This window comes from Ochotona princeps, chromosome 7 (genome assembly GCF_030435755.1).
Source record: "Ochotona princeps isolate mOchPri1 chromosome 7, mOchPri1.hap1, whole genome shotgun sequence".
Classification (NCBI taxonomy): Eukaryota; Metazoa; Chordata; class Mammalia; order Lagomorpha; family Ochotonidae; genus Ochotona; species Ochotona princeps.
Window position 1 is genome coordinate 71,460,667 of NC_080838.1, and position 52,376 is coordinate 71,513,042.

General features: G+C 37.0%; 1 protein-coding gene across 6 annotated transcripts; it reads left to right on the plus strand.

The window, feature by feature from the left end:
- The first annotated feature begins 8,448 nt into the window (after positions 1-8,448).
- LOC101525627 (UDP-glucuronosyltransferase 2A1) lies at positions 8,449-43,243 on the plus strand. Of its 6 annotated transcripts, XM_058667238.1 has the most exons (8): positions 8,449-8,480; positions 10,042-10,053; positions 12,736-13,490; positions 31,795-31,943; positions 34,974-35,105; positions 37,333-37,420; positions 38,210-38,429; positions 42,939-43,243. In XM_058667238.1, the coding sequence occupies exons 3-8, from the start codon at positions 12,776-12,778 to the stop codon at positions 43,216-43,218; spliced, it is 1,584 nt and encodes a 527-aa protein (XP_058523221.1). In that variant the 5' UTR covers positions 8,449-8,480; positions 10,042-10,053; positions 12,736-12,775; the 3' UTR covers positions 43,219-43,243. The 6 variants fall into 6 exon arrangements, with proteins under 6 accessions (XP_058523221.1, XP_058523222.1, XP_058523219.1 ...); XM_058667239.1 differs by lacking the exon at positions 34,974-35,105; XM_058667236.1 differs by lacking the exons at positions 8,449-8,480; positions 10,042-10,053 and adding an exon at positions 25,113-25,743 and having other exon boundaries at positions 12,776-13,489.
- The last annotated feature ends 9,133 nt before the right edge of the window (positions 43,244-52,376 follow it).

Genomic DNA, 52,376 nt, shown 5'->3' on the forward strand with positions numbered 1-52,376 from the left:
ACCTCCTGTTAAGAGGTTGTCAGGATCGCTCTTGATTCCTCCTATGTTTTTGTGGTTTTACTATTGTCTAATGCTGATTCGAGTCTGTTGTCTATACGTTACCTGTTATGTTCTTGATAGGTTATTCTTTACGTCTGCCTCACACATTCTAGGGAGATGGAAGATTTCTATGCTCTCCTGCACCATTGCTAAAAAGCATAGGGTCTTAAAAGTGCATTAGGCTTTACAGTTCATTGATGTCGATCATGAGCAGTCTGCCTCACATTGATTGTTCGTTCATTGATTACATCACAATATGTTGTTGCATGAGATACAGGTTGTTAGAGGTTGAAATAATATTACATTTTACAGGTACCATTTCTCAGATTGACAGCATTTCAACTTAAATTAAGGCAAACATGTGGTATCTCACCTTTTGGGATTGACTCATTTCCCTTAGCATAATGGTTTCCAGTTGGGCCCATATGGTCACAAAGAACTGCATTTTGTTTTTTTTTTTTTAATAGCTGAGTAGTATTCCATGGAGTAAATGAACCCTAGCTTTCTTAACCAGTCTTCTGTTGATGGGCATTTTGGTTGCTTCCAAGTTTTTGCAATTATTGATTGTGCTGCTATGAACATGGGGGTGCATGTAGGTTTCTCTTGTAGCAGGTGTTTTGCATATATTCCTAGGAGTGCTATTGCTGGATCATATGGTATGCAGATTTTCAGTTGTTTGAGTATTCTCCATACTGATTTCCATAGAGGCTGCACCAACCTGAATTCCCACCAGAAGTGGAGTATGGTTCCCTTTTCCCCGCATCCTCACCAGCAAGTGTTGTTTGGTGGTTTTTTGTATATGAGCCATTCTCACTGGTGTTAGGTGGTAGCTCATTGATGTCTTAATTTGGATTTCCCTTATTACCAGGGAACTTGAGCATTTTTTCATACGTTTGTTTGCCAGTTGGATTTGTTCCTTTGTGAAATGTCTGCCCATTTCCCATGCTAATATTTTTGAGTGGTTTGTTTATTTTGCTGTTTTGGTTTCTCTGGAGATCTTTGTATATTCTGGAAATTAGCCCCCTATCACCTATGTAGTGTGCAAAGATCTCCCATTCTGTGGGTTGCTTTTTAAACTTTGTTTATTGTTTCCCTTGCTGTACAGAAGCTTCTTACTTTGATGTAGTCCCATTTGTTTATTTTGGTCTTGATTGCTATGGCTTTTGTTGTTCTATTTAGAAAGTCAGGGCCTACACCTAGATCTTGCAGGGTATTTCAAACATTTTCTTCCAAATGTTTGAAGGTTTCTGGATGTATGTTTAAGTCTTTTATCCATTTAGATTCGATCTTAGTGTATGGTGAGAGATGTGGGTCTATCTCCTGGTTTCTGCAGGCTATCAACCAGTTGTCCCAACAGCATTTGTTGAAGAAACCTTTCCATTTGGATGAGTAGTCATCTGTTTTTGTCACAGATTATTTGGTTGTATCTGTGTGGGTTCCCTTCTGTTGTTTCTATTCTGCTCCACTGATCCTCCTCTCTATCTCTGTGCCAGTACCAGGCTGTTTTGATAACCACCGCTCTGTAGTATGTCCAGAGGTCTGGAACTGTGATTCCCCCTGTTAACTTCCTATTTTTCAGGATGGTTCTAGCTATTCATGGTTTTTTGTGTTTCCAAATGAACCTTTGTATCATTTTTTTCAGGTTCCATAAAGAATGTTTTGAGTACTTTGATTGGGATTGTGTTGAATGTATATATTGCTTTTGGTAGTATGGACATCATGACGATATTGATTTTACCTATCCAGGAGCATGGGATGTTTATCCATCTTTTGAAGTCTTCCTCAATTTCTTTTTTAAGATTATTGTAGTTTTCTTCAAAGAGATCTCCTACATTTTTGGTTAGATTTATTCCTAGGTACTTCATATTCTTCTCTGTTATTTTGAATGGTATTGTGCTGGTTAGATCTTTCTCCATCTTGGGGCTGTTTGCATACACTATAGCTGTTGATTTCTGTTCATTTATTTTGTACCCTGCCACTCTACCAAACTCTTGTATAAGTTCTAGCAACCTCTGTATTGAGTATCTTGGTTTTTCAATGTAAAGAATCATGTCATCTGCAAATAGTGAAAGCTTGACTTCTTCATTTCCCATTTGAATTCCTTTAATTTCTTTGTCTTATGGCCTCTGTGAGTACCTTAGGACTATGTTGAATAGCAGTGGTGATAACGGACATCCTTGTTTTGTTCCAGATCTCAGTGGGAAGGATTCCAGTTTTTCTCCATTCAGTATAATGCTGGCGTTGGGTTTTTCTTATATTGCTTTGATTATGTTGTGAATTGTTCCTTCTATGCCTACCCTGATTAGGGTTTTTAGCATGAAGTGATGTTGGAGTTTGTCAAAAGCTTTTTCTGCGTCAATTGATACTATTATGGGATTTTAGTTCTTCAGTTTTTGGATGTGGTGTATTACATTTATGGGTTTCTGAATGCTGAACCATCCCTGCATGCCAGGGGTGAATCCTATTTGGTACGGAAAATGATTTGTCTGATTTTTAAAATTCTATTGGCTAGGATTTTGTTGAAAATCTTAGCATCAATGTTCATCAGGGAGATCGGTCTGTAGTTTTCCTTCTCTGTTAGTTCTCTATCCAGTTTTGGGATTAAGGTTATGTTGGCTTCATAGAATGAGTTTGGAAGGGTTGCTTCCTTTTCTATTGTTTTGAAGAGTTTGTAGAGGATTGGAGTCAGCTCTGTTTGGAATGTTTTGTAGAATTCTGTAGTGAAACCGTCTGGGCCTGGGTTTTTCTTCATCGGGAGATCTTTGATCACTGATTCAATCTCTGCTTCAGTTATGGGTTTGTTCAGGCCGTTTGTTGCCTCTGGGCTAAATTTTGGCAGGTGGTGGGAGTCTAAGAACCTTTCCATTTCCTGGTGATCTTCTGATTTGTTGGAGTACAGATGTTCGTAGTAATTTGTGATTATTTTCTTAATGGTTGCAGTGTCAGTTGTTATGTTGCCTTTTTCATCCTTGATGCTATTAATTCTCACTTTCTCTCTTTTTTTCTTTGTCAGTCAGGCCAGTGGGGCATCTATTTTGTTTATCTTCTCAAAGAACCAGCTTTTTGATTCACTGATTTTGTGTATAGTTTTTTTTTTAATTTCAATTTGATTTATCTCTCCCCTTGATTTGATGATTTCTTGTTTCCTTTTGTTTGTAGGGTCATTTTGTTGCTGTTTCTCCAATTTCTGGAGGTGTATGTTTAATTCTTCTAATTGGTATCTTTCTTGGGCTTTGACATAGTTGCCGATTGGTTTGAACTTACCATGTAACACTGCTTTGGCGATGTCCCACAAGTTTTGAAATGTTTTATTTGAGTTACCGTTGGTTTCCATAAATTTTTTGATCTTGTTCTTTATTTCTTCTCTGACCCATTTGTTCATTTAGTAGCATATTGTTCAGCCTCCGGTGTTTACATATTTCCTGGGGCATTTTGATTTATTGATTTCCGGTTTCACTCCTTTGTGGTCTGAGGTGGTCCATGGTATGATTCCAATTTTTTTGAAGTTAGTGAAGCTTGCTTTGTGCCCTAACATGCGGTCAATTCTGGAGAAGGTGCCATGCACTGCTGAAAACAATGTATATTCTGTGTCCGTGGGGCGGGGGGTTCTTTAAATGTCTACCAAGTCCATTATTTCTAAGGTCTGTGTGAGTTCTACTGCTTCTCTGCTAAGTTTCTGTTACATTGATCTGTCTATTGGTGTTAACGGGGTGTTGAGGTCTCCCACGATTATTGTATGTGCATCTATGTCCCCTCTTAAGTCCATCAGCAATTGCTTCATCTAGCTAGGTACACCTGTGTTCAGTGCGTAGATGTTTATAATGGTAATCATTTCCTGCTCGAAGGTTCCCTTCAGCATTATGAAGTGTCCATCTCTGTCTCTTTTGATGTTTTTCACGTTGAAGTTTAAGTCATCTGAGATTAGAACAGCTACTGCAGCCTTTTTTTCTCATCTATTGGTGTGAAATATCTTTTTCTATCCCTTCACTTTCAGTTTCTTAGCATCTTTTTTGATTAGATGTGTCTCTTGTAGGCAACAGATTGTTGGGTTCTGTTTGTTGGTCCATTCTGTTAATCTGTGTGCTTTGATTGATAAATTTAGGCCATTTGTGTTTAGGGATAATATGGAGAGGTTGTGATTTTGAGCTGCCATGAGCATGTATAAGCGTGCAAGTGTGTATTTGCATCTATTAGTATCTCTGATTGATTGACTTTCCTCGTATGGATTTTAGTGGGGAGGTCTTCCCATTTGCCATCTTTGTTTTTGGTTTTCATTTTCTCTTTCTGGGTTAGCACCTTCTTAAGGAGATTTTCTAAAGCTGGTTTCATGCTGGCATATTCTTCTAGTTTCTCTTTACTGTGGAAGAATTTAATTTCATACTCAAATACAAATGAAAGCTTTACTGCATACATTATTCTTGGTTGGCAGTTGTTTTGTTTCAGGATTTGAAAGATTTTACCCCATTCTCTCCTTGCTTGGAGTGTTTCTTCTGAGAGATTGGCCATGATTCTGATTTGCCTTCCTCTCAAAGTTATCTTGTCCTTTCTTCTTACTTGTCTTAGAATAGTTTTCTTGTATTCACTGGAGGGGAGCTTTAGGACCACATGCCTGGGTGAGGATCTCTTTGGGTCGAGTCTGTTGGGGGCTCTCTGTCCTTCCTGGATTTGTGCCGTATTTATATTTCCAATGTTTTGGAAGTTCTCCTGTATTATCTCATTGAGCATCCGTTGCAAGCCTATTTCTTTTTCCACTCCTTCGTGAAGGTCTATTATTCTAATATTTGACTTTTTGAGGTTGTCTTTCATTTTCTGTGTGGACCTGTTGGCTTTGTTCAGGTTTTTCTCCAACTGTTTGATGAGCTGCTGACTTTCATTCTGATTGTCTTCCATTTCTGGTATTCTATCCTCTGCTGTGTTCATTCTGTTGGTTAGGCTCTCAACTTTGTGCTCAGAATCAAGGATTCACTTTTTGACTTGATTTATTTCTTCAATGACATGGTTTTTTAATTCCTTGAACTCTTCCCAATGCTTCTCGTTGTCTCTGATGAATTTTATCATTATTTTCTTAAATTCCATATCTGGTAACTCCTCCATGTCTTCATCTTGCATCTCAAGATTGAGATTAGTTTTTGGTTTTTTGGGGGGGAAGTGCTTGATCCTTCTGAGTCATTACCTTTTCTGATACTTCTCCTCATTGTGTTGTAGTTTCTTGTCATTTTGAGATTTTAATCTATGACTTGCTTGTCCACAGACACTGCCCACAATACTGTAGCCTGGAGCGGGTGTGATCCAGCTACTGCTGCATGGAATATAGGCAGAAGCAGAACTATCAAAACTACTTGAGCAGTGACCTTGGAGCATGCCCCACATTAGGGACGCTGGGATGGGTGACCATCACAGTGTGGTTTCTTCCCCATCTCTCCTTTCCCAACAGATATAGGAAGGAAAAAGAGAATGTAAAAACAATGAACACACCCACTTTCCACTAGCACTTGACCCTTCGTAACCTAATCAAATATGTAAAATGTATCAAAAATAAAATTTATAAAATAAAAAACTATGTGTCTGTCTTCTTGTATTTAAACATTCACAAAACCAAAATAAATGCACACAACATTTTTTTTATAAACTTTTGTTGCTATTCTCCAATCACTAGGTGTTGAGATATTCAATAAGAAAAGCCACTTCAGGTTGCCCTAATGTTATTTTAACTTTAAAGAATGTGGGCCCAGTACAATTCCTCAGCAGGTAAAATCCTCACTTGCTTCCACTGAGATCCCTTATGGATGCTGATTCTTGTCCCAGCTGTTCCACTTCCCATCCAGCTCCCTGCTTGTGGCCTGGGAAAAGCTGTATAGGATGGCCCAAAGCCTTGGGGCCCTGCACTCATGTGGGAGACCAAGAAGAAGCTCCTGGTTCCTAGCTTTGGATTAGGGCAGCTCTGGCCATTGCAGCTACTTGGAGGGTAGAGCAGCAGACAGATCTTTATAACTGTATCTGCTTCTCTCTGTAAATCTTTCTGATAAAAAATATTTTTTTTGAAAAAGTAATAGCTTCATAGAATATAAATCCATTAATAGTTTAAGCACATTTAATTAGCAACATATAAAAGTAACATGTTTTAAAGTAATCCTAAATAATAAAATGGTTTAGTCTATTATTCACTTTGTGTTACAAGCACTTATAAAAATGCTTCCACTATAACTCAAATAATATCTGGCATAATTTTTATAGCATTGAAACAAAATATAACTGGGTTTCAAAATAAACTGGAAGATTCTTTTGTCTCACACAGAAAAATTCATTCTCTGGTTTTATAAGGAAGTGACAAAACCAACAACACAGACAAGAACCAAAATACTATACAAGATGTCATAATCATAACATGTTTAAGTGACTTTAAACGTGAAATTTAATAAGAGCGTTTCTAGGTCTGTATCACAATTTCTGGTAACTGATTGTTTGCCTGCCAAGTGATACCATCACTCTTCTATTAGTCATATAATATAGCTGCTTCAATGTAACTGCTCAATTTTGAATTCCTCAACAAGGACTCTGAACAAGAATTTGGGATGAAATAATTTCTGTGAAAACAATCCCTGCAAAGTCCACAAAAGAAATATGTGAGATAAGTCAGAGACAGCTCAGCATGGTAGCATAGCAGCTGGAGTCCTCACATTTCCTGCACTGGATCAAATATTGGGTCCGGTTCTAATCCTGGCAGCCCTGCTTCCCATCCAGCTCCCTGCATGTGCCCTGGGAAAGCCCTGGCCCAAAGCCTTGAGGTATTGCACCCACATGGGAGATCTGGAGGAAGTTTCTGGCTCCTGGCTCTGGATCAGCATAGCACTGGCTGATGCAGCTGCTTTGGGAATGAATCAATGGATGGAAGATCTTCCTCTCTGCTTCTCCTACTCTCTGTATATCTGACTTTCCAATAAAAAAAAAAATCTTAAAAAAAAAAGTTAAGTCAGGGAAATGGCAGAAGTTGCCATCACCCACTTACATGGTGGAGAACTGAATATACATATGATACAATATAAATATTAAAATGTGGGAAATAATATTGTATATTACTTGATAACAAAGTGAGACCACAAAAGAGTAAATAAAAATAATGTGAAGAATTGAAGTCACAGGTGAACAAAGTAAGAACAATTGTGTTATAACAGATCATTCCCTTTAATGTGAGATTATGCATAATACATTATTAAATTATATACTATAGAGTATTAAATTAAATAACCTCTAATTTAGAGTAGTTAGGTAAAATAACCGGTGTCTACAGAATATTCATCTGGGTGAGTTCTAAACAAAACTGAAACGTTGGTTAATATATTTAAAAAATAAAAGCAAGAAAGGAAAAGAATTTACAGAATTGATGTACACAAAAAATAAATAAATAAAATAAATTCTATAAGTACCATACTACCATGAGAAAGCACAGCTGTAAAATACAGCAACAGTTTGTAATCTTCATGAGTGTTTCCATAAACAAAACAGACCTACATTCTTAGTAATTTTCTATTTTGTTGAGGTTATCACAGTCAACATGGATAATGTGGTTCTGCTTCTTTTTCTCTTTTAAGCTTCTAAACTGCATCAATTTGCCACATTTATTTTGAGACTCTGTGGAGTACGCACACATTTATAAGATGCTCTTCTTTCCTCTGATACTATTTGCTCCAATAATCTAATTAATACTAACAGCTGCTTCAAGTTTTACTATATTGGGGTTAGTATGACATTACCATGACATATATGTAAGTGTAATCTTTTTAGTAGTTCTTTTATTATTATTTAAAACACAGAGAGGAAATTAGGGAGAGGAAGAAAAAGAGTCAACTTTTTCATTTCTCAAATTCTCTGAACAGCTAGGGGTAGGCCAGGTTGAAGGCAAGAACCAGGAACTCTGATCAGATTTCCCATGGGCCTGGAAGGAAGCCAACTACTTGAGCTATCACCTGCTGTCTCCTAGGATGCAATCAGCAGGAAGCAAGGATGGAAAGAGGAGACAGAATTTGAACTCAGGCACTCTGATAAAGGATGCTGGTGTCATAGTCAGAATTTTGATGTCAATCGCTACAGAAAACACCTGTTCCTCACACACTTTTTAATAATCTCAAAATGTTAATCTTGATGAGTCTTTCAAAATTAGAGATAATCATCAGTCACTTTTCATAAATATTTATGATAACAAAGGCAACAATGGAAATAAATATTGGCACCAAAACGACAGAAGGCTTCACTTTCAACTAAAGGTTAATAAGATTCCTAACTTAATTGGTGGAGAATGCTATGTGAAAATAAATCTTTATAATCTGTTTTTATGTAAGATTATAGTTCTCCTCAGATTACTCATGCCCAGCTAGGTTTTATTTAAATTCAACTTGTTTCTCACAGAAAACAAGTGCTGTTCCAGTTCTTCCTGGAAACTTTAGGTAAGAAATTTGAAAACTTCATGATAATTCCTATGTAACATATGTTTGGATTTATTGTGTATTTTCTTCTAAAAAATACCATTGGTTACAAGTTTTGCGCTCATTTTTATTTTTTTTTCATTGTTACCCTTGAAGACTTTTATGTTCTGCTACAAAATGACAGATTTTTCTGCCCAGATTTTACATTTCAGGATAACTTTATAGCTATAGTAGGAACTGCACTGGAGCAGCAAATTCAGAGTATTGCCTAATTTGTGGACTTACTGGATTCTGTATGGATTCATTTCTTCTAGTTTGGTTTGATCTTTTATTAGATGACACTTGAAGTCAGCAGTTACAGGATTTGCTTTCTGTTTGATGAAGACGAATATGGGTCTCACGGGTAACTGCTATGGTCTATGAGACAACACGGTGTAAGAGGATCCCTGACGTTACTATTTGGTGGCACTTTAACTTATTGACAATATGCAATAAATACTTAAATGCCTACATATTTGAAATCTATAAATTTAAATACAGATTGAATACATCTTATGCACTGTCAAATTTCTCAAAAGTGAAAAATGCATTTTTCTGGAGAACATTTTGCTGTCAAAGCAATACCTAACTTTAGTAATATAAAATTCTTATTCCCTTAATGTGCAGTTAAGCAAAATGTATAGCTTATTATCAACTTCTATGTTGAAAACAATTGAATAGGCCAGTTTCTCCTATAAAGCAGGCATTTTCTCTGACATTATGAGATTTCGCAGTATATTAAACATAATTTGAGTTAAAATATCCTTCATAAATTTTTTGGAAAGAGAATTTTTAGCTTTTCCATGATCCCAGGATTACAGTAATTGAAATTCCAAGTTCAGAACTCACCTTTGGCAAATTTTTTATAACTATTTTGAAACTTTCCTGTAAATACAATCTCTTCATTTGATTCTCTATTAAATTCAATAACAAAAGTTCAAAGTGTCACTTTTTAAATTTTCAAAGCATTTCTCAATACTGTTCATATTTCTGAGACGTTTTTAGAAGGTGTGACTTCATTTGTGGCATCGCACTGGTTGTCTTTGTGTGCACTAATCATCACTTTCTTTCCCTCCACCTTTCCCCCAACATCTTCCCAAAGCAAGAAGCAATCTTGGCCAGAAAGATCTCTGATGATGTTTTAGCTGTGTCATTTACACATGCCATTTCATCTGAAGGCACTAATCACTCCGTCTTGGTAAAAGAAATGGAAGGAATTACATGAGACAGATACTTACATTTGACTATCTCATGTACATTAGATATTATACTTGATTAATCAATGCAAGTTTATTTCACTCATTTAAACACATGCATTGTTGCATGCATTATCTTGCAGCAATCAGATCAGCTGGGTGAATATTCATTTTTCATGTTAGAAATACAATTTTTATTTTGTCGTATTACTTTATGCTTATAATAGCATATTAAGCTTTCCATTAACTTTGAGAGGCAGAGAGGCACAGACAGAGAGCTGTGTTTTGTGATTTCATTCCTTAAATGAAACACCAGCACCACTGCCATCTCGCAGTGTCTACATTAGCAGGCAGCAAAAGTCACGAGTTAAGATGAGTATCGGGCACGTGAGGTAGATATGGGTTTCTTTTCTTTTTAAAGATTTATTCATTTTTATTGGAAAGTCAGATATACATAGAGGAGGAGAGACAGAGAGGAAGATCTTCCATCCGATGATTCACTCTCTAAGTGTCCAATGATTCACTGTCCAAGTGACCACAATGGCTGGTGCTGCACCGATCTGAATCCAGGAGCCAGGAACTTCCTCCAGGTCTCCCATGTGGGTGCAGGTCCCAAGGCTTTGGGCCATCCTCAACTGCTTTCCCAGGCCACAAGCAGGGAGCTGGATGGGAAGTGGAGCTGCTGGGATTAGAACCAGCGCCCATATGGGATCCTGGCACATTCAGGATAAGAACTTTTGCCACTAGACCATGCTGCCGGGCCCAGGATATGGGTTTCTTGAATAGCATTTTAAACACTACAGCACATACATACATATTACTTGGATTTTTAAGATTTTCCATACAGACGACTAAACTCAGTCTCACAAGACTTAAGGAACATGTCATTAAGCTAATGTCCTCTGGAATAATCAATTTTAAAACTTAAGTTATTTTTATAATGTCATACAGATTCAATGTACTTTGATTATTTTTGTCATATATACATATGTGTCTATCTATCACATATATAATCTATTTCTGTTCACCTTTTATTGACAGACTACAAAATTAATGAGACAAATCTTGACTAGATCTTTCATTCACTAAGGAATGCTGTGTGTCATTGGTACCTGCTAAACATGTAGTAACTGAGTAGAGCACAATGTTTGGGATCTTTAAGAATGAATTTGATTTCCTGCTGAAACACAACATGAATAAAGTGATAATACTGAATCATGATCAATTGTCCATGCCACTGATTCATCACAACTATTTTAAATTCCCCTCCCAAAGTGTTATGAACAAGGCTGACACCACCAGGCCAAAATTCTGTGCACTGCATAAATTTTCTTCAGAGCACCTTGAGTGGAAATCCATCTAAAGTAACTATATGATTACTCTCTTAGATTTTAAGCAGTATTTTGTAAAAGTAACTGCTTTTAGTGAAATAGCCAATGTTTCACTTGGAAACTACCTTTGATGATAAAAAAAGTACTACAGAATTTCAGAATTCTATACATTTATTTCACAGAAAGTTGTGCTGATCAACATATATATTGTGTGTATTGTGCATATCAACAGCAGAAGTTGACATATGTGCGTGTGTGTATGGACAAACTTTACTTGAAAGACATGATCCTATACTCCTCAATGTGTGTTACACAATTTCACATTGTGTTTACATGTTTCAAGCAGTCTGAGTTTCATTCAGATGGCAAACAGTTAACACACTGAGGGACCGCCTATCCTAGTGAGCAATGCAATAGGCAGTGGAAGCCAAAGGATCGCTATGTTTTTTTCCAATGGTTTTGTTCCTATTTTGCTATATAATCTTGACAAGCTACTCAACTTCTTTGGGTAGTGCCTCATTCTTTATTGATGTGGGGATAATTACAGCGTGTACCTGAATTTGTCTTTTAAAATGAGAAATTAATTATATTAACATTATGAAAAACTTTACTCAATGTCTTATTGTATGATAGCAAGGGCTTAACACATTCCAGCAGCTATTAATGACTGAGTTTACAGGCTGACTGAGTCTACCAGCTGGCTTTTGAGCAGTACATTGTCAAACTATGCTTAAATTAGCGATGCTTTTCAAGTAATTCCCATTATCCAGTAACATGATTCATCATCTTTTGCATATATTACTTGCATGCATTTTATTCATCAACTTATAATATTGTTTCAGCGATAAACATTAAATGTTTACCCAAAAATACTATTTTTAAAGGATTTATCTATTTTAATTTGAAAGGTAGATTACAGAGAGGAGAGATAGATCCTCCATCTGCTAGTTCATTCCGCAAATGGCCACTATGGTCGGAGCTGAGCTGATCCAAAACCAGAAGCCAGCAACTTTCTCTACATCTCTTGTGTGGGTTCAGGGGTGCATGGACTTAAGCAATCTTCCACTGCTTTCCAAGCCTATAAGAGGGAGCAGGATACAAAGTGGAACACCTGAGACTAGAACTGGTGTTGATATGGGATGCTGGCACTGCAGATGGAGGACTAGCTCATTGAGCCATCACGCAGGCCCCACCTAAACATAGTATTAAAGTCATCATAGATAAACTTACCATATAGGTTTGCACTTCACATTTTAATAAATATTATTTGTAGTGTTTTTGTTTGTTAATAATTATAGTAACATTTAAGAATTACTAATGAGCTATATGAAATTCTTAAAACAAACAAACAAAATCTGATACCACTAGTGTGTGTGTATTTCTGAGTGAATTTGAGCTCTAGAACAGGTTTTGATATGTAGGCATGAACGTAAACTTGAGATGCATGGGAGCTTCAAGAAACTTAATGATAAAAATCTAACAGAATAGAGAAAAATTTGAAGATCACATTGAAAAGAAGGATTAAAAGACAAGAATTACATTAACAGCTAGAGTTACAATAATGTAATACACATTACATAACTGTATAATTACCTTAAATGTGGAACACTATGATTATGAACATTTAGTGGAGAAAAGACTCCTAAAAGTAAAATGGCTTCCATTGAAACAGAAATATTTTTGTCTTTCTTTTTTGGTGGAAAATCAGAGAATTTGTTTCAACTCATCAAATCAAGCATCAAGCCACACCATGTTAAGCAACATTCTACTGTGGTCTCTTCAGCTTAGTCTTCTAGGAACCACTCTTGGTGGGAATGTTCTGATTTGGCCAATGGAAGGCAGTCATTGGCTAAATGTTAAGATAATCATAGATGAGTTAATTAGAAAAGAGCATAATGTGACTGTGCTAATGGCCTCTGGTGCACTTTTCATCACACCGACCATTAGCCCATCGCTGACCTTTGAAATATATAAAGTACCCTTTGACAAAGAGAGAATAGAAGGAGTGATCAGGGATTTCGTGTTGACATGGCTGGAACACAGACCTTCTCCTTCAACAATCTGGAGATTCTATCATGAAATGGCCAAAGTCATCAAGGACTTCCACATGGTGTCCAGAGAGATCTGTGATGGTGTCCTGAAAAACCAAAAGCTGATGGAAAAGATGAAGAAAAGCAAGTTTGAAGTCCTATTGTCAGATCCAGTCTTTCCTTGTGGTGATATAGTTGCTTTAAAGCTGGGAATTCCATTCATATATTCCCTAAGATTCTCTCCGGCCTCAACAGTGGAAAAGCACTGTGGAAAAGTCCCATTTCCTCCCTCTTATGTTCCTGCTGTCTTATCAGAACTCACAGATCAAATGTCGTTCACTGACAGAGTGAGAAATTTCATCTCCTATCGTCTACAGGATTACATGTTTGAAGCACTTTGGAAATCATGGGATTCCTACTACAGTCAAGCTTTAGGTATGTATCAATTACTGCTTTAGTGTTTGGTTTTAAAAAACCAATCTTTGAATCAACTCATCTTTAATTCCCTATGCCTATTCTACAGTTCTACAGATTGTTGTATTTTCTAGTACTTTAACATCAGGGAAGATGCTAAAAACATAGTTCTATGCTGGGCAATTGGAATAGTTGTTAAGAAGCCTCTTGAGCCATTCACATCTGATGTTGTAGTGACTGGGTTTGAATGCTAGCTCTCCTGTCAATTTGATCTCCTTGAAAGCAGTAGATATTTATTCATATGCTTGGAAATCTATCATCCGTGTGGGTGACGTGGGTTGAGTCCCTGACTCCTGCTTTTGTCTGACTTGGCTGAATGTGTCAAGCAGTGGTGAACATTTGGGAAGAGAACCAGTAGATGCAAGATTTGTCCTCTTAACTGTTTCCTTGCCTTTCAAATAAATAAATAAAAAAAGAATAAAGTTAGGCTTCAAAACCACAACATGCTGTTTTCTAAATACAAGTATATGATTTGAAGATATTAAGTATTTTATGGGTAAATGTAGTGACGTATTTAAATTTTAGAATCAGACTGGATCTATTTTAGTTATTACAGTGAAAATAGAAATTACATTGAAACTGTGGTAGTGTGTGAAAAGGGCTTGAAAAGATTAAATTATCTTCACAACTCTATAATTTATATAAACATTTGTGGCTATATATGTTTAACATCTATAACATGTAAACATATGTATGCCTATGTATGTGTGTATATCTACCTATGTGTGCATATATATGTGTGTATATACTGATAATATGTGTATATATACTTATATAATGTATATATATATGTATAAATATACTGATGGTCTCTGATCATTAATACAGATCAATGCTATATCATTTATTATCTTTATCTTGGGGGTATAATTTAAGAGAAAACACACCATGAATCAGGATGATTTAATCATGTTAAGTTTCTTTGAATTCCTTAAGTGTGATATAGTGCTTACATAATGAAGACTACGTAATCAATGGGTATTATCTATATATTTTTTATTGATAAATGTATGAGCTTATTGGTTGGAAAATCACATGTACTTTGTCTATTTGCATTCCTCTTAATTTCATTATTTATTATTCACTAAGTGAAAGTTTTCTGTCATTTACTAGACACTGTCTTAGATAGAAGGTTACATTAATAACTAATTTGAAATCCTAGACTTTAAAGATTTCACTCTCAGGAAAACCATATTTGGAACGGCATATTTACAAGGTGCATGATGGGGGTTTTGTATGTACCAATTGTGAATATAATGCAGAATAGATATATGCCTTGTAACAGAGAGTGAGGGAATTATACTGAAAATCTTCAGAATTGAGGTAGTGCATGAGAAAACTTCTAAACAATGAGTAGGAGTGTTTCTGCAACGCTAATAAGCAAAATGAAATGAGATGCTCAAATATGGAGAATTGAAGTAGCACAATTCTACCAAGTATTTACTGGAGATTTGGAGTTTTTGAAGGTGAAGGTACAAGGTAAGAAAATGTGGGAGAAATACAGGTGATACCGGGATTGTTAACCTGCCAGCATGTGAGAGAACCAGACCTGAGAGTAAGACAAGTAGGGGTTCTTTAGGGTTGTCCTGCATAGGCCCTTGGACCTGCCAATGAATGTGAGAGCTGGGCCTAGGGATGGACTGGACTACATTAGGCCCACCAGTTTGCATGAGAGCCAGGGCTGGGGGCAGGACTGAGCAGCAACTGCACCCACTGGTGCACATATTGGCTGCTACAGGGATAGAATGAGTTTGATTTGGTACCAGTTGGCGCACAAGAGCAAGGTCTGAGATCTCCCTGGTGAGGTTTCCTAGAGGGTTCCCCATTTAGACCACTGTGCTCAATACCTGACCTCAGAGAAAAATCACAAAAACATGTGGTTCAATCCTGGAGCATATGGTGCAGGAGTGGGCCACCTCAGTTGCTGACTCTTGTGTAAGAATGGAGAATATACCCAGAAGTATATGAAAGCCAAGACAGCCAGCTCATCTAAGCCAACAGAAAACTTTGAATACCTCATTAAAAATGGAAAGAATATCAGGTTGAACAATACCCCAGGCCAGGCTATACAATAAGAACCTAGGTCTATAAGCACGCTGAGGTAGACAAGGAAAACCAATAGGCCTTGGAAGGAATTTCACACCTCTGGTGCATCAGTAAGACAACAACCTCTCAGAACACTCAACTAACCCCTTTTGAACATTCTTCCTGGCACTGATGTAATGTGGCACCAAGGAGCAGTGCAATGGCTCCATGCCCCTCCTCTATCATCCTACAGACACAGGATGGAAAGCTGAAACATTTATCCCACCACATCCCCAGACACTATCCTGACCGGAACCTGAGGACTACATGTGTCTGTAGCTCCCTCACCTTTGTGATAAAGATTAAAATAAAAAGAAGTGACAGATCCTGTTTCTGGATCTCTTCGCATAACTGATTTATTCCAGGACTTTTATATAGATTGTCTCCCTATTTTCTCTCTTTCCTGTTATTCAATTGCAGTTCTTTTCTAACCATTCTTTTAAATTTTTATGTTTCGATACCTTTCCCTAAAAATATTGCTGATTCTATATTTAAACATTTTGTCTTAAAAGCCTTAAATAATAAAGTATTATGTAAGATAAAATTTTTAGAAAAGAGTGAATTAGCTGATTAAATTAATCTTTACAAATTTTCTGTTTTGGGATGATAACTAGTTCAACTGCTATCTAGTATGCCATCAGGTGCTATTTAAAGGGATGTATTGAGACTAGATTTTCATTTTATATAAAACACTAGGAGTGATGTGAATATCGAGTAGTGGGAGATAATCCTAGGCTACTGCATCATTACAAGAATAACAAAGCAAGGACATGTAACATGAAGGGAGCTAACAAGTAGAGGAAAATTAAACACTTTGAGAGTACAGATTTGCACAAGTGGTAGTGACAAACAAAGTCGGTTTGTTAGTGTGTGGCCATGGAAAAAATGCAGCTTCATTCACCTGCACTTGATTTATTACCTCTCCTCTAACAAGATACTATAAGAGCTGTATTTACCAACCAACATAAGAAGGCATTTTGCATTCATGTCTGAGAAACATAACAATTCAATTGGTGTTAGCTGTTCATTAAGTGTAACCAAGTAAAGCTGATGATTCACTGATGGTGACGGTAAAAGAGGGATAAAGAATAGGGCTTGGGAGGAAATATATGAGTTAGAACATAATCCATTTGATTAGTATGTGGTGCTTTTAGGAAGTTTTAGTGAAGCCCACTCAGCAGTTAAATTTTGGGACTGAGATCTGAAAGCAAATATTATAGCTGAGAGATTTAACTGTCACTTGCATAAAGAAGGATTGTTTGGATGTAGTATAAATGATAATCTCATGTAAAGGTTCTCCGTGTTCCTGTGACAGGCTGGTTGTTAGCTGTATTTCTGCTTTCATCTGCAATATATTCCTGAAATCTTCAACAACCAAATGATTTAACCTCAAATAATGTACTTAGATTTTGTAAGTTTCACAATCCATAGTTTAAAACTGATTGTTTCTAGAACACAGTCTCGGGTGCTATATTTTCAATATTTTATTTTGATTTCATGACAAATGTCTTGAATATAAGCACACCGAATACCAAATAGAGGTGGATCATTTCTCACTTTTGATGACTGTATGTCTCTGATTACTATCAGATGTTAAGATTTTCTTGTTAATGAATAGCATCAAATTTATTATTCTTGCTTTCATTTTTTTCTTAAAATAAAAAAAAAAACACTTAGGGAATAGTCAAAGAACTGGAAATACTGAACACATACAGCAGGTTGCAATGCTGTCAGGTGGGCAGAGCTTCTGAGGTCTCCATATGCTGACTGACTAATGGCATTAAAACTTCTTTGAAGGATAGAAATGTACAAGCTATATTCAAAACAATAGTTGCACTAGTGTTAGAAACTGAAAAGTTGAGCTCCTGTGTGATAATAGCTATTGTAGAGTAGTTTCTTTTTTGCAAATATCTGCTCTAAAATAAGTATAAAAATGATCTAAATCCAAAGAAATATGGGTAAGTAAGGGCATATATGGTCATGCAATAATGGTAGATGAGATTGACCAAAAGCTGGTGAGCAGTTATAGTAAAAAATCATTTAAAGCAACCAAAGTCATCACATATACTCTGGGAATATTATCTAGATGCTTCAGATTCCAAAAATCATGTTTACATCATAAAATGACAAGGTAGACATACAAATTCCACCATTCAGCAGCAACAAGGAAAGCTACAATGACTGTGCATAAACCCATAGATATGGTAGGAAGGGAGAAGTGAAGGAGCAACATCATTGGTTTATAACTGGATCTCAGCAGTAAAAATGATGTGAAGCAGAGACTTGACTGTGTAATTCACTGAGGCCGTCAGGAGAGCAAAAACGCTTCATGTTATCTTTCATGTTGAAAACTAACAAAGACCTTGGATCCTGTGAGGAAGGATTTGGGCTGCTTATACCCCATTTGGTAGATCCAAACAGGGGTGGGTGACCTCAGAGTTCTCAGCCTCCGAAGGCACTCCAATTCCCCATGGTCTCCTTGGCAGTTGGGATGTAGTCCTTGGTGCCCGCACTGATAGTCCTTAGTGAGGATCCAGGAGTCTTCAGTATTGGTTTACAAGCCTCCTCCTGTCCACCTGCTCCTCTCTGGGGTCCCCCCCCCGCTCTGTGCATATGACCTCCTGTTAAGAGGTTGTCAGGATAGCAGGATCCAAGATCATTGGAACAACAGCCAGGAGCCCTGAGTGGTCCACAGAAACAGAAGAACAGTAAACCTCCTTCGGGACTAGGGAGAGGAGCTTTCTCTGGTCCTTACTCAGTTCCAACTTTGGATCCCCACCCTCTCGTGCAATGACCATCATGGTTGCTCCAGAGCCCCCCCTCCAAAAAAAAAAAAACAAACAAAAAACTTAGTATAGACAGAGAATAACAAGGAAAGCTTAGAACCAGACAGGAAACGGTCAGCGTGGATTCACATATACCTTACTAGGCAGAACATAAAGATTAATTACTCCTCACTAGGGTATTGAAGATTTCTCTGCACACCCCTCCTAAAACTTTTCTGCACCTCAACGGTTGACATATGCCTTGTTAGAGTTATAAGCCAGTTTAGACTATCCTAAAATCTGCCAAGTTCAGCAAAATTATGCTTCAACAGTATAAACTGCTACATAATGAAAACAGACATGAGACAGCTGAATAGTACCCTTTAGTCATTTTAAGGTGTACAGCAGCCAGTTCTGTACATAAACTAAAATTGAAATGTCAATGAAGTAGTCACAGGATGTCGTTAAAAACTTGCATTTTTTAACATATTGGTTACTCAATACTATGTCAATTAATCCCATAATGTTGTAAATTGTTGTTGATGTTGTGTTGGGGCTTTTAATTGATCGGGATGATATTCTGCCATCTCTACCTTCAGAGCAAAGATGTTCTCCCCAAGATATCATTGAATTTATGTGGACAATAAGATGCTGGACTCTATGCTTGGTATATGTTTGCAAAGAAAGAATCTTGACTTAATTTGAACTGCAATAGTGCAACAAGGTGGAGGAATCCACCGTGGGGGGGGGGCGCACAGGGAGGGGTTGGGGGAATCCCAGAGCCTATGAAACTGTGTCACATAATGCAACGTAATTAATAAGTAAAAAAAAGACATCTGAATATGTGCAATAGCTTGGTTAATGTAAAATCAGATTGTACATGAAAGGTTTCTTGTCAGAATGCATGTTTACATTTTATCTCATCAACTCCTCCTCCTTAATGTAAGAATTATGACTGTCATAATTTTGATGCTTCTCATTTGTATTTGTGACTCTCTCCTAGTTTCTAATTTTGCAGGCTGGTAGTGTCAGAACCACATCCTCCATTGTGTTTTGCTGCTAATTTCAGAAGTAAAAACACATTGTTTTCCCAAGAGGTTAGAACCTGAGACTAATCGTTCTTAACAACTTGTTTAAGGGAACGTATAAATTTCCTTACAAATGAAAATTGCTCTTACCCTATGATTTTGATAAGCAGCATCAAGTTACTAATTGGATTATACTCTTCCTACTTAGCATGACTATTTAAGGTGAGTTTATTAAAGAAATAGTTTTAATGATGTTGGAGATGTGAACACTTATATTCAAAAGACCAGGTAAGAAGTAAAAATGCTGACTAGATAAAGTAGTTATTTTTTAAGACTTTGCAGATGCAGAATGATAAGTGAGGGTGATAAATAAGGCTGAATTGTAAAATGAGTGAATTATAATTTGGGTTTATATTCTCTAGTGTTCTCGTAGAAATCATTGCAGTAAATCTATATTCACTCAGTTCTCCAACTGTCACTTCTGAGAAAATAAATAGACCAATTCTCTGCGGTAAAAACCTCAGAGAGTACATGATCTCTGCTAATTGCTACGTATCAGATACTACCGTGTTGAACGTAGTTGTTTTGTTTTGAGGAATAGCTGTTTGCCTCAAACTTGTGAATACTATCAAATCATCGCAGTTACCATTTGTTGATATCTTTCTGTGTGTTATTAACTAATGTTATAAGTGTTTCAAAATAGTTTTCTTCTTAATCTATGCAAATGAAGTTTAACTATTATCACAGATGAGAATATTGCTGGCTGGAAAGATTATGCAAACTAAAATAAAATCACATAGCTAGATGTATAAAAAAACAGTATTCATACTAAATCTTATTTATACTTAAGCTTCTATGCTTTGTTTCTTAGTTCTAGAATATGTTTTCCTCTTCTTTTAAAATGTTAGCTAGAGGGGCTCAGCGGCGTGGCCTAGTGGCTAAGGTCCTCGCCTTGATCCCATATGGCCGCTGGCTCTAATCCTGGCAGCTCCACTTCCTCTCTGTCTCTCCTCCTCTCAGTGTATCTGACTTTGCAATAAAAATAAAATAGATCTTTAAAAAAAATGTTAGCTAGAAATCAAGACATTATTCAGAACATTTTAGGGTTCACCTTTTTTAAAGTTTTTCTTATTTTTTATCAGAAAGGTATATTTTACAGAAAAAAGGAGAGACAGAGAGGAAGATCTTCCATTCTTCTCAAAAGTCTGTATGTCTGGAACAGAGCTGATCTGAAGCCAGCTGCCAGGAGCTTCTTCCAGGTTTCCCATGTGGGTGTAGGGTCCAAAAGGCTTGCACCATTCTCTCCTGCTGTCCCAGGCCTTAAATAGAGGCCTGGATGGGAAGTGGAGCAGCTGGGACACAAACCAACACCCATATGGGATGCCAGTGCTTGCAGGCAGAGGACTAGCCAATTGAGTCATTGTGCCTGATCCAGGGTTCAACTTTCTTGATTGATTTTTTCCTCTCCATACATTAACTTTGGAAATTTGTTGTTCCATTTCTGCCGGATTTTGCTTTGGTGAGTGGAATCCAATATGCTCAAGCCATTCTGGTAAACTTATTATCCCTTGAGGCAGCCTTCTCCAGACGACTCTGTTGCTTGGGTTGTGCTGCGTCCAGGTTTTTTTCTTACAGGCTCTGAGAGACTTCAAAGCAGCCTCTGTGTGAAAGCAAAAAGGCTTTTCTGATTCCACAACTTTTCTGTTTAACATTAAATTAGGTAAATTTTATTTCTGCTTTTATGTTATTTTATGTTTTATTTTTAAATTTTATTTTTTGTTTTTATTTTTACAGTAACAAAAATGCTGCCAAAGTTGTGGATGCATTTGAGGAGAAAGTAAAGTAACTCCTTTATAAAAGCAGACGTATTCATATTTGCTAAAGATTGTGTATGATTAACTGCAGTTACAGCTCATAAACTTTATAAAAACAAGAGGAATGAATAATTTTTATCTGAGACTTGTAGATAACTGATTTACATAAATATAATTTAAATAAATAAAACTATATTACATTGTATATGAACAATTAGATGAATGCTTTCTAAGAGCTGATGTCATAATAAAGACTGACTGGCCATAATATTCATATCTTTACATGAACTAAGTATTCACTGATTGCAAATAACCAGTATAAAAAAATACAATAGAAATAAAAGCTATCTGGATGGTGTTTGATTTCTAACAATAATTTTTAAAATATACATATATTTTATTAATTACATTGCATTATGTGACGCAGTTTCATAGGCTCTGGGGACCCCCCAACCCCTCCCGTACCCTCCCCCCATGGTGGATTCCTCCACTTTGTTGCTGTATTACATTTCAAATTAAGTCAAGATTCTTTCATTGCAAGAGTGTATCAAGCATAGAGTCCAGCATAAAACAAAAAAAAGGCATTCAAGTCCTTTTGCATAAGAACAATATATGCCTGAATCTTTTTGTTTTTCTATTATTTTTTCTCTTCTTTTTTTTCTCCTCTTCCCTTCTCTTTTATGTTCTGTTGTGTAATTTTTCTTCCCTTCTTTCCCTTCCTTTTCCTCTCCTCTCCTCTCCTCTCCTCTCCTCTCCTCTTCTCTCCTCTCCTCTCTTCTCCTCTCCTCTCCTCTCCTCTCCTCCCCTCTCCTCCCCTCCCCTCCCCTCCTCTCTCCTCTCCTCCCCTCCCCTCTCCTCTCCTCTCCTCTCCTCTCCTCTCCTCTCCTCTCCTCTCCTCTCCTCTCCTCACTTCCTCTTGTCTCTCCCTTCTCCTCTCCCCTCCCCTCCCTTCTATTCTCCTCTCTTCTTCTCATCTTACTGCCATATTTTCTAGTTTTTAAAGATCTAAATTGATCTTCATTGGCTAGAATCTTCAAAGACCCTGTTAGCACAATTCTTTGCAATGATTTATAAGCAGGGTAGCAGTCACAGGCATCACATCAGAAATGGATTTGCTGTGGAACAACCACAATTGCCAGAGATTGCTATAAAAGCTATTAGAGTGAAAGGAAATGAAGGTTATTATTATTTTAGGCATATTCCTGAGTTTTGTACATGCATACTTTTTTAAGTGAGTTGTCTGTGAACTTTGGGTTTTGGCACATGCACATTCAGTAACAGATCATTTTTGCTATACTACAAGAGTAACCATGACTGACTTGCAGAACAACTCACAATGTTTGGGAAAAGGTGCACTGAAATTGGGTGTCTCAGTTTGCATGTGCTACAGGTGGAGAAACTGGGGGATCAGGGTGATGAAATCTGATTAATTTTCTCATTTAAAATGTGAGCCCTGCACAGCAGCCTATTGGATGAGGTCCTCACTTGGTACACACCGGGATCCTATATGGGCACCAGTCATTATCCTGGGCAACCTCACTTCCCATCCAGCTCCCTGCTTGTGGTCTGGAAAGCAGTGGAAGATGGACCAATGCCTTGGGATCCTGCATCTGCCTGGGAAACCCGGAAGCGGCTTCTGGCTGCTGGCTTTGGATCAGCTGAGCTCCAGTCATTGTGGCTCCTTGGGGAGTGAATCAGCTGATGAAAGATCTTCCTCTCCTTCTCTCTGTGTATCTGACCTTCCAATAAAAGCGGGGGGGGGGGGGCGGGGGGGGAACGGTTTGAATCGTAAAATCCTCTCCCTACAGTATCATATATATATGTGTGTGTGTGTGTATATATATAACCAATATTTTTGAGTATGGTTGCTACTCTGAATAAATTTGGCACATTGTTTCACTCAGCTCACACAACTCTGGGAAAGTTATTCCCATGCCCAACATTTTGTATGGAGGCTGAGTATGTTACCTGAAGTTGTAAACTAGGAGGTAGTGAATCAGTAGGTGCCAAAAATCTGGGTTGAACAGAAGCAACTGGAGAAGATTGAGTTGCTATGGTACAAAACAAAGGATAAAAATGATAAAGGAATTAAATCTATACTTTTAAAGAAGTCAATTCCAGTCAAAGAATTGAAATGAAGTCAAAGTATTGGTGTGAGGATAAAATTGAAGGTGACTATGACATCTTTTTGTGTTTTTATTAATTCCTGGAAGTTACGGAGGCCAGCAGCAGGGCTCTTGTGGTCTTGGTGGCCACAGCCCAGTCAGAGAATAAGGAGACAGAATAGTTAACTCTTGGGGATGCACTGCAATTCTTAAGGAGCAGCTGAAAGAGAAGACAAGTAGGCTCTGAGGGACATATCCTTTTAGGAGAAGCATCATTTAAGAATATTGCTTCAAAGATTCTCAATTCAAATTAATAGGGCTTTCTAAAAGTTAAACAACTTTAGATCTTCTTTTATTTTATTCAGATGAACTAGAAATTTTTCAGGAAGTTTTACATCCTAAATCTTATTAATTGTGATTCTGAAAATTTTATCTTAATTTTGTTAACTAAAAAAAAATACACACTTTATTTTTCATGATACAATTCCTTAGACTCAAGGATTTTCCCTTCCAGTCTCCCCGTCCCCCTGCCACTGTTTCCCGCTATATTAAAACAATAGCTTAGTTCTTCAACTGCAGTCACAAGTCCATCATTCTTCTATTTAACTGCATCCTGACATTGTAGGTATTGAGAATGGTATAATGTCCGGCATTCTAGTATCAAGATATATTATCCTTTGTAATCATTTCTTTCAAATAAATATTTGAGTGAAAATGAGAACTGGACTTTTAAGCATGAAGATAGTATTGTAACTGGCATGAATTTTCTTTGATTTTTTTTTAAAATCATGGTCTTATGCCTCACTGTTTCTTCGATGTTTTTAAAAATATCATTCATGAGTTTCTATCATCTTTAGTTATATTTAAGGCTATGTTATCAAATATTTGTAGTTATAAACATTAACATTTTTATTGCCATAAAATCTACCTCAACTATTTGAATGAAAAGTAGAATAAGGAAGAAAGATTAATGAACAAAACCAGGAAACTCAGTGTATTCACTCATCAGACACTGGTTTAAGGTGGTCTTCCCAACCTCCCTTGACTTACTTTTTCACCAATTGAATGATGGATTTAGGCATGATGGACCAAATTCTCTCCAGACACGCAACCTCCCTCTCCTGCCATTCAAAATTTATTTAGAATGACTGTAAGTGAACCCATAATGTCAACAAATCCCTGATAATTTAGATTACTATATTTAGTTATTGTCATGAAATCAGACATACTTAACATGTCCTATTTTTCCATTTATGGAAATCAGCTATATAATAACAGTTACTTATGTCCCCAAATATATTTTTAAATATTCTTTGAGCTTTTGGATTGGTTATTCTGAAACATTTCAAGTGTACAGGATGCTAAGGTATGACTAACAGATATCTGTAACAATAAAATGAAATACTTCAACACTGAAGTATGATTTTTAAAAATACACAAATCACCTTCTGATTATATCACCCACTATTTTTCAATAAATCATAACATTATTTTATTGTCCTGCAGGCAATACTTAAGTGTGGCATAATGACTTTGGAATTTTTCCTTCTTTTTTTTTTTTTTAATTCCAGGTAAATTAGGAGTATCTAAAGTGCACTTATAGTCATCACACCAAATAATTTTTACGTTTTAAAAATCCATCTAAGCATACTTTTTATTTTCAAAGTTCCAAAATAGGGTGATTTCCATGGATATCACCATGCTTAAAAAGTTTGTCCAATTGCTGGCCTTCAATTTGACTCTGGCTGAAATTATTCTAAGTGGAAATGTGCTAATCTGGCCTACTGATGGCAGTCATTGGTTAAATATCAGGAACATTGTGGAAGAATTAATCCAAAGAAATCACAGTGTGACAGTTCTGGCTTCCTCAACAACACTCTTCATCAACTCCAATCCAGACTCTTCCGTGACTTTTGAAGTGATACCTGTTTCCTACAACTTGAGCAAACTAGATTCCTTGATTGAACACATGATAATGCTGTGGTTGGAGCATAGACCAACTCCTTTCACAATGTGGACTTTCTACAAAGAACTAGGAAAACTCTTACATACTTTCTTTCAAATTAATATACAAATCTGTGAAGGTGTATTAAACAACCCTCAGTTATTGGCAAAGCTTCAGAAAAATGCTTTTGATGTGCTGATAGCAGACCCAGTAACAATCTGTGGTGACCTGGTAGCTCTGAAGTTAGGAATTCCTTTTATATACACGTTGAGGTTCTCTCCAGCTGCAACAGTGGAGAGACATTGTGGGAAGATCCCAGCACCAGTCTCCTACGTGCCCGCAGCCTTGTCAGAGCTCACTGACCAGATGACCTTTGGCGAGAGGGTTAAAAATACCATATCTTATTCTCTGCAAGACTACATATTTCAGTCCTACTGGGGAGAATGGAATTCATACTACAGCAAAGTTCTAGGTAAGTCTCCCAAATTTTCTGGCAATTATTCCAGGTATCTTAATTTTTATTGTTGATTGTACAAAATATTTTTATCTGATTCCATATGCCAAACTGAAGTAAACTTATCTAATATATTCCAGAAATGTTCTTTGAATATTCTCTTTGGGTGAATTCATAAAAAGGGAACGGCAGCCTTAACTTGCCTGCTGTTGTCTCCTAAGGGAAATAATTTTGTACTGCAAAGGTAACAGCTGGTTCATGAATCTTCAGGTACAGTGTAAATGGCAGTATCTATATCAGGGTACAATATAAATGTGTTGGTAAAATTCTCTGTTAAAATTTTGAGATGATGTATCATTTACCTTTCTTCCTTTTGACAAAAATTTTACTGTGATATTGATGTAAAAAGAACAGGTTTTATGAACTTTTACAGATGTAATTCCAAGGTTCTTTCTCCTGACTCGTATTCTCCGTGTATGACAAAACACATAAATTTTGAATCCCTGAAGAAAGAGCATTTCAGACACAAGTAAGAACAAGTGCAATGACCTTACAAGACTTAGATGTGTGAACAGCTCTACTCTTACCTGACCTCAACCTTACCTTTCAAAACCAATTCTTTTAATATTGGAATAGTCTTTATCCATTTTTTTTTCATTTAGACGTCTAAATCTCTAACTTCAATTGTGAAAACATATTGAACATTATACAGGTACAAAAGTGAGATACTAATTTTTGCCTATGATTTGATGGTTTGTTTATCAGAGTTTTTAGTCAAATCCTGTGTTTTACATTCTTTATTATATAATTTAAACACATACTCTGTTTTCCCGGACTTCAAATTTCCCTTGTCTCAACAAAGACACTTTTTGCTTTAAATTAGATGTTACCCACGCAGTTACTTTGCAAGATATTTGAAGTATGTTCCTTAACTACTGCCCATGAATATTGAACACTGACTTTTGATGGTATAGAATCAGATCACAGGCTTTATTCCTTAAGTAAGAGGATTACAGTAAACAAGATGAAGACAGGACTTGGAAAGCATCTGAGTCCTGATTTCAAGTTGCACCTGCTGACTAATGTTGGGTCCTGACTCAGTGCTTTCCCCTCTTTAAAATGGGGCTCATCATTTCACTACTCTAGGAGTATCATAAAATACCACCTGTGTGGCTACATCACATCACAATAAAGAATTGTAATCATGTTCAGTATTACTTGAACCAAGTAACTCAGGAGTTCTACATGACAAAGCCCTGAACTCACCATCATGGAGCTTTGTATATAGTAAGTAGTCAATAAGTTTGTATAGACTGAATGGGCTCTGGTATGTGCTAAATCTTCCTTCCCAGAGGAAGTCCTATTCAGTTATATAATGTGTTAAAAAGCCTTTGTAAAACAAAAACTTCCCAGCGTTTCATTTTCACAAGATAATAATCCAGTTTCAGAAATATCACATTTTAAGAAATTTAAGAGCTTAGCTGCATAAATCCTTCATGCTCCTTGTGTTACTAAACACATCCTAACAACCAGTAATCACACTATTTTATTTCAAACAGATATATTGTCAAGAACTGGTAAAACCCAACTCTTCTTTTGCTTACAATTGCATTCCTAAAGTATTCATAACACCTGGCAACTCTAAACTGATACTGGAAGAGGGAAGATACTTTACATTTAAATTACTATGTTTAAACACAGAAGGTTTAATAACTTGTCAGATATCTGTGCTGTGTCCATTATACTGATTTTTCCTTCACATTTATGTGTGGAGAAAATGACTGGACAAATCACACATTGAACTGTTGTGAAGAAAAACAAAAATATCTTAAAACACATAAAAGTAAGTATCAGGGACACAGCTACTTGTACTGTTTAAAATCTTGATTTCTATTTATAGTGAGAAAGCCTGAAATCTTACAGATGAACTAAATACATAAAAGGAATCCTTCATTTTTCTCATAAGCCTCTTCATCTTTATTTGACAACACTCATTTGGCCATAAGGTACAGTTAGGCAGTGTTCTGCAGTAGCAGATCTGTTTGTGACATAGGCAAGACTCTTAGGACAGAAGCACTAAGGCATGGGGCAGCTTATTCAGAGGCAATGCTTAGGGAGCACAGAAGTCTGTAAATTGGAAGGGACAGCATTTTTCAACATGCTGCTACTAGCTAATGGAACAAGGATCTCAAGGAGCATGAAAACCACTGATACCCCTACCTCTCTCTCCTGTTCTTTTTTGTATCATCTATGGTTCTGTTTGTGAGTCAAGCAAATTGGTTTCCTTGTACCTCAGCACCTCACCTCCACCTTAATGCATGTATCCAACTTCAGGCCCCTTTCCCAGAAAACCTGGAGTTTTTTCATTTTGTTTTGTTTTTTGTTTTTGTTAATCTTTGTTAACATAAACCTTCTAATTCTTTTTCACACTTCTCCCTTTAGTCAGTGCTGTGGATTTTTTTAAAAGGACCTTTCTCTTGAAATAAAACATCCATCATAATGAATGTCCACTGAAATGTCACTAATTAAATCTAATCTTGTAAAAATTAAGAAACAAAGCATTATTATGCCAACCCCATCATTCTTTCTGCCTTCTAAGTGTTTCCGTAACCCCCAAGGGCAATCGCTTTGTTTGTAATGAATTGCATACATGTATGATGAAGCGTCCTAACTTTTTTATTGTTCAAGATCTCTAATCCTAACCCTAACCTAGCCCTCTGATGATGTCATCCAATTAAATGGTTTCATTATTATTTGTATGCTAATGACCAATCAATTTCTATGTTTTGGTGTCCTGTTTCCCATTTGCTCCCCACTTGCAAGTCCAACTGTATCATCTTTTGAGGAATTTGCTGTCTCTCAAAAGGTTTTCATTTACTCTTTTTTTTTAATTATTTATTATTTAACTTCATTAATTACATTGTATTATGTGACACAGTTACATAGATACTTGGGTTCTCCCCACCCCTCCCCAAACCCTCCCACCATGGTGGATTCCTCCACCTTGTTGCATAACCACAGCTCAAGTTCAGTTGAGATTCCCCCATTGCAAGCGTATACCAAACATAGAGTCCAGCATCTTATTGTCCAGTCAAGTTCAACGGCTTCTTAGGTATATCCTCTCTGGTCTGAAGACAGAGCCAGCAGAGTATCATCCCAGTCAATTGAAAGCTCCAACATACCATGAGCAAAAATTTACATCATTATGGAATTAATTGGCATAGTAATGAGTAATCAATATGTTAAAAGTAAATGCGAGTTCCCAGCCACCTTCTGTGACCACCTCATTGACATTTCAATTTTAGTTTATACACAACATATAACATTCATAACATAACATGTTATACATAACATCATATCATCTTAAATTAAGGCAAACATGTGGTATTTAACCTTTTGGGATTGGCTCATTTCCCTTAGCATTATGGTTTTCAGTTTGGCCCATTTGGCCACAAAGAACTGCATTTCGTTTTTTTTAATAGCTGAGTAGTATTCAATAGAGCAGATGAACCATGGCTTTCTTATCCAATCCTCTGTTGATGGGCATTTTGGTTGCTTCCATGTTTTTGCAATTACTGATTGTGCTGCTATGAGCATAGGAGTGCATGTTGGTTTCTCATAAAACAAGTGTTCTGGATATATTCCTAGGAGTGCTATTGCTGGATCATACGGTATGTTGAATTTGAGTTGTTTGAATATTCTCCATACTGATTTCCATAGAGGCTGTACCAGCCTGCAGCCCCACCAGCAGTGGAGTAGGGATCCCTTTTCCCCACAACCTCACCAACAAGTGTTGTTGGTGCTTTTATTCATGTGGGCCAGTCTTACTGGCGTTAGGTGGTACCTCATTGATGTTTTAATTTGGATTTCCCTTATTGCCAGGGAACTTGAGCATTTTTTCATATGTTTATTTGCCATTTGGGTTTGTTCCTTTGTGAAGTGTTTGCCCATTTCCCGTGCCCATTTCTTGAGTGGCTTGTTTGTTTTGACATTTTGGTTCTTTTGTAGCTCTTTGTATATTCTGGAGATCAGCCCTCTATCACCTATGTCGTGTGCAAAGATCTTCTCCCATTCTGTGGGTTGCCTTTTTACTTTGTTGATTGTTTCTCTAGCTGTACAGAAGCTTCTTAGTTTGATGAGGTCCCATTTGTTTATTCTGGTCTTGATTTCTACTGCATTTGGAGTCTTTTTTAGGAAGTGAGGGCCTACCCCTAAGTGTTGCAGTGTGTTTCCAACATTTTCTTCCAAAAGTTTGAAGGTTTCTGGATGTAGGTTTAGATCTGTTATCCATTTAGATCTGATCTTAATGTATGGTGAGAGATGCGGATCTATTTTTTTTGTTTCTGCAGGCTATTAACCAGTTGTCCCAACAGCATTTATTGAACAGACCTTCCCATTTGCCTGGATTGTCGTTTGTCTTTTTGTCAAAGATTATTTGGCTGTATCTGTGTGGGTTTCCATCTGGTGTTTCTATTCTGCTCCATTGATCTTCCTCTCTATCTTTGTGCCAGTACCACGCTGTTTTGATAACCACTGCCCTATAGTATGTCCAGAGGTCATTTACTCTTAATTTCCATTCTTACCTGACAACAAGCACATTGTTCTGAAAGTCTTCCTCATTCCTTTTCATGGAAAAGTTCTTCTGGAGGCTAAGGTAAAAAATAGCTTGCACACATACAATATTTTAAAGAAATTCTATTGCTCAAACTATTAGTAGTATTTTCTCCTTTCCCATTTTCTATTGTCATTATTTTGGTGGTTTTTCCACTGAAACCTGAAAAAAGAAGCAACAAACAATACAGTAAAAGAGCAGAGTTTATTTTTCTCTGAAGTACTCATTCACAAGGAGAAAGTATGCTCTGTTGTCTGAGTAATCCGAGTGTCAAGTATGTGTGAAAGTGGTTACTTTTATTTTACTTACCACTAATTCTGCTATTGTACGATAGAAAAGGTTACTAATACAGAAGCAATTCTTTAATCACTTTGATGCGCACTAGCTGTAATTTCTTGTCTTCAAAGTGTATTTGATTTAATGAAATTTTGGGTAATATAATTTTATCCAAGTTCATCTAATAATTAAATTTATGCCTCATGGAAACTTCTGCAGAAAGACAAACAAAACATGGTAGTTTACTTGTAAATGCTCAAGGTTCTTGACAAAATACTAAAATTAATACTTGGTAAATTCCCATAGAATATATCTTGACAATAGGATGCTGGACTTTCTATCGTTGTCCATACATACCTACAATGTCATGATAAACTGAAAAAGCAGAATGATGGGCTTGTGACTGTTGCTGAAGGACTATATTGTTGTAATAATATAGGGGGAAAAGTGGGGTCAATTAGAGAGGTTGGAAGGGGGAATACCTTTGCCAATATAATCAAAGCATGAAAAATTAAATTTTAAAATATGCCTTAGAATATATTTAATCGCTTATTTTTGTGATTTGTTTTATGATTTAGTGACATTTACATGTGTATCTCAAATCTCCAAAATGGGTTACATTGATTGTGAGTGAAGAAGGTCATTATTTAAAAAATTATTACAAAGCAACCTAAAAGACAGCATTTGAGTCAAGGAGGAAGTGTGGACTGAGGTTGGTGGGATCCTTCAATAACTTGTGTGAACTAAAGAGTATAATAAGAGAGTGTGAAAGCGAGACTGCCTTGACTGAAAGCTTGAAAACCACTGAGCAGTTCACTGGATGTTGAAGTGATGGGGCTGATGCATCTAATTGGAAAGGAAACATGGGTGTTACATGCATTACTAGTTGAACTTAAGAGTTTTGACATGCCATTTTTCTTTCATTTTTGAAAAATCCTATTTTCCAACATCTCATCTTTCTTTCAATCCACTTTCTCCCTTACTAATCTCACTTTTTAAGGGCTTTTTTTTCTGTCTCCTTCCCTTTTTTCTTCAACTTCTTTTCTCTCTCTTCGATAACACATAGTTAAGATGAGCATTCAGAATTACCTGAAGTTTTCCTTAGAAGACTAATGATAGATTTTTTTCTCATTAAACATACATACTAACCTCCTCCATCCACCTTTCTTACTTTCTTCTAGGAAGACCCACCACACTGTGTGAGACTATGGGGAAAGCTGAAATTTGGCTAATGAGGACATATTGGGATTTTGAATTTCCTCGTCCATACTTACCTAATTTTGAGTTTGTTGGAGGATTGCATTGCAAACCGGCCAAACCTTTACCTGAGGTAATTCTATGACAGTAAATTACTGTGTGCACATTATGACAAAATTGTTTTTTCTTAAAATGTACAGCTTTGATTACAGAAATATGTTGATGGGCTTCTTCAGTCAGCAGCCCCAATTCATCTTTTGCATCAGAGAGGCCTGTTGACTGGTACTAGCACTTGGGGATTTTACGTTGACAGCTCAGGCTGAAGAACAAAATTGTTCTAATGCTGTGTTTAAAATATCAGTGTGTAGTGGGCATTTGTGGTACAGCACATTAAGCCACTGCTTAGCGAGCTCATACCTCATATAAGAATGCCTGGTTGAATTCCTTGCTATTCCGCACATCTGACCAGCTTGCGGCCCATGTCCATGGAAGGCAGCAGATGACAGCCCAGATGCTTCTCTGTCACCCACTTGGGTGAACTGGATCAAGTTTCTGGTTCATGACTTCGGCTTGGTCTGGCCATGGTTTTTGCTGACATTTCAGGAATTCATCAGCAGATGGAAGACCCTGTCAGTATTTCTCTCTGGTCTCCTCCTCCCCATTCCTCTGTATCTCTCTCTCATTCCCCCAACCACTTCACCTCTACACCTTTAAACTACTCCTCCCCACCCCCAGCTTTGCAATTGGACCTTTGCAGCAAACACGCAGTCTAACTGCACCTCAGCAAGAAGCATGACAAGTCTCCCGGAGATCACCTGATCCACATGACTGCTCAAGAAGCAGCAGCCTGCCGCTGTGCCCAGGGACAGCCGATGGCCCTGCGGCGTCCTGGCCTGAGCCACAGCATTCCATCTTGCTTCTGTTTCTGACCTGCCTCTGCGGCCCTTGGGTTTTCTTACAGACATTTTGTAGTTATATTTATATGCTCTTTTATGCATGTTATTTTTTTTTCCTGTGAGTCAGCATACCTTTTTTTCTTTTCCAACATCTATTCTTGATGTTAAGCTGTCTTTTGTAGGAAATAGTGGGGCACACACGATAAAAATGAGATTTTTTTATGCTGGACTGGTTGGTGAGGGAAGCAGGCATGCAGCTGTGGGAAGTCAGAACTGCTGAGGACTGCCCAGGTTCCAAAGCCACCCCTTCACTTGTTTCACTCACGCAGGAAACCACGCACACGCACACACACACACATACACACACACACTCTACAACACTACATCGTCACTATGCCCAAACTCTCCTCTGTATGCTGAAAAATGCCACTATTATTAAATAACGCAAGCTAGTTTTTAATGTATAAAAATACTGCAGTTTATAATTATTTACAAATGTAAGTCTTGGTGCAAGCTGACCTTTCTATAGTGTGCTGTGTTGGTAAATGAAAAAATAAAAAGCTCAAACAGACCAATCAGCGGGACAAATATTGGAGTCCTTTCCTTGTCAATTGCCAGCATAGCTTACAAACTCCTGTATGCTGCATATCCAACTATTTTAATCTCTTTGCTTTCTTTGTACTTTCTGGCTGTATACTTTCTCTTTTAACTTTTTATATTATCATTTTGTATTAAATTTTTGTGCATATAATGTAAAATCACATTTTTAAAATAAGATTGGAAGAAAGACAGTATTTGGTAGCATTAGTAGTGCTTCTAGGTTGTAAATTTAGACACTTATTTAGTGCTGACCATTATTATGTCATAGGAAATACATTGTGGAAATGCTGTGTGAATTTAATATGAAGACCTAATTTATGCATTTTAGTTGCTGATCTATTCACTTTAAAGAGCCAAAGAAGTGCTTGTGTCATGTCTGAAGTCATTTCACAGTGTAATTTCTCAGCAGAGATATTAGAAAAATATTCAGAGTAAGAACTAAAATAAAAATTTGGGCTAAAAGAATCAATATTAAATGGATCATCAATGAGAGAAACTCAAATGAAAAATTCAGATAATTGTGGCGGTAGTGTGGGTTACTTTATGAAACTCACATTTGTTTTGATAATGAAGTGCAATGAAAAAATATCAATGTTGCAGTTTCAGGAATCTTTTCTTGACATTAGCTGAAAATGGATATCCACCTTTACTTAAGACATTATTCTCCAATATTATGGGTATAGATAAGAAATTCATTAACTCTAGAATAATGACAGACATTTGAGCAGTGAATGCAATGCAGGTGTTTGGAAAGCAGAAGCCATATCAACTATGTGAAAGGCCTGAATCACTGCCCGTAGGGCCCAAAGTATCCAACTTGAAGAACTGTTACTTGTTAACTCACAGAATATTATTTTTGCAGAAATTTATATATTACATCTGCTCTAAGGCTCAACTAACACTATGCAGCAAATCTCACCACCTATCTGGCGCCTTTTAAGTAAATAAAGCAAAAACTTCCATGGGTGTAAAATTCCATTATTATCATTATAGTACAGCATTAAATGTTACATCTGCTTTGAAAATGTCGCTCTCTCTCTCTCTGTATATATATATCTATCTATCTATCTATATATAGATAGATAGATATATATACATATTAAAAATATATATATATAATTTATAACACGTGGATTCTTAGCAGAAGAAATTAGGGGTGGTTGAAATGAGACAAAAGAGCTACAGAATCATATTTACTCTTCAATAAATGGTTCCAGGCATCAGAGGAGAGGTTCTGCCTATAACAATTTTACTGTTACTGGTTCTGACTCCTCCTATTTGGAAGTGTAACCAAAATTTTTACACTCAAAAGTAATTCTTTTATTTATTTTAGAGGGAGGAAGGGAAAGACAAAAAGAGAAAAAGAAAGAGAAAGAGTGAGAGAGAGATCTTAAGTGTGCTATTTACTAATTTACTAATCAAATGTCCACACTATCCAGGGCTGGCCAGTGTCTGGGAGTTCAGGCTGGGTCCCCTAAGTAGGTAGCCTGGCCCCAGCTTCAAGAGCCACCACCTGCTGCCTTCCATGTATTAGCGAGCAGAGCCATGACATGACCCACAGAAGCCAAGGTGCTCTGAGATGGGATGAGGATATTCATCATGGCACCCACCTCCTTTTCCCCTTATGATGCTGAATATGTCTAATGAGAAGAATTTTGTCCCTACAGGAAATGGAAGAGTTTGTCCAGAGTTCAGGTGAAGATGGTATTGTGGTGTTTTCTCTGGGTTCAATGGTCAAAAATATCTCAGATGAAAAGGCCAATCTGATTGCCTCAGCCCTGGCCCAGATTCCACAAAAGGTCAGTGTCAGCTTTGCCCCTGGTAAGCAGATTTATCCCATTTGAAGTTTGAACATGATGGTTTGTACTTTTACAAATTACTGATCCAATTCATTTTTCACCAAACTTAACCGGCTAGCCTTGAATAAAATTTTGTAAAAACTGAAAGTGGTGTATTTTAACATGCTGTTCACCTCACAAGTCTTGACATCAGTGTGGTAACATATTTTTATAAGACTTGATTCATACTGGAATTAAGTTGGAAATGTTAAATCCCATTGATTTGCATTGCTGTAAATATTTTGCCCTGTTTCTTTTTTTCCCAAAATGTGTTTATAGTTATTTGAAAGGCAGATTTACAGAGAAAAGGACAGAGGGCTAGATCTTCCATCCACTGGTTTACTTCTGGTCTCAATGGTCAGAGCTGAGCTAATTCAAAGCCAGGAGCTAAGAGCTTGTTGTTGGTCTCCCACTTGGGTACAGGGCCCTAAAGGACCCAGTAAATCTTCTACTTTCTACCCAGACCATTAGCAGAGAGCTTGATCGGAAGTGGAACAGGCAGACTGGACACAAATCAGTGCCTATGGTGCTTTCAAGTAGAGGATTAACGTGTTGAGCCATCATGCCAGCCCATGGTCTGTTCAAACTACCCAAAAAGTTCTGAAGTATATTAGCTCTTAATTTTAGGATAAAAGCTTAGATACAAAGCACAGAAAATTTATACTTAAAATACACTCCAAATGTCTAGGTTTCATTAAGATTACGATTATATTAAAGTGAAATTGATTTAGATCTGAAATCTTGCATTCACTTTGTGTATATAAATTGAGAAGTTTAGAGGTGAAAATACATTCTAATATTACATTAGAAATATGCATTTTCTTATCTACGAGGTATGAGTAATTTTAATTTTATTAAAACCATAATTCTATTTATACAGCCTTAATAAACAATTGTGAAGTGTTCTATGAATGTTTATATTCATATATCTTTAAAAATTTGCTTATTTATTTTAAGCACAGAGTTACAGAGATAGATATTAGGGAGAGGAAAAGAGAGAGCAGAGAGGGCTGCCATTTGTTGGTTCACTCTCCAGAAGGCCACAACAACCCGGAATGGGACAGGCACAAGTCAGGAACCATAGCTTCCTCTGGATCTCCTACATTTGTGCAGGGGCCAAACACCAGTGGCTTCTCTCACTGCTTTCCTAGGTGTATTAGCAGGGAGCTTTATTGGAGGTGGAGAAGCCAGGACTGAAATTGGTAAACCATAAAGGATTTGAGTACTGCAGATAGTGCCTTAACCTGATACACCACAGCACTAGCCTCGTACATATTGATTAAAATACATTAATTGCATAATTGTCATGACTGCCAGTTAAATATGATAAAACATTTGCTTTTGACTTCCAAATTATGCTTATTACAAGTTTTCCAACATTAAGCTTTTAATGTACGTTTTCATTAATTGTACTAAAGAAGAAGATATTATGTAAATTTAGTTATTGAATTCCCAAAAACGTATCTCTTGGGAAAATGTAGTATAGGGAAATCCCCACCTTGTCCTCCCTCAGAAAGAAATGAACAAAAGAGAGGAAAGAAGAACAGGAAAGAAGGCAGGAAGGAATGGGGGAAGGAAGGAAGGAAGGGAGGGAGGAAGGGAGGGAGGAAGGGAGGGAGGAAGGAGGAAGGAAGGAAGGAAGTTAGGAAGGAAGAAGTAGGAAGGGGAAGAGAGAGGAAGGAAAAGAAGGAACACTGAAGAGAGGGAGGAAACAAGGAAGGAAGCGAGGATATGACGAAGGGGAAATGGAAAGAAAAAAATCAGTAATACAAAAAGCATATCACAAAATCTCAAACTATTTGTATTTCTTAAAAGTACATTATATTTTAAACATGGCAGCTATGTAGGCTCAACAACATCCGATAAATTTACTAAGTATTATGTTCAGAATTCACAATATTCTGATGAGTGAATATTATTTTCTGTTTTCTCACTTAAAATCTCACCCATGGAAGCATTCAAGTGATAAATATCAATAATATTTTACTACATTCTTAGTACAATCTTTTACAGAAAGGTAGGTGTAAACGGTTGTAGTGTATATCTCCGTGTCAGGACTTCTAGTGATATGCCACTCTGTCAGCTGCAACCCAGGGCAGGTGATTGCATGATTCCTAAACAATTCTACAGCCTTAACATTTTCTTCATTTTGTTTTCACTTGCAAAACTAAGGCATCGTTTTCCACAGGTCTTATGGCGATACAAGGGGAAAACACCAGACACACTAGGACCCAATACTCGGCTCTATGATTGGATACCGCAGAATGACCTTCTTGGTAAGAGGACTATGTGTGAGAAAAAGAATTCAGATGGAAGGAGACAAGTAACTTTAATACAAAATACATTCTACAAATGTTTCGTAACTTAAAATTTGACATTTCTGGTTTCCAGTTATAATGCACATATAATAATGATCATGAATTTAATGAGCCATGCCTCCTCTGCATCACAAATGAACATCTTTAGTTAAGGCTATCTTCACCTCATCATAGTTGTATCTATCTCAGTTCATGCATCACTTCCCCAATAATAGCATATCTGAAAATGAAGAAAAAGTTAATTCCTCCCCTTTCCTGTGTTAGTAATACTGTGTTCAGTTTTTGTAGAAAACACTACCTTCAGTGGCATCACTTTACATTACAGTTAAAATACCGCTTGGGATAACCACATTGTAATATGGAGTGCTTGGGTCTAAGTCCTGGCTCTGTTTCCTGTCCTACAGCCTATGAGTCCTGTGAAGCAGCAAATGGTGATTCAGTAGTTGAATCTCTTTTATTTGTATTGCAACCTGGGTTGACTCTCAGCTTCAGGGTTTGCCCTGTCTCAACCTTGGGTATTGCTGGCAACTAGGAAGGAAATACATGAGAACTATGCCTCACTTAGTTGCTTTCTTTGTCTCTCTCACTCATTCTCTTCCACTCCACTTCATGATCAAACACATTTTTGGAAATAAAAATACTGCCTTTAGTTACACAGTGATTTTTTTTCCTCCCCCTCTGTTTCTAAAATTCTCATAAAATATAACAATGAAATCCTCACCCTTTCTCACCCAATTACCAAACTAGGTCATCCCAAAACCAAAGCTTTCATCACTCATGGTGGAACTAATGGAATCTATGAGGCAATTTACCACGGGGTCCCTATGGTAGGAGTCCCCATGTTTGCTGATCAGCCTGACAACATTGCTCACATGAGGGCCAAAGGAGCAGCTGTGGAGGTGAACATGAATACGATGACAAGTGAAGACTGGCTGAATGCTTTGAGGACAGTAATTAATGATCCTTCGTAAGTACCTCTGCTTCCTCAAGGGGTTATCTACCACTGATTTTGCTGTCCAGGCATAACTGAAGATGCCCAATGTTCTGTGCTTTTGAAATGTTTTTCTTTAAATGATGTAACATGACCAACATGGAAATCACCTATTTCATTTACCAAATTAGAGAAATGATACACTGAAATTCGTAGGAAAAGATTTCAAATATTCCATTTTTCTCAAAATAAGTAATGTCATTGCATGAATTTTTAGATATTATCTGAATACCTGTTGACCCTTATAAAGAAATAATATTCAGATCTCATAAATCATCAAGTATGTATACAATAAAAGCGATAATGTATCCAATTCTGTGCTTCAGAACTAGCTGTTATTTAACAAACATTTAATAACATGATCCAAAAACTTCCTGTTTGGTAGTAATCTCATTCTCAATTTTCAGGGTCTACATTTTTAACTTAATACTCCAATTACTTATTTTGTCTTCACACTTAAAGATTCAACTGTACTGCAAGGGAATCAATATTCAGTATTGAATTAGAGGATCTTTATCACAAACTGTTTTTGATTCATTTAACTGTATTTTCTCTCAGTGAAGACTTTGGCTATTGAATTCCCTGATCATATTTAGCAATAATGACTCATTACTTTAAAAGGAGAATGACTACTATCTGAATAACTTACATCTGCCTTACCTTCAGATTTCTGAAAGTATTGTTCAATGTCTTCTAACTTTAAATGCTTTTCTGAGTCTTATCTGATCATTTTCTCACACACAGGAAAGAATTACTAGTTAAAACTCAGAAACTTGATTATGATGTAGCCTTAACAATTATTTTATATATCTCCCTTAATTAATGCTTATAAAACTCTACATCTAGATCAACAGTTATTCAGTTTTCTCTTTCAGAAATTGATTTTTATTTCTTTTTGTTCTTTTTAAAATTCTTTTTATTTATTTTACATCTTTCAGTTCCACATTTCAGTTGGGAACATCAGTTTTCAGTTTTGTTTGTGCTGAAATATTTTAGTTTTTCTGTGTTGAATTTACAGAAATTTCTTCAAGCGGTCCATAAGTTAGGAAATTTGCCTTTTTTTCCTTGAGCGTGGTTTGCTGTTTATAATTATTTTAATAGTTCTATAAAATGCTATTTTAAACAACTTATTTCAGGTGCTCACTTATCTCCCTTTTCACAGCCTCTGTTTATAGTCTGATTTTTTATCTCAAAATTATCATCACATTTTGATGTATTTCAAACCTCCTATTTGGACTAATTACCATTTCTTATTATTCTTGCTATTTATATATTTATTTATTTCATTTCATCTCATTTCCAAATAGGAGTACATGGTGTCTTCAAAGTTCAAAATGCATATTATGAAAAACTATAAGGATTTTGAAATTCTCTCACACTAAAATAAAAACCTTTTAATTCATTTTTCCTGAACATTTTGACTTTCCCTCAAATACGCATGTGGTACTCAGTTTTTCCTTTCAGTAACTGCTTTGTATTTGTATGGATGCCTTTCAAGTAAAATTTGTCTCTGTATTACATCCAATTCAATGACTTCTTTGCTTAAACCCAAAGTTATTTGGTGGAACATTCCATCCACTTTTCTGAACGCTGACATTCAACAAATGGGATATCCAGGTGAAACTCAGATGGAGGTTTGTTCAACTTTATTTTGACGGAACTATTTTGCTCTATGTACACCAAGCTCTGGTGCCAGGGTTTGTAAACTAAGTGGTGGTATATTCATTTTTTAGCAGGGAGGACTCTCAAGGCTTGGTTTAGATCCATTTGAGTCACCTGAGGTTGGCTATTTCCCCTTCCATCAACATTTCAATACACTGACATTTAAAAAAAGGGGGGGTTACTTATTTTTATTTGGAAGACAGATTTATGGAGAAGAGAATAAATAAAGCTCTTCCACCTGCTGGTTCATTCCTCAAATGGCTGCAAATGCCAGGGCTGAGCTGATCTGAAGCCCGGAACAGAAACCTCTTCCCGGTCTCCTACATGGTGCAAGGGCCCAAGGGCTTGAGCCATCTTGCACTTCTTTCCCAGGTTTATTAGCAGGGAGCTGGAGTAGAAATGGAGCAGATGGGACTTGAACCAGCATGCAAATGGATGCTAAAATCACTATGCCACAGTTCCAGTCCCATAAACTGGTTTTTATTCATACACATGTATATAGAGTGTTTCTACATGTTCTTGGAAAATAAATGTTATGATAATGTATGTGTGCACTTCAAAATGATGTTGGATAAAAATATAATTCTTTTTAACATATACTTAATCCTATTTTTCATGAACATGGATTTCAGATTTTAAAACTTTGTACATCAAGAAAGTCTTAAATAGCAGTTTGATTTGGTGATAAAGGCCAAATGGGTTGTGCAAAATACAATAGGATAAACCATGTGAAGCTACTGTTTTCATCTTCCCTAAACTTCAATTCTTCTACTCACAAACACCCATGTGTGTGCACACATACACACACACACAAACACAATCATATGTGCAAGTAATCAGATAATCCCCTGCTGCTAGATCCAGTGCATCATTTGAACTTGTGAATGATAACCACATTTGTTTTTCTCAGTCTTAACAAAGTATCTCCTACACCTCTGTCCCTCTTCACAAGCCATTTCCTCTACCTCATTTCCATGAACTCAGCCAGAATCTATTAAGTACAACTCAAAGTAATACCCCCTTACTGTGGTTTAAACATCAAAAAACTTGAAAAGATTCCACATGCCTTTAAAATACCTAGATCTCCATTGGTATGTCTTATCAGAAATGCCTATTAAGGCCCACAGTCTATTTTTAAATTACCTTATTTGATTATCTGGTATTGGCTTTTGTTTTTTTAATTCTGCATATTGATCTTTTGTTAGATATGGAGTTTGCAAACATGCATTTAATAAGGTACCTCTTAATTCTGTCATTTCCTTTGTTGTTCAGAAGCTTTCTAGACTGATGTAATCCCATTTCTCATTTATCATCAGGTAAAAGCAAATAAAAATCATCTTACCACAGCTAAAATGGCTTAATTACAATAAAAAGGAACAAATCAGAAAAAAGGGAACATATTTGTTGGGAATCTAAATTGCAATAATCATTGTGGAAAACAATGTGGAGGTTCTCCATCAAACAAAATAAAACTACCATAGCATATACCCCAAGCAAATGAAATCAGAAAGTCAAAGTGACACCTGCATTTTCATGCTTTTGGCACCACCCTTCCCCATAGCTAGTTTATGGAATCTCTAGTGTGATGTAAGAGGCAATGTGATGTATGTACAAAAGACACCACCCAGCTATTAAGCATGCATGAAATCCTGTTATTTGTGGTATTGCTGATAGGACTAGTGGATATTTGGTGGAAAAAGTCAGACACAGAAAGACAAATACCACGTGATCTCATTAATGTCTGGGGATATAAAAGTTGACCCAATAGAGGTTGGAAGTGGAACAGTGGTTATCCGGTTTTGGGGGAAGGAGTGCAGTGAGAAGGACAAGCTGGTCAATGAAATCAGTTAGATAGCAGGACAGAATTCTGGTATTTTACAGCAGAGCAGACTTAATAAAGCTTACAATAATGCATTGTGTTCCTCTAAACAGAAGACGGTTCTTTTAGCATATTTACCATGATGAACAGTAAATATATAGGGGTTAGAAATGCTAATTTACATAAATTTTTCACTACCCAATATACACATAAATTAGAAAGTCATTGTATATGATAAATATCTACAAATAATATTTCAGCCAAAAATGAAATAAAAACATAGAATTTTTTATATAGACCTGCACTTACGTTGTCACAGAACAAGAGTCCTGTTAACTCTTATGTTTGCTAATGTGATCCAAAATGCATGAAGAACTCTAATTCTAGAGAGAAAATTAATTTGTCTTAAAAAAAAACTCAAACAAAACCCTCAAATTTCATGTACTGGGATCACTCCTTAAATTACTCCAGTATCTTCATCCAATGTTGACGTCTCTGAGAGAAATTTGGGTTTTCAACAATAGCATAAATGTGTACAAAGATGCAATTACCAGGTGCTAAAAATCTCAGAACTATGAAAGTGCTCACCAATGAGAACTATCAAATTCTTATTTCTATTATATGAACTAGGAAGAGATTAACAGTCATGAGAGTATGTTTTAAAAATTCCACAATAAGCTACTCAGCAATCTGGTCTTACAATAGTGCTGGATGATGAAGTTCTTTAAAACTTGAATTCTTGGAAAAATTCATAAGGTATGCATTCACAAATAGCTTCTTTCTTTTTTTCTCTATGTCAGTGCTGGCTCAAATTTTGTTAGTAGTATGTGTCTTTTATAATCTGAGCTTCACAATTCTTAAATGTCTATACAACCAAGAAAGTTTATGAGACAAACTTTTTATCAAATATTTGGCCTCTGTAATGTCTATTAACTCCATACTTACCTTCAAGAAAAGGAAAGTCTAACATTGAAACTAAATGTTATCTACATATTTCCCTTTAGATACAAAGAAAATGCTATGAGGTTATCAAGAATTCATCATGACCAACCTGTAAAGCCCCTGGATCGAGCTGTCTTCTGGATCGAGTTTGTCATGCGCCACAAGGGAGCCAAACACCTTCGGCCAGCTGCCCATGACCTCACCTGGTTCCAGTACCACTCTTTGGATGTGATTGGATTCCTGCTGGCCTGCTTGGCAACATCTATAATCTTGATCACAAAATGTTGCCTGTGTGTTTATCATGTATTTGGCAAGACAGGAAAGAAGAAAAAGAGGGAATAGATCAAAGTTTGAAAACATTCCAAATGGGGCGATTTTAATAATTCTATTAACAAGGAGCTTAACAAAAACACATGCTAATGCTTTCGAACATTCCATTGTTTTTCCTTAGCCTAAAGTCTACGACTCAACCAAGTTGTTAACTAGTGAGTTGTTCTTATTCTTTCTTTTTCTTTTCCATGTGCCTTCCTCTTCCCCTTAGTTTCCTGATGATGAAGCCCTACAGTTTTTAAATAGTTCTATTCATAACACACTCTCTGAACTGAAACTTTAAGGACCATGCTGCCTCTCAATAGACTGGATCATGTGGAATGAGCAAAGCATGAACAGGATCTGATGGATGTAAAAAGTTCATAAGGATAAAGTTCAGAAATTTCCATATACAACGTGTCAGCGAATTACCCTTGAAGATGATTATATTGTTAGAAATTAATGATTTTCACTTAAAGTCTGTTCTGTTTCCCTAATGTTACAGAAATTAGAACATGGATTTAAAGTGATGGTGTATCATAGCATGAAATATTTATGTTTACATTGAGTACAATCATGGTCTACTTTTCCTTCTTTCTTCCACAGATACTTGTGTGGACCCTCTAGTGGAAATATTTGGGCAATTCCTTCAAAAAAAAGTAAAAAACAAAAACAAACAAAAAAAACCATGAATTGAGTTTTCTTCCCTGAATCAGTACTATGTCAAAAGTGAACAGATCACTTTTAGAGCAAATAACAACATGAAATATGGAAGAAATTAATTACATAAAATAAATTGTTAGTGAAAATGTCAATTCATTAGATCTAAAACATCACAAATATTAACAATCTGCAGTCACTATAATTGAACCTAATTTTCTGTCAAAATATGAGTAAACTTTTACTTGGAATTTGAAATCATTGTATTATTTTTGTCTTTTCCCTCTGCAAATTTAAATATCCCAACTGATTATTTCACTAAGTACATTTTAGCTTACAAGCTTGATGAAGACACTGGTACAACACATTTATTAATGTGCAGCACTAACTAAAGGAAAATATTAATATTTCAATTATCTTGTGTGCCTGTGTAGGACTCTTCTTCATTCTGATGACCACTACTGTATCTAAATATCTAATATCTGATATGTGGTCAAGTGTACGTACCTCTTACGTGGAACTTGTTTATACTGGAAGAAACCCTAGTGACCCTTGTTTGACCTGTGTCAAGTTTATTCCTGGATAGCTACCCTCTAGGAATACTTTTACCTGGAAAGAAATTAGATCCACTGTGTTGGCTATGTGAGTTACAGAGAGGCAAGCAAACAAAACATAAAATAACAAAAGCAGTTTTATCTCCAAAAGATCCCAAAGAGAAGAGGGAAGTACTGAGAAGGGGAAGACTCTCCTGGGAGATGTGTATGCACTAGGTTAGGGCGCAAGATTGAGACAAGCTTGCAGACATTACCCAAGACAGATTTCAGGAGAAGTTTTCATTGGTTGATTCAAATCAATAGGCACAAGTTCTGTGGGACACACTCTGATAAAGTGGTTGTCTCCATATTAGGTATGCAGTCCTTCCTGCAAATAGGGAACAAGAGGGCCATATCAAGTATGCGAGATCCATAGTTGTACAGTAAAGAAATGGATGGGGCAGGCATCAAGTGCTTGCATAAAGGAGATTTGTAGATTGGCCACATTAAGGAATTAGAGAAATAAGAAACTGAAAATAATGTCAAGCATGCCTGAATCCCATTCCTGTATAAGAAGTTAAAGTTTATATTCAAAATTAATGCTAAAGGACCATAAATCATATTTCACTGAGTACATTATTTTTACATATAACCATAGAATTATACAATCTATCTTTGGAATATTTTATTTTGTGGAAGTGAACATTTATACTTTTATTTTTTAAGATTTATTTTATTTGAAAGATATACAGAGAGGAGGAGAGACAGAGAGGAAGCTCTTCTGTCTGCTGATTCACTCCCCAAGTGGCCAAAACAGCCAGAGCTTCGTGCCAGTCCAAAGCCAGGAACCCAGAACCTCTTCTGGGTCTCCCACATGGGTACAGGGTCCCAAGGCTTTAAGCCATGCTCGATTGCTTTCCCAGGCCACAACCAGGGAGCTGGATGGGAAGTGGATCAGCCAGGATTACAACTGGTGCCCAAGTATTCTGTTTAAATTAAATCATGCAGTATTTATTTGTTCTTTGATGACCTTATTTCACTTACCATAAATCCATATTTTTTCATGTGGAAATTCTTTTGACTTAGTAATACTCATCTTCCATATATAACACATTTTCTGTAGCATTCATTCATAATTGGACTTTTACACTAAGTCCACATCTTAATCAGTGTGAATAATGTTGCAATTAATGAGATGTATTAGATGTTAATGTAATTTTTGGATGAATACTTCAGAGACAGACTCTCAGAACACAGGGTAGTGTTATTGTTAAGTTCTTAAAGACTTTATTTCATTCAACAACAGAAGCTAGAATATTATTGTTAAGTTCCCACGTGTGCAATATTCATGTTATGGGCATTTGCATGACTTACAATGAAAAATATAATACAAAATAGCAATGATATCCCAAGCTTTATTCATTAAAAATCATTGAATGATCCTAGTAACTTTACAGCTAACAACTTTCAGTACTTTCTAGAGACTCACAATGTTTAACTTTTCCATTTTCCTAATGACTTTTTACCCTGATTTTGTTAATTATTTCATCAATTAACTTTTAGAAAGACAAATTGTATACATGCCAAGATATGATGTATAACACTATAACAGAAACTAGAAAGTGCACAGGAAGTGAGTATTTGTAGAACAAATGGCTGCAGTTTCCTGCAATGATGCAAGGTCGGACCCCTGACTGGATCCAGCCACTCTAGCCAACAACAAAATTTGTGTGGCTTTAAAGATCTGTCAATGGAGCAATTTGATTCCGAAATATCTTATATTCACATCCTAAGTAGATGCTCTGATTTATTCATGCATTACCATAAAACTACAGTTTGTTCATTTCCCCACTACTGTAATATCAAATTTGTAAGCACTTTACATAGATTATAGGTAAGTTTATGCATTTATCTACTTAGAACATTTAAATACATTCTAATGCTAATTTCTATGATCAAAACCAAGTAGAAATAATCAAAATAACCACTTCAATATTTCACTCAGTGATGTGTATAAACTTCTCTGCATGTAGACATAAACAACATGTCTTGAAATGACATATTAATTATTTTAATGAGCTACTATCAATTGCAATGTGTTCATGAGCATCCTTTGTGGATAAGTTTTGTGAGGAATTCCTAGAGTAAATTTATCCCTTTGTAAAAAATTATTTTAATTTATTTAAAAAATAAAGTCCATAGACATACATGGAGTGATGCGCAGAGAGAGGTCTTTCATCTTCTGGTTCATTCCCCAGAAGGTCACAATTGCAAGGGCTGGGCAAAGCAGAAGCCAGCAACCAACCGGCAGCTTCTTTCACTCCTCTCATGTGGCTCAGTGACTAAATCCTTGTCTTGGACACTGATTCTTATCTTGGTTGCTCCACTTCCCTTCCAACTCCCTGCTTCTGGCTTAGGAAAGTAGTAGAGCCTTGGGACACTGCTCCTGCGTGGCAGAAGACCTGGAAGAAACTACTGGCATTGGATCAGTTCAGCTCTGACCATTGCAGCCAGAAGAATTGCTGGTGACATTGTGGAGAAAAGGGATCCCTAATATATTGTAGCTGGAAATGCAAATTAGAACAACCATTATGGAAAACAGCATGGTGACTTTTCAAAAAAGCAATAACAGATCTACCATGAGACGTATCTATTTCACTTCTGGGAATATGTTCAAATGGAATGAAGGTATAAAATGAGTTACTGACACTTCCTTTATTACAGTCCAGTGCATAATAGCAAAGAGATTAAATCAACCTATGCATCTAGTCTATTACTAATAACTAGATAAAGAAAATATGGTAGATAAAAATATGTTTATGGTAAACACATATGCTTACCCACATTAAAATATGGCACATATTTACCTGTGTCTGTAGAAACATGAATAGGTTGGAGAGGAAAGTGACGCACAGGTGATAAGATGGTGATCACAAGAGTGGGCAGGCAGAGGGAAGCCCTTTTTTAAGGAAGGAGGTCGACCTGGAAAGCTCATAGTCTCAATCTTTTATTGTGTTGCTGATAAAGTCAAATTGTAGGAGTTGATAGTGGATGTTGATTGAATGTTGCTAAATATATCCCACACTGATGTTTAACAGCCAGTGCTCAATCATCAGGAAGCAAAAGTGTGATCCAAGTACCAAAGTCAGAATTACATGACTGTCTGGAGGATATCTTAAAGCATATGGTCCCATGGCCTTGGACTGGGACCCAAGTGCAGACCCTCATCCAACAGACCTGTGAGTCCCTCATTTCCATGAGCTTTGCTTTATGCTCATGACACTCAGATTTCTCTGAAACTGCTGAAATTCAAATCTTGTATTACAAAATGTATATCCAGAAAACTACCTCAAAGTATTGCAGATTCTTCTAGTCACAATGTAACAGGATAAAAATTCAAAAGAAAAGATACAAAGTTGAGATTACATTATTGAAAATTTATCATGACTTTATCAAATAAATCACATTCAAAGAGTAACACAATGTGCCACTAGGACATAAATTTAAAAAAATTGGAAAAGCCTAGACAAACACAAAATCAATCAGTAAGTTTTAAAAAAGGAGACATGAAGGTATAGAATTAAACAAAAATTTATTTAATCATATTAAATATGAAAGACACACATCTCAAATAAATACAAGTAGATATAAATATTGCATTTTTCAATCCTACATAAAACAATACATTTAGGGGTCAGCATTGTGGCACAGTAGAATAAGATAATGCTATGTTGGGCCCAGCAAGGTAGCCTAGCAGCTAAGGTCCTCGCCTTGCATACACCAGGATCCCATAAGGGCACCAGTTCTAATCCTGGTTGACCGCTTCTTATCCAGCTCCCTGCTCGTGGCCCGGGAAAGGAGTCGAGACTTGGGACCCTGTGCCCGTGTGGGAGACCCAGAAGAGGCTCCTGACTCCTGGCTTTAGATTGGTGCAGAAATGCAAATATACCTGAAAATATTTGTTCCAGATCTGTGCATTAAATAGATGGTCCATTTAGGGTGTGATTGTCTAATGATCAAAATAAGAAAATAAAAAACACATGCACAGACTTACACAATATTCTGCACAATCTAAATTGACATGTGACAGGCAGTTTTGGGAAATTCGAATCCCCAGTTGCTTTTCCCACATGGACTATTAAGCAATTTGGAGATATAACACCTTGACAATGTAATCTGAAAAATACTGTGCTAGATCAAAACAATGGGACAGTGTGCAGAGAAACCCAGAGAAAGCCATGATCACTCACATTCAGAGAAAACTACTTTGACAGGAATTTAAAGTGAGATGAAAGCTTTGTTTGGATCTAACCAACTTTGATACAAAAACAATTATTTCATCTTAACCAAGACGGGCAACTAAAATGATCAAGAGGTAAATAGCATAACTGCATGGATACTCAGAGAGATAATTCAAGTCTGAGAAGTGTACCGATTTATGAAATAAATTTTTGCAGTATTATTCAGAACAAGACACAGTTTAAAACTGACAAGTTGCTTACTTCTGAAATTTTTTTATTTAATAAATCTAAACAATCATTGACCATAGGTAAAATCCATTTTTCCCCAGCCATCTGATGGGTCCACCAATTTTGGTCTGAACTATAGTCCCTCTAAGGAAAATCCCCCAAAGATTGTTTCTCGAAAAACAGTCCACCAGTACTTCAAACACAGAATATTTCTACAGTGCAGATTTCAAAATATGTCTGAAAGATATTTTTAGCTGGGCTGTTTCAATTGAAATTTGGGCCATTATCAGAAAGAAAATACTTGTAAGCATTAGAGATGTCCAATTTTTTTCTATATGATCATCCTTACTCCTCACTGAAATCTCTCAGTTGCCTGGAACCTCTTTTGCCCAATCTCCACTCATTCTATGCTGTGAAAATTCTGTCTGCCTCCTTCATTCAGTATTAAAAACAAGCAACAAAGAACAGATGAATATCTAGTGATAGGACAAGTACACTACCGTCTCTGCTTAGTCTAATCATAAAAATTCTTGACACAATGCTGAAGTTTTCTCATGAAAGGTAGGTCTCTTTCTGCTGCTGCATTTGTCTATACAGGTGACATTTTTCTATCTTTTTTAGTTTTTAATTAATTAATTAATTAATTTTTATAATCCTACTTGGTTGATTAGGGCACAAAGGCTACAGGAAAGTGGATAAGACCATTGTTTCCACACTAATCTCATTCTTTTTTCCGCTGTATTTGGGGTCAGGGGAGAAACAAAGGAAGAAGCCCCACCCAGCCTCCTGCCCATCCCAGGTCCCTGATGTGAGGCATGCTCCAAGGATCCTGTTCAAGCAGTTTTGATAGTTCAACAGTTCTAAATTGCTGCCAATCTCGCCATTCCAATCGCGATGAAATTTATTCAGAATCCACTGACTGACACAATCGCTTCATGGTTGGGGTTCTGACAGCAGCAGTTCAGTTGGAGAGACCACCAAAGAAAATTCGTCTGAGGTGATCCCAGACCTGATTCTTGTGTGTGCTTGCCAGCACAGGGTCCAGCGTCATCTGTTGCTCCAATCAGCTTATGCACATGCTGGCCATTTCAATTTCTGGGTCAGTTCTGTTTCCAGGCATGACTTCCACACAAACCTATGGGTGTTGTAGTTCAGCCCAATCCTGCCCACTGCCCACTTCATACTCAGCCCTCCTGCAAACCAGTGGGAGCTGCAGTCTAGTTGGGGCAACTCCTCATAACACCACCAGGCCTGCCCTTACCCTGGTTCCCATGTATGCCAGTAAGTACCCAGTCTTGTTCAGTGTGTCCCACATTCCATTTAGCTCTTGTACATGTCCATGGGCATTGAACCTAGTTCAACCTAACCAACTCTACTATCCAGCCCACACATTCTGGCGAGAACACTTCTGTCTAGCCACCCCGACCCTGTCCTGGTTTTCGTGCTCTCCAGTTGAAGTTGTATCCCAACAGGGAGGAGCCCACTATTTCTCTCTTAGGCCACTCCCACTCTCGGATTATGCACTCTCCAGGTGGTTCTGGAATTTAACTTGACAGATTAAGCCCCCCCCCCCCCCGTGCCAGCCTCTGCCAGCTGATGCTGTGGCAAAGCCCAACCAACCCTCACCCAATTTAATTTTTGCTTACAACAGTCAGAACAGTCAGCCCAGCGTGGGTTTTCCCTAACCTAGCTCACATGAGGCCAACAGGTGTCATAGCCCTGCCTGGTCTGGTCTGCATCCATCCCAACTCACGCTCTCCAGTGGGAGTGGTTGTCCAGCAGGGGAGCCCACATTCCTTCTGCTGCTTTGGCCCCTCCATTCCTGGTTCTCATGCGTGCTGTTTTGGCACTGCGGCCACACCTGGTATGGCTCTCCTCACCTTGGCATTCTGTAATGTGCACTGGTTTGTGTCATGACTGAACCTGGCCCGAACAACACTCCATTCTGGTGCTCGGTTTTGCCAGAGGGTGATGTGAACTGGTTCAGCCTGGTCTGCCCCCGACCTATGCCAAATGTATGCGGATGGGTATCTTTCTCTGGCCTGTTCTGGGTTGCTCCCTATCGTGGTTCTTGAGCTCACCTGCAGGGACTGTGTCCCAACAGAGTTTCCCAAACTCCTCCCTCAGAACCTCTCGCTATGCCAGATCTTGTGCATACTGGTGGGTCCATGGGCCAGCCCTCCTTGCTGGCTTTCAATCCATTCTGGTTCTTACTGTTAGATGTCTCATCCCAGCCAAGGCTCATCCATACCCAGACTCTATTGTTATATAGTGCCAAATTACATTGCAAAGTACTCTATTTAATTGGCTTTAAGAAACATAAATGATTATACACATGACTTGTTTATTTAAAAAAAAGAATTATTTATTTTTATTAAGAAGACAGATTTACAGAAAGGAGAGACATAGAGAAAGATCTTCCATTACTAGTTCACTCCTTAGATGGCTGCAATGGCCTAAGCTGAGCTGATTTGAAGCCAGAGGCGCCTTTTGGTTTTCTCATATGGATGCAGAGTCGCAAGTATTTACCCCAGCCATGTGTTGGCAGTGAAAATCTGGGCAAATGTAGACTGTAAGGTGTATTATGTGATCCAGTGTATTCTGGAGAGATTTCATCGTGCTTGGAATGGTGAGATTGGCAGCAACTCAGAACTGTTGAACTATCAAAACCACTTGAGCAGTGCCCTCATAGCATGCCCCACTTAGGGGACCCTGGAATGGGTGGGAGGCTGGGTGGGGCTTCTCCTTTTATCTCCCTCCTTACTCCAAAAACAGAAAAAAAAAAACTTGTGGAAACAATGGTATTACCCTTTTTCCTGTAGCCCTTGACACTTTGTGTCCTAATCAACTAAGTAAAGATTATTATGGCTTCTCAATTATGGGACTGTATAGTGAGGGAATAATGGGGTCTATCATATACAAATGTGGGGGAATAATGGAACATGCACCCCTGTTTTCAGAGGACAGATTCCTAATGAAACTGTTGGACATGTGTAGACAATGAGATGCTGGGATGTCTGACATGGTCTGTACCAACAATGTCGAGGTACACTTAAATAAGAGACTAACAGATTTATGATTCCATATGGAGGACTACACTATTGTAGTAAAATGGGGAAAATCTGTTTGGGGTGGGAGTTTGGGGCGGAATCCCAGCCTATACGAAATTGTACCACATAATTCAGAATTCAAAATAAAAATATATTTTAAAAAAGATTATCAAAATGAAATAAAAATAATAATAAAAGGCTGTGCACCATGGGCTGAAGATAAAGATTGCAGTAACATACACTTAGAAATGTAAATTCCTGAACATTTGTCTTAAATTTATCCTGATGGGTCATCCTGGTTTTATTTCGTATTCCTGCCCACATTACAGTTCAATATTTATTTTAATATAAGCATATATAAGTAATAGCATTAAGGATTTTAAACAAATCATCACTTCAAGTGCTGGGGACTGTTAAAAGCTTCAATATGACTAAACATACACCTGAGGGTTCAATTACTTCCCTAAAGCAGGGAGTAT

What these genes read in the sequence shown, in the direction of transcription:
- LOC101525627 (XM_058667236.1), top strand. Translation starts at nt 12,776, where the DNA reads ATGTTAAGCAACATTCTACTGTGGTCTCTTCAGCTTAGTCTTCTAGGA. An exon ending in ATACTACAGCAAAGTTCTAG is followed by an intron (nt 25,744 to 31,794) that starts GTAAGTCTCCCA and finishes ACTTTCTTCTAG; the next exon opens with GAAGACCCACCACACTGTGT. An exon ending in CGGCCAAACCTTTACCTGAG is followed by an intron (nt 31,944 to 34,973) that starts GTAATTCTATGA and finishes TTGTCCCTACAG; the next exon opens with GAAATGGAAGAGTTTGTCCA.